The sequence below is a fragment of the Heptranchias perlo genome, chromosome 14, assembly GCF_035084215.1.
Source record: "Heptranchias perlo isolate sHepPer1 chromosome 14, sHepPer1.hap1, whole genome shotgun sequence".
NCBI classification, from domain to species: Eukaryota; Metazoa; Chordata; class Chondrichthyes; order Hexanchiformes; family Hexanchidae; genus Heptranchias; species Heptranchias perlo.
In genome coordinates this window covers 29,550,365-29,614,882 of record NC_090338.1, presented here as the reverse complement: position 1 = coordinate 29,614,882, position 64,518 = coordinate 29,550,365, and the positions used below count along the sequence as shown (strand labels likewise).

The window sequence follows — 64,518 nt, the reverse complement described above, 5'->3', positions numbered from 1 at the left end:
ATTGGCCACTGACAAACGCATCGGTTTTGATTTTTACTTCCTGGCCTGGTTTCCATGCAGCTAATCAGCTGCTTACTGACTGCATTTCCTGGCAAAGCGGTAAACAATGCAGCGACTGGGGCCGAAGCCGCGGGATAGTAATCGAATCTTACAGCACAGGAGGAGGCCATTTGACCCACCGTGCCTGTGCCGGCTCTTTGAACGAGCTATCCAATTAGTCCCATTTCTCTGCTCTTTCCACACAGCCCTGCAATTTTTTCCCCTTCAAGTATTTATCCAATTCCCTTTTGAAAGCTATTTTTGAATCTGCCTCCACCACCCTTTCAGGCAGTGCATTCCAGATCATAACAACGTGCTGCGTAAAGTGTTTTTCCCTCATGTTGCCTCTGTTTCTTTTGCCAATCACCTTAATTCTGTGTCCTCTAGTTACCGACCCTTCTGTCACTGGAAACAGCTTCTCCTTATAAAAAGAGGGTTGTAGGGCTCGAGGAGGTTACAGCCATAGACAGGGTTTGGAGGGATTTGACGAGAGGATGAGAATTTTAAAGGCAGAAGCCACCAAAATAGACAGCCATTTCCTCCAGTACAGAATGTGACTCAAGACTAACAGGAAGGATGTCACTTTAACTACTAAAGGCGCAGAAAAGGTGAGACATTGTCCCTCTAAATATCACAAATCGATGCATAATGAGGAGGAAATCAATCTCTAAACCTTTAACGAACAGCACATGGAAAGGGGGAAATGAATGACCTTTAAACACCTGTGGGGTGATTTTAAACCCCAAGAACGGGTGGGTTGGGGGTGGGTGGGAGTTGAAGCCACTTGTTTTTTTTGGGTCGCTACCGCAAAATTTTTGGACTTGGTAATCCCAGTGGGAAGCCTGTACTTTTCCGCGCCGACGTTAAACCCAGAAATAAAGCCAGGTTCCAGTCGCGACCCAAAAAACAACTGCTTTCAACTCCCACCCGCCCCCAACCCACCCGTTCTTGGGGTTTAAAATCAACCCCCCCCACCCCCGGTCCACTTGGCATAAAGTGTCTGAAACTCATAATAGGAACTCCAGGAAAACAAAATACTGACAAATGTTAAACTGTTTTCTTGACAAAAGAAATCTCAATTTAGCTTTTAAAAGATAAATTGTTTAACGGGGGTTCACACGAACTCACCTGACTCAACGACTCAGGTTCCACCCCTCAAGCACTGTGATTAGTGCAGAACACGCTGCTCCCTTGGCCCTCCGGCCCTAGCTCGCTTCCTGTTGGTTCCTGGGGCATTCAATCACCACTCGCCAACATTACGCTGCCGGGTGAAGTTGAGAGGCTCAGGAAGAAAAAAAATGAGGCCTTGAATCCACCGCCTCCCAGGGCCGAAGCAGCGGGATCGGACACTCGGACCTCTGGACACTCGGACGCTCCCCAGCATCAGAGGCAGAGCAGCCTGCCTGGGGCTGGAGCACTGGTCAGTGTGGGAGAGGGGCCTGGGGACTGGTCAGAGTGAGAGAGTGGCCGAGAGCACTGGTTTGGTGCGCGGACGGAATGTTTAAGTGCATGGCCCACAGCAGACTGCTGCGCAGCCATGAACACGCGCAGCTTACAGGGAACAGTGCTGCACGTCATTGTGAAAAATTATGGGCCAAAGTGGTCGATGCAGCAATCCTAAACGCAATCGATGAGCTAGCACAGTAAGAACGATATACCATCTGTAACATGCACAACATTGCCAAGTTTTTCATTCAGACGTAAGATAAAATAAATGAGGTGATATACAAGGGAAATGAGCGAGCAAAGGGAATAGGTGGGGCAACCATTTGCATGGCATACAGAGGATAGTACTTTTGTTTATTGATCAAACACTGATATTTTTGGGGCGAGGTGAAGTCCCGGATATGTTAAGGGACCATGACCTTGTCCGCTGGTATTCTAAAGGAAATGGTGAAACAAATGTGAGGGTTGAAGTTCCGCAATCTGGGGTACGCTACTATTCACCCAATGGGCCAAGTTAGGGATAAGAATAAACCTTGATTTTTACTCTATCCTTACCGATCAAGGATGTTACGACCCAAGTATTTACCGAATTGGCAGAACCACATTCTGTGGGATATTTAGAGGGGGAAGTGTACAAGCAAAGGGTAAATTTGCCTAAGTTAACTGTGTATGACAGGAAAACTTCACCATAGAAGGTGCCTAATTTGGATTATTGTGTCAAGCAGGAGAACCGATACCTAGGCCAATGTGAATGTTTCCCAGCACGGATGCCTGAGTGCAGACGGTGTAGAAGTGATCTAAAATTGAGACTGATATAATTAAAACTTTAAAATGGGAGGCGCTGGAAAAGATGCGTGAACAAACTTGTGATGACGCAAACATAAGAAGTTTGTCATAATTTGGAGTTAGAGATTATTCCTGCTCTGTTAAATTTTTCCTCCTGTATCTTTTGTCTTCTGATTTATGTAATTGAATGTATGTAGATTTTTATCACGCTGAGAGAAATGGTACACAGTTTTACTAAGCACAATTGGGAAGAGATTTAGATGAACTCACATAGAGACAATGGGAACATGATAAAACAATGCACAAGCAAATAGAGGGATTACTTAAAGGAATGAATAAGCAGATGGGGGATGTTATTATCAGAACAAGGAAAGTCCCTGGTTTTAATCAAAGGACTGGTAGAGAGACAGTTTAGGGACATTGGCAATTATTCAGAATAATAAAGACTGTAAAGAACAACTGATCTTAATGACAATTATGTCTGGAGGGTTTTTACGATGTTCAGATTCAAAAGGGGGTTAAATGCTATAGAAAACAATTAGATCCCAAATTTTATATTGGACAAACAAATGAAAATCTGGAAATCAGAAGGAAATATTGATTGGTGTAAGGTGCAAAGACTTGGATTGGTGTATTATGCTAAGAAGCTTTGCAAGCAGACTAATTCCTGTGGTAATGGCAATACTGCTGCTATCTGCTGATGTAAAACTGATGAAAGCATTTAAAGTGGAATTGATGGTCTTGTTGGTGGATGATGTACATAAGGAATTTGTAAATTATCTGAAGATCGAAGATATCAGTAAAGGGGAAAAGAAGGGTTCTGGATTGCATTACAGCAGGCAATTAGGAAGGCAAATGGCATGTTGGCCTTTATTGCAAGGGGGTTGGAGTATAAGAGTAAGGAGGTCTTGCTACAGGGACCTCACCTGGAGTACTGCATACAGTTTTGGTCTCCTAATCTAAAGAAGGATATACTTGCCTTAGAAGCAGTGCAACGAAGGTTCACTAAATTAATTCCTGGGATGAGAGGATTCTCCTATGAAGAGAGGTTGAGTTGAATGGGCCTATACACTTTGGAGTTTAGAAGAATGAGAGGTGATCTCATTAAAACATATAAAATTATGAGGGGGCTTGACAGGGTAGATGTTGAGAGATTGCTTCCCCTGGCTAGAGAGTCTAGAACTAGGGGGCATAGTCACAGGATAAGGGGTCAGCCATTCAAGACTGAAATAAGGAGGAATTTCTTCATGCAGAGGGTTGTGATTCTTTGGAATTCTCTACCCCAGAGGGCTGTGGATGCTGAGTCATTGAATATATTCAAAGCTGAGATTGATAGATTTTTGGACGATAGGGGAATCAAACGATATGGGGATCGGGCGGGAAAGTGGAGTTGAGGTCGATGATCAGCCATCATCTGACTGAATGGCGGAGCAGGCTCGAGGGACCGTATGGCCTACTCCTGCTCCTATTTCTTATGTTCTTATGTTTTTAAACACTTCATGCTGTTTCAGGAAAAGTGGATCCTGGTTGTGCAGATGTGATGTTTTACATCGTGCACTGCCAGCTTGTGGTTTCACTCTGGATGAAGAATCCCCTAATTGTACTATTGAATTTGAAAAGGACAAACGTCATTTTTTCAGATTGAGGAAGGTATTGCATTACAACTAACAAGAAGCACTACACACAAGGCGACACCATCGGCATGATTTTAGCTGGGTCAGGAACCCAACCCGTTTTTAGATATTCACATGGGGAACCCGGAAGCCAAGTGAGTGCATCACAATCTACGATCACAACTCAATTGAAGGTAAGTATTTGTGCTTCTGGGTTTCCCACGCATCCTGTCAATCTGGCTGCCTGTTAGGAGGAAAAGGAGCTGCGAATCGGAGAGCGGGGAGGGAGATAGAGATTGTGGGCCCTGTAAGGAATCGGAAGGGTGGGGTGGGAGGACATGTACGACATAGGATGGGCCTTGGATAAGATCGGGGGGTCCAGCATCGGAAGATTGGGAGGTCCAGCATTGTTGGGGGGAGTCCAGCATCGGGAGGTTCCAGCATCAGCAGGGTGGGGGGTGTCCAGCATCGGGGCAGGGGGAGTCAGCCGATCGTGGGGTCATGTCATCCTATGTGAGCTTATTAAGCTTGGATGAAGCACTCCTGCTCCTCTGGGCCCACAGGCAGTGCAATAAAGGCACTCACCTCGTAGATACGGCCCTTCCCACCTGCTTTCACCATATGTGAATCAGAAGCGATGGAAAACCTGAACAGGTAAGGTTAAATTTGTTTTACATTTCTAATACACAAAAAATTAAGTGCCTCAACTATTTCATTGAGGTACATTGTCCCTTTAAGTATCAGACCGCCAGCTTTAAGTGGGGGTTGGACTTCCAGGTGTCTGTTGCGCGCGCATCCAAACGCGCCTGGGTCAAACCCGGAAGTGGGTGCATTGGAGCTGGGATATGGTCGTGCTCCAAAAATCCACTATTTTTACTGCCCACCTACCTCCAATCCACCCGTTCTTGGGGGTTAAAATTACCCCTCCTATGTCCGGTTTGGTGGTTAACGTTTTGCTTTACACCAACCAGAATTACTAAATTGCGTCTAAGATATTGTTACAAAAATGAAAGTAACCATCACCCTCCAGACAGAAAGCTTACGAGTGGTTGTAAATTTTGGCCACAAAGGCATTATGTGTACTTAAATATGCTGTCAGGAACTTTAGATGGAGGCAGGGCCACTTGGAACTGACAGCCCTATTGAAGGACAGTTGAGAGATCGAAACCCTTAGGGTTTTCTCACTCTCAAGGTGGGGTAGTTTCTAACCCAGAATACGAATGGTCACTGCTCACTAACGGACAGGCGGGTTTCTATTCCATCTCAAATGGAAGGATGGTGTGGGCTGGAATGAAAATAGAACAGACATCGAGTGTGGCCGAGGAGGACTATGTAATCCCATCCCAACTAATGATGGTGCGACTTCTACTATCGATACAACCCTCTGATCAATGGGGTGTGCACCAAGTGGGTGGAGAAACGGTATACGCATCCTCTTACGGTATGCCATATATCGTGCTTCCTGAACCCAACAGGATGGCTGAGCTAGTGTGACGGCTTTATTTTCCTTACATTCATGAATGACGTGAGGGACGATATAATTGCACTAGAATCAGAAAATCCGTCAGAAGTTAAAAAGAATTCTACAAAGAGTCAAGTACAACAAAAATATCACGCGGTTGAATCTAGTTGTGACAGGGCTTTGTTTTCAGATGGACTAAGTAATGGACTGGTGGTTCAGGCTACTCATCAAGTTGTGGACACAAGTATGAGAAATGAGGCGGTCCCAGTTTTTGTCGATTTAAGTAACACTTCCGTAAGATGCTTTATGTAACATGCATTATGTTAACTGGGCTTATGCCATATTGACGCAGATATTAGATGGGTTCCACAAGCAGAAAGTAGGGAGACAAAGGAAGGAAGAACGAGATAGGGAATTGTGCACACCCGACAACCTAGATCTATCACTGAATGGGTGGCTGGGGGATCTTCCGTAGAAGCAGTATTTAACAGATTGGATATAGAAAATCTGAAGGAATCACCTTGACTAAATTCTATCAGCCCCTGCCCTATTTGAACTTTGTGTTCAATGGGGTGATGCCTGGGATAGTGGAACTAATTACACTCAGGACTACCAGGCATGTAGATATGCGTTCATTGATGAATCACCCCTCTGTGACATGCGGATAACGCCCCACTGGCAGGGTACCCGTATTGCTTACCAAGGAAGTGGGAAATACTGTTATACGACCGCCAAGATGACCTTCATACATGGACTCAGGGAGTGACCACTAACACAGTCAATGCAATGTAAAACCCCCTCCCATGAGTTCAAACCATCGGGTCACCCCGGTAACTGTAGTTGATCATGATGTCACCAGACTGAAGATCAGTGGGGATTTGATGGAGGAAACATTACAGACTGTAATACGATTCGGGCTCACCATTCACCCTTTATCATTCAGTCTTAAAAGCGTCTTGGATAGAAGTGTTACCTCTGAGAAACATCTGGTCAAAATGCAGCAGGATAACAAGGACATAGAGAAAGGTATACAAATCCTTGGGGCTAAGTCATGGTGGGAGAATATCTATAATGCTGATGAATCCTCATGGGCACGTTTAGCGTTGTATGCTTTCCTGATAATACAAGTCCTGGTTTACCATATCCCTAATAGTGTCTACCTGCTGGGTCCGCAGGTGGGTCTCCAAGTTAAAACAGAATGCACGCCCCAAACCATTCCTTATTGAACCAGGTTGATTAAATAAGTGAGGGGTCGAAGACTTAGCCTTCTCTCCTTCAAGGTGGGGAATCTATAAGAATATTGGAAATAGGGAAAGATTGACATCTTTTTCTTTACGCTACTAACCATCATGCTCTGCAGGCTATGTTGTGTATTTTGCTGAGTGTGCAGCTTATTTTGCTGAATTGTAAACTGTTAACCTTTGACTAGTGACTGACCCTCGTTACTCTCATTATGAGGCAAGGCAGCTATGTGATAAAAGAGGAACAATGACCCAAAAAGCGGAACAATAATCCAAAGATAGCGATAAGAACAGGACCATGACAAGATGAGTGGGTCAAACAAACTGGCCACCTTGAAAAACAACCTTGCAAAGGGTCTTGTGTTTAGATGAGTAACGTTAAAACAAGCTGACCATCTTGAATTCTTTGAAAAACAACTTTGTTAATCTATAAGGGTCTTATGAATATTGTTCCATATATGGTGTGAGGTTCCTGCCTGGGGGGGACATTAAAAACCCAATATCTTTTGAGCTCAGGGCAGAAGAATCAGTGAAGATCACCAGCTGTTGAAAGGACATTTAGCTGTCTGAAGATGACACCGATGTCAGAAGAACACCCGACAGTCAGAAAACTCCCTCACTGTGGGAAAACTTGAAATGACCACGTCGACAACTTAATTACGAACTCTGCCCAGAGATCAAACAGGGAAATATTGTTTTGATCTTTGTTGCCTAATATTTGACACTTTTACATGTTTGATTTAACTATTTGTATAAATGAGTCATTGATTACCATTTGGGACCCGATTTTAGCAGGCCTGCGGGTTCCCAGCAGGTGGTCCCTCGGGAGCGTGGAAAACATGGACGGCTAAATGAGTGCGCCCCCCGCGCGATCGCGGGATAATTGATCCCATTAAGCCGTGGTTACGGGTTCTCCGCTCCCCAGCTGTGCGCCGGCGGGTTGCGCATGCGCATTAACGTTATCGCAATGGAGGAGCTCCACTTAAAGGGGCAGTCCCCCAAAGCCCCTCCTGCTTCAAGCAAGAGGCATCACAGCATGGCGCACCCCAGGGGCAAGGCTGTGCCACGGTTCTCCGACTTTGCGCTGCAGCTGCTTTTGGAGGGTGTGAGGAGGAGGAGGGACACGCTGTTCCCGACGGACGGACGCAAGTGCCCTGGCTCCGTCACCAGGAAGGCATGGGCAGAGGTGGCGGCGGAGGTCAGCAGCAGGACATGGGAGCAGTGCCGAAAGCGATTCAATGACCTCACTAGGTCCGGCAAAGTGAGTAAACTAACGCACCCTCCCACAACCTGTCTTCAACATCACGCCAAACAGATCACAACCCCTTCTGCACAGCCACCACAGTTCTCCCGCAGCAATCCTCACAGCCACTCACTCGCCATCCTCGCCGTGCCCGCAAGTACCCACCGTCCCTGTCCCCACTCGAACACTACCACACACCCCAATCCCCATGCAATGGGATGGGCATGTGGCACACGCATCCTCCCATCCATCTGCCCCACGCTCAACCCACCCACACCGATGCTTGAGGCGTCTCACTATGCAATCTGCACTCACTCACGCATCTGTGTTTTGCCTTGACAGGAGAAGAGATGCAAGAACGACCGAGAAAGGGCCCGCACCGGAGGGGGCCCGCCGCACGTGCTGGAACTCACGGATGCAGAGGTGGAGGCGCTCGACATCAGCGGAACGCAACATTGCCTCTCCGTGGCGGATGGCGAGTCTGGCGCTGCAGAAACGGCCGGTAAGGGAAAGCTGACACTCAACACTCATGATCGCGAATGACCGTATCATCACCTGGCATCTGGCGCACCGCAACGTTTGTGCACATGCCTCATAGTGCCCTCTGTTCTCTTGCAGGGCCGTCTGCGAGTGCCGTGTGTGAGGAGGGCGATTCCTCAGAGGACATGCCGGTCTCTGAGGGTGCATCGTCACATATGAGCCAACCATCCACCAGCGCAGATACACACACACCTCGGTGGGTCCCCCTCGCCAACTAGTTGGGGTTGCACATGGTGATTCACCGCGCACGTGTGAGCATGAGCAGACCCTGGTGGCAGGGGCAGCCGCGGAGGGTCCGCGTTGGTGGGTGCACTCATCTCCAGGCTCTGCTCAGCCGGACCCAGATGCTGAACCCAGGGGGCCACCAGTCAAAAGGAGAGTCGTCGAGGGGCACCAGCACATTGCCGAGGTACTGGGAGAGGTGCCACGCGCACTCTCCACAATCGCGCAGGTGATGGAGGAGTCCATCTCCTGCATGCAGGCATTGGTGGCGCAGGTACAGGAGGGTATCGGCGACATAGTGTCACGGGTAGGTGCGGGAACGTCTGCGGTGGAGGACAGGCTAGCCTCCCTCGAGCGTCACGCACAGCTGAACATCGAGTCCACGCAGTCCCTGACAACGGCTGTACGGATTCAGGGTGAGCAACATTCCGCCGCCATAAACAGGCTGACGGATACACTAGGGGTGGCCTTGCAAGGCCTCACACATGCCATCCAATCTGTCGTCCAGCAGGGTGGAAGGGATGATGTGGGCCGAGGCCACGAGAGGGATGATGGTGAACGGGGACATGGAGGCGGGGACACTACTCAAGGTGCCCCCACGTCCCACCCGTTGCCCCCCTCTCAACCAGTACCTGCAATGGTGCCTCCTCTCCAGGTGGCCGAGTCTGCCCCTGCACAGGTGCAGGAGGAGCAGTCTGTGGAGGTGCCCTCACGGGCAAAAAAACCCAGGGGCCGTTGGCCCAAAGCATCTACCCGGTCAGGGCAAGAACAGGAGCAACCTGCCACTACCTCTGCTGGAGCCACAGGGGTAGCACCACGTAGGGGTTCCCGTAAACGAAAGCCAAGGGCGTTTTAAGCACAAAGGGAATGCACCAGGGAGTCTGTTCATTTATACACTTTTTGTTTATAGTCGTTCACTAAGTACATATTAAACCACTCCTGCCACCTCTCGTCCATTCTTCTGCGGCTTGTGCAATAGGTGCGTTCCGTGCGGACCATCGTGACGACGAACACCTGGTCCCGCCCATTGGGCACACTACAGTGGGTGCAGGAGTACTGGCGAGACTCTTCTGTGGAGGGGGCTGGTATGGCCCCTCGTATGTGCAGGTGATGAGATGTGAACGCCTCAGACTGTCTGACTCTAGGAGAACCGTTGACGTATGAGTGCCTCCCTGGCCTGGCGAGCATCCCGGTGAGCCAGTGTTCGGCGCATGGGTCGTACATCATCCTCTCGCGCGGCCTCCTCCTCCTCCTCCCCCTCCTCCTCCACCTCCTCCTCCTCCTCCACCTCCTCCTCCTCATCGTCGTCCTCGGTGTGGGTGGCGGGTGTGGATGGGGCCTCCTCCAGCGGCACCCCTCTCTGTTGGGCCATGTTGTGCAGGGCACAGCAGACAACTATGATTCGTCCCACTCTGAATGGTGTGTATTGGAGCGCTCCCCCAGAACGATCGAGGCACCTGAAGCGCATCTTGAGCAGCCCTATGGTCTGCTCAATTGTAGACCTGGTAGCAATGTGGCTGTCATTGTATCGATGCTGCGGCTCGGTGATGGGGTTCCTCAGAGGTGTCATGAGCCACGTGTGCAGGGGATACCCCTTGTCGCCGAGGAGCCAGCCGTTGCCGGTGTTGGGTGCATGGAAGAGGGGCGGAACGGTGGACTCCCTGAGGACGAAGGTACCATGGCAGCTGCCGGGATATCTGGCGCACACGTGTAGGAATCTCTGGCGGTGGTCACAGATGAGCTGGGCATTCATGGAGTGATACCCCTTCCTGTTGATGAACAGCCCTGGCTCATGCGGAGGTGCCCGTATTGCGATGTGGGTGCAGTCGATTACACCCTGCATCCGTGGGAAGCCGGCCATGGCATGGAATCCAACCGCCCTCTCCATCTGGCGGCGCTCGTCCATGGCGAAGTTGATGTAGTGCGAGGCCCTGTGGAACAAACCATCGGTGACCTGCCTTATGCACTTGTGTGCAGAGGACTGGCAGACCCCGGTGATGTCCCCGGTGGCACCCTGGAAGGATCCGGATGCGAAGAAGTTGAGGGCAGTGGTGACTTTGATGGCGACGGGTAGGAAGATGCTGCTTGGTCCATCCGGGAGCAGCTCGTCATTAAGGAGGCTGCAGATGTCGGCGACTACCTGGCGATTGACTCTGAGCCTCCGTATGCACTGCTCCTCGGAGAGGTCCATGAAGCTGAGCCTCGGTCTGTAGACCCTGTGCGGAGGGTAGTGCCTCCTGCGACGCAGCTCTCTCTGCGGATGCCCTCCATCCTGCTGTGCAGGTGGGTGTGCCGCAGCAACGTGTTGGGGGCTCCACGTCGATGAGGCGGACGGCGTGGACTGCGAAGCTGCTGGGGCTGGTGATGCTGTTCGTCCTCCGAGGATGTCGAAGCGGCCCCCATCTGGCAGGTGTTGGTCTGAGGGGTTGTGCACGGTCGGTAGGTGTTTCCTCGCACTGGGGCTGCGGTTCCACGTCGGGGTTTCCTCTGGCTTGGAGGGGGGTTGTGGAGGGCAGGCGTTGCCCTATGTGACGGAGTGGTCTCCTGCGATGGTGAGGGGTCTCCCCCCCCCCTGTGGAGTGCACCTTGGCAGCTGCCACAGGCTGCTGGCTGCAACACGTCCGTTTGGAGTGAAACTGTTTCCCCCAGTATGTGAAGCAGTCTGAGTTGAAGGTAAAATCCCACACTTCCTAATAAGACAGCTGAATCAGGTCATTTAATGACCTGAACAAGCAAAGTAAATACACTCAAGTGGCATCCCGCTGGCTTTAATTGCCTGCGGGATTCCCACCAGCGTGGGCTGCGCACGCACCCCCGAACGTCAGCGCGGAACCTGGAAGTGGCTGGGATCGCGGCGCGATCCGGTCACGCACCTGGAGATCGGGATTTTCGACGCCCCCCCGCCGAGAACGCACCCGAAACCCGATGCTAAAATCGGGCCCTTGGTGTCATGTTCGAATCTGTTACAAAAGACCTGATCAAACCAGTTAATTTACTGTACTGATATCAATTTGACACTGCAGACAAGATTTCTTCATGTAACAACTCTGCAACACATTATAAAGCACAGCAACTGTACATATCCTCGTGCATCTGACCTTTGGTTCTGCACCTAAAAACAATGCTGGAAAACAGAAATCCTTCACACATTGTTTGATATTTTCACAGGACATGTTTCCATTTTTTTCAGTTGTTTAAAATACGCCACAAATTTGAAAAAAAAATCAAAACATGCAACATGTCAGCACATTGGAGACAATGGAATTACATTTCTGCCCAGTTTAAACCATGACGGTAAACTTGCAGGACGATGCACGCAAATTGATATCTGGATATAGCTGAACCAATTTATACAGTTGCACTTTGATGAGTCTTGGGAGAGTTGTCAAGCTTTTCTTTATGAATGCAATTGATCTCAAAACAATCACTTGACAGCCCATGCTGTGATTGACTATGAATGATCTGTCAAGCTTGGATAAAAGTACAAAGACAGTATGAATAGACTAACAGGCTTAGTAATGAGTTACACTGGTAATACTTTTGAGTTCTTGACCTTGCAATATACTGGATTATTAAAACAGTATCAAGGTTACGGCACTGTGATTCACTGACACAATGATCCAAAACAACACTTCTTCTCCCCTATCAAACAAACAAAAATTTGTCAAACATTTTTCATGATGATCATGAAAAAAATAAAGCATGTATTATTTTATTTATTGGATCACAATATATGCAAGATTAAAATAAGAACAGAAAATGCTGGAGAAGCTCAGCAAGTCAAGCAGCATCTCTACAGATTTGCCTGACTTGCTGAGCTTCTCCAGAATTTTCTGTTTTTATTTCAGATTTCCAGCATCCACAGTATTTTGCTTTTGATATGCAAGATTAAATTTGGTTACTATTGATGATTTTCTAAGCTCCAGAAAGTATACATTACAGTTTGGGTTGCAAAAGGGTCACTTCATAAGAAGCATTTCATGCCGCCTATCTGCTTAGTGTTGCTCTATTCAATTTGATCAGCTAGATAGCTCAGAAAGGTATAGACAGACAGGGCGAGAGATGTCTTTAAATCCTACCGAAAGTGGCAGTTGTATTTGTGTGGGCTAGCAAAATTTGAAAACCCGTGAATGGCTCACCATCTAATATAGTTATGAAAGATACACTTATAATGTCCTTTGGTTCTGTGTATCTTCAAAGGAGCTTGAATGGTATATCTGGGAGAATGTCAGCCTCAATCAGCAGTCAGTCTGAGGTTGTATAGGGTACAAAGTTAATCAAAGGCTCTGTGGTAGCATTTCACCACTTAGAAATGAGTGACTGTATTTTAAGAATCAATTTTGTGTTGAAGGTTATCACAGGAGAAGCAACTTTGTTGTTTTGACATTTGCAGAAGATTAGTAAATTTTATAGATTGTAATTACTGAAAATATATACTCTTTCATTTACCTGTTTAATATTAAATCAGTCTGACTGTTGGTTTATAGCCTGAGCCACAGTCTAATGAGTATAAATTCATCCAAAGTCGAGGCGATCACGATTATAGGGATGCAAGATCCACTTACAAGAGTGGCCAGTCATATGGAACACAAGGAGAACATTTAGCATAAAAACACATTGGGGTAAATTTTAGTCTTCACCACTTGGGCGGTAATCTGACAGAGAGGATCGACCACCCATTATTTTCATTCCATTGAAAATTATGTGGAAGTAACTAAGAAAGAGGACTGGGCAAAGCCAACTGTGATTAACTGGTACTTAGTTTACTTGATAATTGGCCAGTGAATGGTACCACTAGAAGAGTCGGGTTGTGATAAAATATGCCACAATAATATCTAGTGTACAGTGCTCATGTGCAATTAGGATGCAAATTACACCAGTTGTGCAGAGCAGCCAGCAGATCCAATGGAGTATCCAGTAAGCTTTTGGCGAATCTAAACACAAAAGGGAGTTGGGGGGGGGGAAAGGAAATACATAAGATGTTAAGACACAGAATACTGCAACAATGTTACTGCAGTTGCTTATAAGCATGTAAGAAAGCAGCGAACAAAACCATTCAATCTATCGAGCCCATAAAGTGGAGTTGATGTTGAAGATCAGCCATGATCTTATTAGATGGCAGAGCAGGCTCGAGGGGCTGTATGGCCTACTCCTGCTCTTATTTCTTATGTTCATTCCTTTCACAGATCATATACAGATCTGTACAAATCATGGATTCTGCACAATCCATTTAATTTCTAGATTCGATTCTGTACAGTTTCTGCCTGCTCCCCAAAAGTTTTGTCAAGTAAAACACAAGAAAACTTACAGTATCTAATCCTACCTAATACATAGTGAACTGTTATCTTCAATGGAATACCATTACTAGTCCCAGCTTGAAACCAGCATGTTCTGCACAATATTTGATTTTCTTTATCTGAATAACCATATCCTTATCGTTTTTTTTAATCTTTATAATCCCCAATCTCCTTCCTAATTTGATATTCATCCACCTCTTTTTAAAAAGGTGTTAATCAACACAACATTAACTGATTTAGCTAGGAGCCTATTCCATCATAACCACAAGTCTATGGAAAAAAAATCCTTCTTATCTCAAATCTTGCTTCAGGCTTGTTAATTTTATATTCAGTTGTGTACTTACAGTACAAGTAAAAAAACCTGATCAGAAACAATAACTATTTCTGAGCATTTAAAAAACTTGATTCTTCTCAGTTTCCTTTTTGTAATGAAAGCAAACTCAGTTCTATGAGGTTCACTTCATAAATGATGACCTCTGTGATGGAATACTTTCCACTTGCCTGGATGAGTGCAGCTCCAACAACCTTCAAGAAGCTCAACACCATCCAGGACAAAGCAGCCTGCTTGATTGGCACTCCATCCACCACCCAAAACATTCACTCCCTTCACCACTGGCGCACCGTGGCTGCAGTGTGTACCAACCACAGGATGCACTGCAGCAACTCGTCAAGGCTTCTTCGACAGCATCTCCTAAACCCGCAACATCTACCACCTAGAAGGACGAGGGCAGCAGGCACATGGGAACAACACCACCTGCACATTCCCCTCCAAGTCACACAGCATCCCGACTTGTTAATATATCGCTGTTCCTTCATCGTCGTTGGGTCAAAATCCTGGAACTCCCTACCTAACAGCATTGTAGGAGAACCTTCTCCACACGGACTCAAGAAGGCAGCTCACCACCACCTTCTCAAGGGCAATTAGGGATGGGCAATAAATGCTGGCCTTGTCAGCGACGCCCACATCCCATAAACGAATTAAGAAAAAAGACTTGAAAGAAGGATTTGCATTTATATAGCACCTTTCACAGCCTCAGGACGTCCCACAGCGCTTTACAGCCAATGAAGTATTTTTGATGTGTAGTCAGGAGAATCTGATCTCTTTGTCGCTCTTCCCTGAAGCCTCTTGTTTTGAAGGTTGGGTGCCCAATACTACACATGGGGCTCAATTTTCGCACCCGCAATCGGGTGCGTTCGTGGCGGGGGGGGCTACGAGAATCCGGGATTCCCGGGGCGGGTCTGGAGCCCGGCTCCAACCCGCCCACTTCTGGGTTCCCCAGTGACGCGCTGACATGCGGGCGCAGCCCCCGCATGTGGGACTCCCGCCGGCAATTAAAACCGGCGGGGTGCCACTTAAAGTACTTAAACAGGTACTTCAGGTCGTTTACAGACCTGATTGACCTGATATTTTAGGAGGGATGGGATTTTGAAATGAACTGAGAGTGTTTCCCATACTGGGGGAAACACTCCCAGTTCAAATGGACGTGTTGCAGCCACCAGCCTGTGGCAGCTGCAAAGGTCCATTTGACAGGTCGGGGTGGGGAGACCCTCACTCATTGCAGGAAGTCACTCTGTCACTTTGGACAAAGTTTGGCCTCCACCACCCTCCTCCTAACAATCAAATGCACAAACTTGCACACTTACCCTGGTGTCCAGACACATGTACATCTTCCGGATGGGGGCCGCCGTGCTGCAGTCATGACCTCCTCAGAGGATGAACAGCCTCGCTGGCTACGCCGTCCACCTCTGACACGTGGAGCTCCACAACACAGTGCTGTGACACATCCACCTGCACAGCAGGAGGGAGGGCAACCGCAGAGAGAGATGCGTCGCAGAGGGCACTACCCTCGCACAGGGTCCACAGACTGAGGCTCAGCTTCCTGGACCTCTCTGAGCAGCAGTGCACATGGAGGCTCAGAGTCACTCGACATGTAGTCGTGGACATCTGCAGCCTCCTTCATGCCGAGCTGCTCCCGGCTGGCCCAAGCACCATCTTCTTACCTGTCGCTGTCAAAGTCACCACTGCCCTCAACAACTTCTCCTCCGCATCCTTCCAGGGTGCCACCGGGGACATCGCCGACGTCTCTCAGTCGTCTGCACAAAAGAGCCCTGCAAATACACCTACACCCACTCTGCAGTGACACAATGGGTGGCATGAGTTGTGGGTCTTCATAGTGATCCTCAGGAAAGGGCATTATTGCACAAACCAGACAAGATTCACAAAGAAGTGGCAGTAGTGGTGACAATATAATATGTTATGTGAGTTGATCAGAAATTAAATATAGGTAAACACCATGACAAACCCTCAAACACCCTTCATGCTCACGACACGTTTGCCTTACGCTTCCTACTGCACATATGTGATGCATGCCCTGTGGCTGCAGCACAGGTAGTGGCAGGTTGAGTGAGGCTGATTGTGAAAGAGATGCATGAGAGGGTGAGTATGAGATAGAGCCATGAGATTGTATGAGGATTGGGTTGAGTGGTAGTGGTGGGATGAGTACTGGCAAGGTGAGTAAGTGCAGGTAAGATGAGGAGGAGCTTTGATTGGGTGTGAGGGGTGATGTGATAGAATTGTGTTGGCAGTGCAGAAGGAGATGTGGGGTGGGGACAGTGATGTGGCAGACGGAGTATAGGGGAATGAGTAAGTGTACTCACTTCGGCTGACCTACCTAGGTCATTGAAGCGCCTCCTGCACTGTGTGCAGGTGTGTGGTATGTTGGTGGTGCTGGTGACCTCCTCTGCCACCTCGAGCCAGGCCTTCTTGGTGGCAGAGGCAGGCCGCTTCCTCCCGCCCGCCGGGGAGAAGATCTCTGTCCTCCCCCTCCTCCTCACCCCATCCAATGTTACCTGGAGTGAGGTATCATTAAACCTGGGAGCAGCCTTCCCCCTGGGCTGCTCTGTGATGTAATTTTTCCTATTTTCTGCAGCATCAGTCAGTGGAGGACTGCCCCTTTAAATAGAGCTCCTCCAGCTGACAGACCTTGCTGCGCATGCGCAGTCCACCCGCCGCGCAGCTCAGCAGTGGGGAACCCGGAAGAACAGGTAAGTGGCTGCAATTAGCCTGCGATTCCGTGCGGAGCACCCCGATTTCACCGGGCGCGTGCCCAGTCGACCCCCCACTGAGAATCCACTGCCCTGCTAATATCGAGCCCATAGTGTTCCAAATATGGCCTCATGAATGAATGATCTACATTTGGAGTGTTTTACAAGTAATAACAATGTCTTATAATGTGTACAGGAATGTTATAACCAGTCACAAAATGTAGCTAAGAACATGATACTCCAGTAATACATGTATATTATTACATAATACTGCCAGATCACTGATAGCTTTGCTTATGGTGAGTTGCAGGCTGCACGTTTATGATGACAGATACTATGAAACCCATAACATTATTATTGTATAATACATGTTGAATCCGAGGTAAGTACAAAGCGCTTGTGTTCACTTTTCCCCAGGCTCTAGCTCATCCCCTTATGGTCTCCTCCTTTGTTATGCCCTGGTGCTGTCTTGCCTCCCTTGGCTCTGCTTCTTAGTTTATGTTTCCCACCTGCCTTGGTCCAACATGGGCACTGGTGGTTTCAGCCTCAAGCACCATTCTGTTCTCCGGTACGTCTCGCCCCTCCCCGTCCTCCTCACCCTTTAAACCAGTGCTGCTTCTCAGCTACCAGCACCTTCTCGGTACTGGGTACTGGGTACAGGGCTGCTCCCTGCTCGCCTATTGTTCTCTTTGATGTTGATGCTGCCTCTCCCTGCCACTGCTCGCTTTCAGTTTTGGGCATGTTCTGGGCCATTGTATTGACAATTTTGGTGTTGCATCTGTTAAAATCGGACATCTCCTAATGGAATATAACTTTTCAGTGGTTCGGCCAACCTCACTTCCTTCTATGTCTGCACCTGGAAAAAACTCTCCCCCAAGTCACTTACAATAACATTTTCAAATGCCCAACTGTATAGCCTTTGGCCCTCTATTTGCCAATAATGCTTCAGCAGCTATCAATCTGCTCAATCATTCCCTCACCTCCATCTTTGATGCCCTTGTCCCCGGTAAAACTCTTACTCTCTCTCACCCTAGTCGTTCGCCCTGATATGGCTCCCCCTCCATCTACGCTCCCTCCAGCTCAAGGTTTGCAGACTTGAACACATTTGGTGCACAACTGGCTTAGCCATTCATTGCCAGATCTGGCTGGGTCACATTAAGCACTGTCGGGTTTGCGCTCCTCTGCCAAAACTGCTCACTACTCCAGGATCACCCCGGAAAGCAAAGATAACCAACGGTTTCTTTTCTCCACTCACACCATCTCCTTAGACGTCTATCTCGTGTGCCCTCCACCCTCACCTACCAAAAATAAGTGCGATGAGCTTATGGACTTCTTTGTAACAGAGACTGAGATCATCCCTTCAGCTGGTCTTATCCCCTTGCCCACCAAGCCAAACCTCCAACGAGGTACACCACCCCCCCCTGTCCTATTCCTGAACCCACATCTTTAGCTTCTTTCTTATCATCCCTCATGCCCTCTCCAAGTTCATCCTGTCCATGAGGTCCACTTCCTGCTTCTTGACCTCTTGTCCACTAAACTACTGACCACCCAAATTCCCTTGCTAGCTGACATTATAAATGGTTCTCTCTCCTCATGTACTTTCTATCTCCCTTTCAAATCCGCCATCATCACCCCCATCCTCAAAAAAACACCCTTGACCCTTCTGTCCTTGCAAACCAAAGCCTCACCTCCAACCTCCCAGTCCTCTCTAAAGTCCTTGAACATGTTGTCACCTTCCAAATTCATGCCCATCTTTCCAGCAACTCCATGTTTTAATCTCCCCAATCTGGTTTCTGCCTCAGTACTGAACCTGCCTTAATCAAAGTCACAAATATCATTCTCTGTGACTGTGACCACAGTGCACTATCTCTCCTCACCCTCTTCAGCCACTCTGCAGCCTTTCAAACAGTCGATCACACCATCCCCCTCCAATATTTTCACACATGGATTGTGACCATTACTCAGTTATGTATCTGCAAGTGAGTTAAAATTAGTCTCTGTAGGATTTCACAGTCCACATTCCTTCTCTCTCTTATAAGGTATTTTATAATACATATAATCTCTTTTATAATATAGTTTAGCATATATTCTGCTGTATTTTTATATATAAAGACTTAATGTAATAAATTAAATCAAAGTAACATACTTTTATAGCTCCACACTAGCAAAATTTTATTTCTTTAAGAATATTTTGGTTTTAAAAATATCCTCATCCGCAAATACTGAGGGGAGAAAAAAAAGAGTTTTTAAATGGAAAGTGTATTCCACTGAATTGATATAATTTTAAATATTGTGAACACTCACTGGTATCTCTCAGTCCTCCATTTTTCCCACGTTTCATGCTGTATAACTGTTGGTCACAAGCAGTCTGAGAGTACACATTCTATGTTAGACTCCCTTTCTCAATGATATTATGATGTTTGGTCTCCATCAATGACATGAATGTGTGAGCTCCCCTTTATCCCACTCATATTGCAAAGGTACTTCTTCACAAAATGTCTGTACAATATATAAAAACTTAACACTTTCTTTTTGCTGGCAGGGTACCATGTGATGACCAGATAGGGATTTATTTGTTAGATGTTATGGGGAACATCATAGTTTTAAAATTCCGAAAGAAAGGCTGATGTGGGTTATTTACATTGGACTGTGAGCAAAGAATTAAAATTTAATGGTCAAAAAATAGTGCACTGAGCAGAATGAACTCAAATTTCCAATATGTGCTCCCAGTGAGCAAGATTACCTGCCTAGAGCGCAAAACTGGAAAATTACCCTTCATGAGTATATAATTAACAAGCCACAAGCAAAATTATAGACTACTAGATTTCTTCCCCCAACAGATTGGTGGATATGTGAACTTAATAACCAGCTAAAGAAATAAATGTGATGTCAACCAACACTTTTAAAACAGATCTGGATCAATATCTGACTCGGAATGGGGTTAAGGTTTACAAGGATAAGTGCAAATAGGTTAATGAATGTAGTGTAGAACATGATGGTTCCTGAGATGTTGGGTCCTTGGAAATGTATGTCAAGGAAGGCAACTGATCTAGAGGTACAATGCAAGATGTAAGTCCAGAGAGATACTATGGAGTTTTGCGTCATTTACTTTTGGAGGAAAGGACAAACTTTGCTGAATTTTTTTCTAAGGAGTCTGAAGAGTTCATAATAGAGCAGATTGTACCTGGTCAAAGGAAGGAACAAGTTCAATGGTCTTTCATGTTCCTAGCTTTCTTATGTTGAAATTTAGGAAGAGCACTTTTATGGTCAAGCCCACTTAGTTGGCTAGCTGGATTTTTTATACAAAAGGGAAAGTGAAGGATGATTTTATGCCTACAGCCTTACCTATACAAAATTACTAGGTAATAAGGATTTGTATTTTAATGAAATGTCATCCTGAGATTGTCTGTTCAATATCTGTTTCTAAAGCCAGGTCAGGTGGCACGACGTCACAGTGTGGTAGGATGATGGGTAACGTTCATAATTGTACACACTCTGAGTTACTGGTCTCAGCTGTGCTTTTGTGGGGAGGTAATGGATGGAAGGCTAGAAGCTATGGATTGTCCTACAAGGAAGAAGGGAGAATACTGTAAGAGAGTTGTCCATTACTGCTCCTACTTCCTGGAAGCCGATGTGTGATACATAGAGGCCCACAAAATGTTGAAGAGGAAAATACCTTAAAACAAAAAGTATAGTTTTACCCTCAATAAAAACAACAAATAAGAAAAAAATCAGATGATTTCTCTGACCTAAGTTATTTAATGAATGAGAAATAGCTGCGCTAGATTGGCAGACTTTGGCAGATTGAAAATTTAATGACATGTTCTGTTTGAAGTAAATTATCAAACCATTGCAAAGTTCGCTCTCGTACTCACACTCTTTAATAAACAAATAGGTGATGATCAGTATGACAGTATGCCCACTGTACATGTAGGCACCACATATTTTAGTTGACACTTCGCCCACCAGCGGATATCAGCAGAGTAGTCACCAAGTAGCTGGAGGGCATAAAGGTACAATTATCAAAGTCACAAAGCAAGACTTATAGGCATTGAGGATAAATAAAAAAGCATAACAAAATATTTGTACCCAATACCAAAGACAACATGGACCAAAAGAGCTCTGGGTCAATTTCCAAGTTCTGCCTGTACTAGAGCGCCATCAGGTGGCAATGATTTGGTAATGGCTAATTTTAAAATGGGCTTACACTTGCTAAAATTGAGCATAGCCATTTCCTACCTTTCCAAGTCATTCACGTGCCCATGGGGAACCCTATGCTTATATTTTCAAACTAAGAGCAACAAATTAGGAGCATAATGCCCAGTAGCCCCAGCAGAATGTCTGAAAAGGAAGCAAATAAAAACCAATTTGCACAAAATCACTTTCTTGTCACACTAGGGAGTGCATCTTTAAGGGAAGTCTGCATTCCTTTTATTCTTTCTGAAATGTTGGACACCTATTTTCAATGGGTGTTACTTGCATTGAGCATACTTAAGGCGCAAAACAAGTGCTGACCTTAACAGCTCATTTTGTATATCATATTAAAATCAAACTCTCATATTAAAATCTCGTCAGTTTTAGGTGAGAATGCTGAGTGCAGACTTTGTACCCAATTGGAAGTGGTCAGTGGCACTAAATAGGTGGGAAACCAGCATTGCCCATCTTCACCTATCCTTCCAGCCCCCAATGCTGACTTTATGTAGTAATCAGCCACGATTACTGCTCCTAAGTAATATTAAGTGACCCGTGCAAGAAATTCACATGTATCAACGTCAGTGGAGGACAGGATGAAGCTCAACTGTATTATCCTGTTACAGTCAAAGAGGATGTCAACATTCGCTATTAAGACACACACATGAAGAATGCCAAATGTGTAAAGTACCGGATGGTGACTTGTATCTGTGGAACCACATTCCCCAGCAAGGTAATAGCTCATCAGGAGAGGTGTTGAGGAGTGAAAATTGGCAAAAGACAAAAAAAAGTCTGATTTGATTATATTCACAGGCTATCAAGCTGTATTTTCATGGTGTAAGAGATCATATTGTTACTTCTTTAAATAGAGGATCATTTGTATCGTGGGCAGCAGAAAATTGCCCGTATATCGTCGTTTCCGATTTTATCAAATGCTTCTGGATAGGTGGGTAAGCCGCTTGCCCAAAGCCAGTACGGTCCTAATTCACATATGCTAATTGGGGTCTGAGGACATCAGGGGGCCCCAAGAGCAATTTTAACTTGACCTGAGTGAGGAAGCCATCATGGCTTTCTCACCAGATGAAGGCCAGTGTGGAGAGTATCAGGAAGCTGAAGAGGCTCTCCAGGAAAGGAAAGGAAAGTTTATTGAGGGTAAAACTATACTTATTGAGGGTAAAACTATACTTTTTGTTTTAAGGTATTTTCCTCTTCAACATTTTGTGGGCCTCTATGTATCACACATCGGCTTCCAGGAAGTAGGAGCAGTAATGGACAACTCTCTTACAGTATTCTCCCTTCTTCCTTGTAGGACAATCCATAGCTTCTAGCCTTCCATCCATTGCCTCCCCACAAAAGCACAGCTGAGACCAGTAACTCAGAGTGTGTACAATTATGAACGTTACCCATCATCCTACCACACTGTGACGTCGTGCCACCTGACCTGGCTTTAGAAACAGATATTGAACAGACAATCTCAGGATGACATTTCATTAAAATACAAATCCTTATTACCTAGTAATTTTGTATAGGTAAGGCTGTAGGCATAAAATCATCCTTCACTTTCCCTTTTGTATAAAAAATCCAGCTAGCCAACTAAGTGGGCTTGACCATAAAAGTGCTCTTCCTAAATTTCAACATAAGAAAGCTAGGAACATGAAAGACCATTGAACTTGTTCCTTCCTTTGACCAGGTACAATCTGCTCTATTATGAACTCTTCAGACTCCTTAGAAAAAAATTCAGCAAAGTTTGTCCTTTCCTCCAAAAGTAAATGACGCAAAACTCCATAGTATCTCTCTGGACTTACATCTTGCATTGTACCTCTAGATCAGTTGCCTTCCTTGACATACATTTCCAAGTTTTTTACTTTCCTTTGCGGGGCCTGGAGGAGTAATGCTCCTCAGGGTCCCACAAGGAAAGTTGAGGCATCCTCTCTCCTGGTTTCCATCTGAACTGACTAAATAACCCAAGGGAAAAATTGTATTCTACTAACCCATTTCACTCAGTGTTCATTAACTGATTAATACAACAAGGTTTGTCTCTTACCTTTGGAGCACACTGGATCTGTGTACTGGTACTGGAAGTACAGTTATGTAAATGGTGATGCACCTGTACAAATAGAGTATAACCACAAGAACCAAATACCTCCGGCCAATAATTGACCTGGATTCAGGGAGAAATGAATGGTTAAAATTCCCTGTGAAACAAATATATATTGAGATTCAGAGCTGCCAGAGCTACAAAGCTGCATTGTCATCAGAAATTTCTACACTAACAAACATGAATAGGCACAAGATCACAGAAAATCCTTACAATGCCTCTAAACATCTCCTTCCATATATTTTTTTCATTGCTCTTCAAGATCTTGCTGTACCACAAACGACTCCTCATTTGATTGGACAGGCAATCTCTTTCCAATGCTCACCTGTGTCACTTTTGATTTGACCATATTGGCACATGATAGATTGCCAGGATGACTCACATTCTGATTTCCATGCTTTCCATGGAGTGAGAAACAGCCAATATACCTGTACACTGGGGATCAGTAATTAATTTTTTGCAATTTCTGCAAGTATTTCAAGTTGCTAGTGCTTATTTGTTTTCATTTTACATACTTTGTGGAATGTGCTGGATGGTATTGGGTGAATTACAAGACAGTAATCCAATGAGTATATCATAAACTGAAAGAGTGAATCTTGATTGCTTTTTATTCGGTATCACTGCCCTGTGATTCACTGTAAGGTGGCTTGTGTCATTAAAATATTAAGTAGGACAGCAAATTTCTGATAGTGTTAATAAATAGTGTTGATGGTGCTAATTACTTTGACACATGAGTGTTTTCAGTAGAGAGACGCAGCTTGACATAGGGTCTTGCAAGATGTGAGGTTATCTTTAATAGTGAATTGGATAGTTACGACCCTCAATCTATTATGTACTGTGCAACAAGAGTCACTATAAATAACTAAAGTTGGTATGCGAAGAATAAAATTTTTCAAAGAACTAGTGGCTATCCTGTGGTGTTGCTTTTGACAAAAAGGCCAACGGAATGTTGGCTTTTATTGCTCGGGGGATAGAATATAAAAACAGGGAGATATTGCTGCAGTTATATAAGGTATTGGTGAGACTGCACCTGGAATACTGCATACAGTTTTGGTGTCCATACTTAAGAAAAGACATACTTGCTTTCGAGGCAGTACAAAGAAGGTTTACTCGGCTAATCCCGGGGATGAGGGGGTGGACATATGAGGAGAGGTTGAGTAGATTGGGACTCTACTCATTGGAGTTCAGAAGAATGAGAGGCGATCTTATTGAAACATATAAGATTGTGAAGGGGCTTGATCGGGTGGATGCGGTAAGGATGTTCCCAAGGATGGGTGAAACTAGAACTAGGGGGCATAATCTTAGAATAAGGGGCTGCTCTTTCAAAACTGAGATAAGGAGAAACTTCTTCACTCAGAGGGTAGTAGGTCTGTGGAATTTGCTGCCCCAGGAAGCTGTGGAAGCTACATCATTAAATAAATTTAAAACGGAAATAGACAGTTTCCTAGAATTAAAGGGAATTAGGGGTTACGGGGAGTGGGCAGGAAATTGGACATGAAGCTGAGTTCGGATCGGTCAAGGCCATGTGGGTGGCGGAGCGGGCCCAGGGGCTGAGTGGCCGGGTCCTGCTCCTACTTCTTGTGTTCTTTAGATTTGAGGTTAGGATCAGATCAGCCATGATCTTATTGAATGGCGGAGCAGGCTCGAGGGGCCGATTGGCCTACTCCTGCTCCTATTTCTTATGTTCTTATGTTCTAAGTCAGGTGTTATGTTGTTTTATAAGGACAGTAGTGTTATACCATGTCATGCACCATGTATTATTCTGTTGTTAAAGTGCAGCTGTATTTAAGATCCAAAAAATTGTTAACAGTTTTATTTTCTCCCCTCTTCTGGATGACTCAGCCGAGGTATAGTTCCATGGGCACGCACAGCCTTTCAATACCTCTGCTAAGTAACCATTTTTTATTTGTGAGCCTACACAGCAAGTCTCAGCAGATAATTCAATCAAGGTGGATATTACTTTTGAGCCAGATTCTGTCTTGAGTTGATATTCACACTTGAGAACAATCATGAGCAGAAACCCTGGTTGATTTCCTTTATCATAGCATGAAACTAATTAATGTCCCAGCTGAAATCAGTTGACACCACAGACCAGGAAGCTGGGATCTTGTCCCTGTGGCTCAGTACTGAACCACTTGGTTGATTTATCTCTGGGCAATTGGAGAACCCCTTATTTATTTATATGGCCGCCATCTATGAAATCCTACATCAATCTCTGAACCTCCAAAACCTACTGAAGTATAAAATCTTTCTTCTTCATTTATTATTATTCACAAACCATAGGGTTCTAACCCAAAAGGAGGGGACCACTTAACCTAGATCTCAACCCTCTAGCAAGGATGGATCGGCCAATATCTGTTTCCCTAATTCTTTTTAGTCCCATAAATTTAGATAAATGTTTAGTAAATATTGTGAGGATTACTGCAAGTGGCAGATTTTCACTTGTCTAAAGTCACCCTCCTATAAGCTGATGCAGGAAATGGTTGTAGTGCAGGTCAAATGCCTTTTGACATGTCCCTGCTGGATGGTAACAATATGGGATATTCTCAACAAACTGCTCATCCATTTAGGGATTGAATTGCCCAGTCCTCATCTGCCACATGATGGAAAAGTTGCTTTGATTTATGAATGGGTATAGCTTTATCCCAAAAATGTGACATCAAACAGTGCACAGAATTCACACCTGTGGCCTATTTCAGAGACATGTGGAGGCTAAGAGAGTTCTGGAGCATTACCTCCCAAGAAAGATGAAACAATGACTACTTTAGGTAGAAATTTGGGACAGAATGTTAAGGACAGTTCAATTTTCATGCTGCATATCAATGCATTTTTACTAGAAGGTGGTTCCTAACACTCTACTTTCTTCTATTCCTGAGGATAATAAACCTGAGCCTCTAATCACAGAGAAGAGTGTGAGAGGGGCCTGGACTGACTAATGTTCTGATTTCCCCTCCCTTACTATAGTCAAGTGCCTAGCATCCATTCAGTATGTACAGGAGGACAAGGGTTCAGTTGGCATTAAAAACCATGACAGGAAAGCTTAAGCAGTTTCCAAACATCATCAGAACCCTGGAATAAAATAATAGCCTTGAAATCAATCCGATATGTTGCTTTTTATAATAAGTGTATATATAGCCCTGAAATTGCAGCATGAGATATCTCTGCTATTTTATTGGAGGTATGCCATTCATTTTAAATGGGTTAACACCTTCTCTAAAATAGTGGAGAGAGGAATTTCAGACTAGTGTGCTAAGCATTTGAACATTAATATCTCAGAACATAATTTCAGGGCCATAGTGTGTGTTTTGTTGGGGCCAATTTTATTTTGTTTGGATCTGATGGATTAATTTTAAACATTTCTCTTAACATTTTGTTGGAGTCAAGTACTTCCATCACAAAATTATAAAATCATCCTTGGTGTACAGCAGATTTTCAGATCAAAAAAGCCATGCATTGCGGTTTATGAATGAGTAATGGCGAAAGTCAGAAACCCACACAACAGACTTTATTCATTCATTCCAAAAAAAAATGGAGAGCGATTTTCACCGGCTCATCGCCCTATTTTTCAGTATGAACAGGCTGGTAGGCAGATGAAATTCTTTTTAAAACACCTAGCACTCCTTTGCCTGCTGAGGCTTGTTCGACTCGATTTTCAAGCAGGCCTCGAAATAGGTGGCCATCACTCCATCTCCACCACCCCCCCACCCCCCCCCACAAACAGGTGGAAGCCTTATTAACATATTTAAATCAGAGCCCCGCGCTTTATTTGGGACCCCGACACATTTTTCGTCTTCCACTGTGCAGATAGTGGCCGAAGCAGTGGTCCTTAAAGAGACTGCTGCAGGCTGCTCCAAAAATGTGCCTAAACATCTTTCTCCACGTTTTTTTGTGGAGCCAGGAGGAGCCGCTGGATATCCTGCTTGCCCTTCCCAATCAGTGAGCTGCCTGCCAGCACTCATTCCGAGCTGGCAGCTTGCTGATATTATTCTAATAACGCCTGTCCATCACCTGCCTAATGGATGCTGGAAACAAAAATTGGCTTCATGGAGTTTGGCTCCTGTGATTGATGCAACCACTAAAACCTGGACCTGATGAACCAAACAATTTTAGTCAGGATCCAGCACTCATCAAAGGGGCAACATTGTGGCAGGGACTTGGCCAACCTTTCTTTGTTTACATACACACAGTGAAGCAACATAAATTGTGTCAAAATGCATCATCATGCCACTTATGTGATGTTCATAGTCTAAAAATTAGAGTCAGACCTTTCATGAGTGAGATTTGAAAACATTTCTACACACAAAGGGTGGTCGAAGTTTGGAACTCTCTTCTGCAAATGGCAATTGATACTAGCTCAATTGCTAAATTTAAATCTGAGATAGATAGCTTTTTGGCAACCAAAGGTATTAAGGGATATGGGCCAAAGGCAGGTATATGAAGTTAGATCACAGATCAGCCATGATCTTATCAAATGGCGGAGCAGGCACGAGGGGCTGAATGGCCTACTCCTGTTCCTATGTTCCTATGTCCTTAAAAGGAAACTGGTAAATTGATCCTTTATCCTTCCAAATAAAGAAAAAGTTAGGTTGAACATTTCTGTCATGAAAGCAATATCTCCTCAATTCGTGTGTTGAAAAGAGTTTAACTACAATGAACTCATCATAAAAAGGTCAAAGTCGTATTTACTTGTATCTGAGTGTCAACCACTGGATAGCCCAGAATCCCAGAAGTGCTAGACTGTTGATCTCTGAAATGCAAAAGGTCTAGCTGGTTCGATCAATATACAGAAAGAATTTATCTGGTAAAGGCAGATTTATCTCCTTGGAGGGAACTTGCTCATTCACAATTGTTAGCATCAGCGTTGTTAGGAGCAAAACAACAATGAAACATGCAAAAACAACACCTGTCTTCCACCATTCGGATGGGAACTTGCTGCTCTTATCTGATAACACGATGCGAATACTTTCCTGGTGGCTGAGGTCCGTTCTTCGTGAGTGATATCTGGATTTGTCTGAACTAGAGAACCAACTGTTTTTGCATTCATCCAATTTCATGATTTTAATGCACTCAGAAATACCTTAAAAAATTATAAAGTATATTTTAATAATAGTATTTTTTTTAATGAAATAGTTTAGTAGGTCATCATAAAGCATTTACCGTTTAAATTTAAATTTTTAAATGAATGTTGCAGGAAAGGCTGACAGAGCATGTGTTTCTAAAGTTTAATTCAATTACTGTTTGTTTCTTTTGGAAATCTGTACATTATACTTGACACTTTTTTTTCACTGCTCTCCTGAAGGTGCAGACTCTTGCTGCAGATCAGCTAATTCAGCAAAGATTGTGTCTGTTCTAGTCTGTGTGGCTGAACTACTTACTAGATAAACTCACTGAGTGATTGTGGGAGTAGCCAGCTTTTTCTGAAAACAAACTTTTGTACTCATCAAAATAAAAGATGTTAGCACTAGGAAATGGAACATTTTTCCATTTCAAGTACAATGGGGGAAAAGTTGGATAGGACCTATAATTGGGCGGGGGTAGCACGATCCGCTATTACCCTGCGCCCAATGGACCCTGCGGAGGCAGGATGAGGCAGGATGAGGCATGTTCCGAATCAGCGTTGATATGAGGATCCAATGCAATTTGTACTTTCCACCAGCAGGGGGCCCCAATCTCTTAAAGGCAGGCTGTCTCTTAAAAATTTCTTGAAGGTAGCTATTACCTGTTATTTGCTGAAAATAACAGTCTGCTGTTTGCACGAAGTCTGAACAGAGATCAGACATTGCACATGCAAAACACAGATGCAGCTCCCATCCCAATGTTTACAAACTGATGAGTTATGTTCAAACATTGAATAAAGGATGTGCACTACTAAATCCCACATCCACAAATCTGCATGCCAGACCTCACCAATCTGCCGATCTGAGTTGGTACCAGGCTTGCGAGAGTGCATGCACCAAGGTTCTCTGCTGATGCACTAGAGGCCTTGGTGCAAGAGGTGGACAGAAGGAGGGACATCCTATATCTGCAGGGGGGAGGGGGGGGGCAAAAGGCCCTCCAGACATATACCCAAAAGGCAGTGGGAGGCAGCGGGGGACTAAATCAATGCCAGGCGCACAGCATCATTAACATGGATGCAGTGCAGGAAGAAGTTCAATGCTTTGACATGAATGGTCAAGGTGAGTGAGGTCAACTGTCAAGTGGCGTCTCCTACCAATTGCACCTCTAGCCGCATCCACTGCACCACGCACCACACACCCGTCACCCACAAACCAACAAACTCTTTCCATCAGTACTCAATTCTTCCAATCAGATGCTTCCTCTCACCCTTAGACATTACCACTGTTGCAAGCTGCCCACCCACAACTCACAGGCTACACACACTGGCAGCTGTTCCACCATGACAGACACAGCACCCAGACACACGTCCCGCTTTCTTGCAGGAGAAGGTGGCGCATATCAGCTGGCAACAAGTGGCAGTGACATTTAGCCCCTCGAGCCTGTTCCACCATTCAATGAGATCATATTGGACCTGCGACCGAACTCCATATACCCGCCTTAGCCCCATATCCCTTAATACCCTTGGTTCACAGAAATCTATCAATCTCAGATTTAGAATTCACAATTGACTTAACATCAACTGCCGTTTGCAGAAGAGCTTTCCAAATTTCTCCCACGCTTTGCGTGTAGAAGCATTTCCTAACATCACTCCTGCACGTCCTGGCTCTAAATATTAGGATATGTACCCTAGTCCTAATATTCAAGTATAGGCGACCTCCAAAAACAGTTACAAATGTCTCGGCTGCCAGAAGCAATAATCCAGTCACCAATCTGCATGGTCCCTTTAAATAGCGCTGGTGGGGGTCCTCCAGGCATTTTCAGACATGTTCAGGTGGCCTTGGTTAAGACTGTGCGTTGATTTGAGCGTTAAGTCCCAAAATGGTATCTATCACTTTAAATCAGCGTTGCACACTGATTGTATCCATTTTCTCCTTACTTTACATGCTTCCGGTGTTCGGTATTTGCACATGCGTTAACTCCTATCTCAAGATGGCGTCCGGTGCACGTCACGCTGGAAACGTGCATGCACAGGCAAGACGCCATCTTGGATGTTGGCGAGGCTGTGCAGCACCGAAAGAACGGGTGCTACACGGCCCAATTTAGCACCCACAGTGTCAACATCAAATATTCCTGCGTCAGGCCATAGTTCAGTTAGTTACAGAGACCAGCCTCCTCTTTTAAACCCCAACCTCAGAAGAGCGCACCCCTGCTTACTGCATATGGTGTCACTTTTTTATTTCTAGTTTTAAAATTTTCACCAGATGAATATTTAATGGCTTTGCATTTGATCTTTTATATTATATCGGTGTGACCTATAATCAGGGCTATAATTTGATGTCACAGTGCTGAAAATCCTTAAAATACTCATTGAAAACATTATAATAACATTGTTTCTTCATTTCTATCACCCATCTCTGTCTAAATATTGCATTATTTTTCCTCTGCTGGATCCGTTGGCCTGAACTTATTACCCTGAAAAGACCCCTTTGTTGGGTACCATCTGCAGGATCCAGCTGAGATCGCGGGGGGCATATGTTGCTTGGGCAGGGATGACCACCCCCTGAAGGGGTAACCCAAGGCCACAACCCACTATCCTACAACAGAGACTTCACTTCAAAAATACTTAATTGGTTACAAAGTGCTTTGCGACGTCCTGAGGTAGTGAAAGGCGCAACAGAAATACAAGTTGAGGAAGTAAAAATTAAGCAAATTAAATATCTTCACTGGGACATAACTTTGCATCGCATGGAACAAATGGAATTGGTTGAAAAACATGTAACATCACAAATTCAAAGATTAAAGCGGGTGTAAAAGTTGATCAATTACCTAAGTCACCCCTTTCCTTCTTGGCCAGGCTGAGATCTATCCATGAGACATTGTCCTTTAGCTAGGTTGTCAAGGTATGTGGATTACAATCAATGAGACACCATCTCCCATTGTTTCAGATTGTGATGTAGTCTGCCTGGTCTGTTACTCTTAAAACATGATCATACAATTATTAATCAGATGGAATTTAATATATTTTAATCAGTAACACCATCGGCTACTGTGAGTTTTATTGAGGACATCATTGGATAATCAGTTCCTACTTATTCCTGGTTGGTGAAGAGAGACTGGCAAAACTGCTGCAATAGCGAGATAAAAGTTTGAGGTGAAATGCCTCAGAATCTGCTTTTAATGGTGCAATGTTTGTATTCATGAAAACCAAATCTGAAGATTTGATCCCAGTTTCGTGACCTGTCATGTCAACCTCCATAAACCACCAAGGAAGGTTAATGGTCTCCTTCCCATTATATTGTCAAGGAAAACAGAATCCTCCTCAACACTTCCACAGATCTGATCTCTTTGTCAATTAGGACTTTTCTCAAGAGAGATTGCAAGATTAAAACATAATTTGTTTAACGTTGGATTTAATCGGACTAATTTTCCTACCCCAATGTAAATACAGACAGCTTCAGGTCATTTCAGGTGGAGCACACTATGGGTGCACTCTGCCTGCATTTACAGCTTCATGTCATTTACATAGGACAGATGCTTCCCTGCTGTGGGCCCATCCTCTGACAAGATCTAACATCTGGAAATTGGGTAGGAAATTCAGCTATCATTGCTGGCCTGAGAGGCCTATAACAGCAGTAGTGGCTGCCAGTCTGGCTCCTCTCTAAAAAGTAGCCGCCAGCCCCAATCCTCTTTTTCCTACACCTGAAAAAGAAATTACTTACCTTCTGCATGGCTCCAAAAGGTGGGGCCCAGGCTCACTCAGCTTTTCCAAGCTCAAGGCGTAAAATACAATTTTTCTGGGTGCTCCTCCAAATGGACATCCGATTGGTGTTCTGACAGAAAAGTGAGGTGACAGGACCCTTTACACCCACCCGGCCTTTTTTGCATGGAAAGAACCTGTTTTTGCTTGATGTGGGCATAACCATTCCATTTATACCCATCCTCCATATCCCCACAAAATCCCTGGACAGCACAATGAGGGCAGAGGCCCAGTGTAATGCGCCTTCACCACTTTTTCCTCTGGGTTGCACCTCAGTTTGCGCCCAGGTTCTAAACATTCTCCAGGTGCACAGCAGAGCAAGTTTCATCTTTAAACTTTAGCCTATTAACGGCTTCCCCTATAAGGCTTTCCCCATTTATGTGGCAGGTGCCAGTCTGATTTTCTGGCATTTCTTCAGATCAGGCACTTCTGTTGTACTTCTACAGTTGTAGCTTGCCTGTCCCAATTATTAAAATGACCCTTTCCCCAGGAGTTGGGACGAAGTCAACATCCTGAGCAGTCGGCAGCTGGAAGTCCACCCTGCCCCCCTCTCCCGCCCTCCACACTTCCGGTGGCAGAATAGGGACCCAGGAATTTCAGGCCTCTTGCTTTTTAACTTATTTAATTTCCTCTTGCTTGGTCTCATGGGCGCATTATGTCCTCCAACTAAAAAGGGGGTTGGGCATCACACTCTGAGACCTCTGCAATTCAGTCGAACTATACCCTGAGGTCTTTCGCACCATTTTTCCTTCCATCCTTTGCCTCACCCTAAAGACCTGCCCCCATTGATTTGTTCAGAAAATCACTGTGTAACCATAGTTACACAGTCTAATAAATAACCATAGTCTAATAAATGCCAATGTGGTGTGTTAGAGATCCAATATACAGAGCCACATTCTGATTGCTGTTTTGGGGTTTATAATTTTTTCCCATATCAATACTATTAGTTATTTATAATTATAGAGATGATGAACAGGGGTATTAAGGCAGTGAGTATCAGCTCCTCGAACTCCAAGGCTCAAGTGCAGGAAGAAGTTTATTGACCAAATCAGAGTAGATAAGGTAAGCTACCTGCACTCCATTACCCTTTCTTTCAGTAACTTTATATGTGTGGCTCGCCTTCATTCATTACCCTCCTTAAGCAGACCTCATCTGAAATATCATTGCGGGAGCAGTGTGGTCTGTGGACTCTGGCGGGCGGTTACCTCCTAGTCTGCTCAATTGGCGTAGCTTTACCATGCTTGCCTATGTCAATTCCTCTTCCCCCTGCTCCTGTTCTGCCTCCATTGTAAGAACATATATAGGAATGCCCATTGTAAATTTACAATGACAGAAGGATGGGAAGAAAAGATTTCTTTGTCTGAAACTGCTGAAAGGCTTTCTTAACAGCATAGCTGTGAAAAGATTTTTCTCATCCTGTCAGTCAAAACTGATGTTTCAGATAAAGTTTGTGGACATTCAAAGACTGTGAACTCAATTACTTCCTGGTTTGTCACCCATGCAGGTAAACTATCCTTTTTTCTTCAAGCTTCAAGTTTAACTTAAGTCAGGTGAAACTCTGATGTAAATGGCAGAATTTCTGGGACAATACTTTTGCCCTGTATCATGTCATTTGGATACATGGGGGTGTGCACATCTTACCAGCAGCTACTTCTACTGAAATTTAGCATGTATTTTAGATCAAGTGCAACTCAAGCTTTTCTGACTCATACGCCAAATTCCGATCCCCTACACCAGAACTACACCACTTTTCCCCACAAAAGTATTGGAATTTTGTGACCTGGGGCCCAATTTTAGCAGGCGTGCGGGTTCCCGGCGGGTGGTCCATTGGGAGCGTGGAAAACGCGGACGGCTAAATGTGTGCGCCCCCCGCGCGATCGCGGGATAATTGATGCCATTAAGCCGTGGTTACGGGTTCTCCGCTCCCCAGCTGCGCGCCGGCGGCCTGCGCATGCGCATTGACGTTAGCGCGATGGTGGAGCTCTATTTAAAGGGGCAGTCCACCAAAGCCCCTCCAGCTTCAAGCAAGAGGCATCACACCATGGGGCACCCCAGGGGTAAGGCTGCGCCACGGTTTTCGGACATCGCGCTCCAGCTGCTTTTGGAAGGTGTGAGGAGGAGGAGGGACACGCTGTTCCCAACTGACGGACGGAAGTGCCCTGGCTCCACCACCAGGAAGGCATGGGCAGAGGTGGTGGCAGAGGTCAGCAGCAGGGCCAACACCACCAGGACATGGGTGCAGTGTCGAAAGCGATTCAATGACCTCACTAGGTCCGGCAAAGTGAGTACACTAACACACCCTCCCACAACCCGTCTCCAACATCACGCCAAACACCTCACAACCCCTTCTGCACAGCCACCACAGCTCTCCCGCAGCAATCCTCACATCCACTCACTCACCATCCTCGCCGTGCCCGCAAGTACCCACCGTCCCTGTCCCCACTCGAACACTACCACACACCCCAATCCCCATGCAATGGGATGGGCATGTGGCACACGCATCCTCCCATCCATCTGCCCCATGCTCAACCCACCCACACCGATGCTTGAGGCGTCTCACAATGCAATCTGCACTCACTCACGCATCTGTGTTTTGCCTTGACAGGAGAAGAGATGCAAGAACGCCAGAGAAAGGGACCGCACCGGAGGGGGCCCACCACACCTGCTGGTACTGACGGAGGCAGAGGTGGAGGCGCTGGACATCAGCCGCACGCAACATTGCCTCTCCGTGGCGGATGGCGAGTCTGGGGCTGCAGAAACAGCCGGTAAGGGAAAGCTGACACTCAGCACTCATGATCGCGAATGACCTTAGCATCACCTGGCATCTGCCGCACCGCAACGTTTGTGCACATGCCTGATATTGCCCTCTGTTCTCTTGCAGGGCCGTCTGCGAGTGCCGTGTGTGAGGAGGGCGATTCCTCAGAGGACATGCCGGTTTCTGAGGGTGCATCGTCACATATGAGCCAACCATCCACCAGCGCAGAGACACACACCTCGGTGGGTCCCCCTCGCCAACTAGTTGGGGTTGCACATGGTGATTCACCGCGCACGTGTGAGCATGAGCAGACCCTGGTGGCAGGGGCAGCCGCGGAGGGTCCGCGTCGGTGGGAGCACTCTTCTCCAGGCTCTGCTCAGCCGGACCCAGATGCTGAACCCAGGGGGCCACCAGTCAAAAGGAGAGTCGTCGAGGGGCACCAGCACATTGCCGAGGTACTGGGAGAGGTGCCACGCGCATTGTCCACAATCGCGCAGGTGATGGAGGAGTCCAACTCCTGCATGTGGGCATTGGTGGCGCAGGTACAGGAGGGTATCGGCGACATAGTGTCGCGGGTAGGTGCGGAAACGTCTGCGGTGGAGGACAGGCTAGCCTCCCTCGAGCGTCACGCACAGCTGAACATCGAGTCCATGCAGTCCCTGACAACGGCTGTACGGATTCAGGGTGAGCAACATTCCGCCGCCATAAACAGGCTGACGGATACACTAGGGGTGGCCTTGCAAGGCCTCACACATGCCATCCAAACTGTCGTCCAGCAGGGTGGAAGGGGTGATGTGGGCCGAGGCCATGAGAGGGATGATGGTGAACGGGGACATGGAAGCGGGGACGCTACTCAAGGTGCCCCCACGTCTCACCCGTTGCCCCCCTCTCAACCAGTACCCGCAATGGTGCCTCCTCTCCAGGTGGCTGAGTCTGCCCCTGAACAGGTGCAGGAGGAGCAGTCTGTGGAGGTGCCCTCACGGGCACCGAAACCCAGGGGGCATCGGCCCAAAGCATCTGCCCGGTCAGGGCAAGAACAGGAGCAACCTGCCACTACCTCTGCTGGAGCCACAGGGGTAGCACCACGTAGGGGTTCCCGTAAACGTAAGCCAAGGGCGTTATAAGCACAAAGGGAATGCACCAGGGTGTCTGTCAATTTGTAATGTTTTTGTTTATAGTCGTTCACTAAGTACATATTAAACACAATCGTTCTCACCACTCCTGCCACCTCTCGTCCATTCTTCTGCGGCTTGTGCAATAGGTGCGTTCCGTGTGGACCATCGTGACGACGAACACCTGGTCCCGCCCATTGGGCACACTACAGTGGGTGCAGGAGTATTGGCGAGACTCTTCTGTGGAGGGGGCTGGTATGGCCCCTCGTCTGTGCACGTGATGAGATGTGAACGCCTCAGACTGTCTGATTCTAGGAGAACCGTTGACATATGAGTGCCTCCCTGGCCTGGCGAGCATCCCGGTGAGCCAGTGTTCGGCCCATGGGTCGTTCCTCATCCTCGCGCACGTCCTCCTCCTCCCCCTCCTCCTCCTCCTCCTCCACCTCCTCCTCCTCATCGTCGTCCTCAATGTGGGTGGCGGGTGTGGATGAGGCCTCCTCCAGCGGCACCCCTCTCTGTTGGGCCATGTTGTGCAGGGCACAGGAGACAACTATAATTCGTCCCACCCTGAATGGCGTGTATTGGAGCGCTCCCCCAGAACGATCATGGCACCTGAAGCGCATCTTGAGCGGCCCTATGGCCTGCTCAATTGTAGACCTGGTAGCAATGTGGCTGTCATTGTATCGACGCTGCGGCTCGGTGATGGGGTTCCTCAGAGGTGTCATGAGCCACGTGTGCAGGGGATACCCCTTGTCGCCGAGGAGCCAGCCGTTGCCGGTGTAGGGTGCGTGGAAGAGGGGCGGGATGGTGGACTCCCTGAGGACGAAGGCATCGTGGCAGCTGCCAGGGTATCTGGCGCACACGTGTAGGAATCTCTGGCGGTGGTCACAGATGAGCTGGGCGTTCAAGGAGTGATACCCCTTCCTGTTGATGAACAGCCCTGGCTCATGTGGAGGTGCCCGTATTGCGATGTGGGTACAGTCGATTACACCCCGCACCCGTGGGAAGCCAGCCATGGCATGGAAACCAACCGCCCTCTCCATCTGGCTGCGCTCGTCCATGGCGAAGTTGATGTAGTGCGAGGCCCTGTGGAACAAACCATCGGTGACCTGCCTTATGCACTTGTGTGCAGAGGACTGAGACACCCCGGTGATGTCCCCAGTGGCACCCTGGAAGGATCCGGAGGCGAAGAAGTTGAGGGCAGTGGTGACTTTGACGGCGACGGGTAAGAAGATGCTGCTTGGTCCATCCGGGAGCAGCTCGTCATTAAGGAGGCTGCAGATGTCGGCGACTACCTGGCGAGTGACTCTGAGCCTCCGTATGCACTGCTCCTCGGAGAGGTCCATGAAGCTGAGCCTCGGTCTGTAGACCCTGTGCGGAGGGTAGTGCCTCCTGCGACGCATCTCTCTCTGCGGTTGCCCTCCCTCCTGCTGTGCAGGTGGATGTACCACAGCACCGTGTTGGGGGGATACACGTCTCTGAGGCGGACAGCGTGGACTGCGAGACTGCTGGGGCTGGTGATGCTGTTCGTCCTCCGAGGATGTCGAGGCGGCCCCCATCTGGCAGGTGTAGGTCTGAGGGGTTGTGCACGGTAGGTAGGTGTTTCCTCGCACTGGGGCTGCGGTTCCACGTCGGTGTATCTTCTGGCTTGGAGAGGGGTGGTGGAGGGCAGGCGTTGCCCTATGTGATGGAGTGGCCTCCTGCGTTGGTCTCCCCCCCCGCCCTGTGGAGTGCACCTTGGCAGCTGCCACACGTCCGTTTGGAGTGAGACTTTTTCCCCCAGTATGTGAAACAGTCTCAGTTGAAGGTAAAATCCCACACTTCCTAATAAGACAGCTGAATCAGGTCATTTAATGACCTGAACAAGCAAAGTCAATACACTCAAGTGGCATTCCGCTGGCTTTAATTGCCTGCGGGATTCCCACCAGCGGGGGCTGCGCACGCACCCCCGCACGTCAGTGCGGAACACGGAAGTGGGCGGGATCGAGGCGCGATCCGGTCCCGCACCTGGATTTCGGGATTTTTGGGGCCCCCCCGCCGAGAACGCACCCGATAGTGGGTGCTAAAATCGGGCCCCTGGTGTCCAGGTTCATACATGCAAGATTGGCCATTTGGATGAAGTACTGGATGGCTGCTGCTATCCTGGAACTGTATCCAATCGGTCCCTGCCTTAAGGAAAAATGTAAGGAATCTTACAACACCAGGTTATAGTCCTGGTGTTGTAAGACTCACTCACCTGACGAAGGAGATAATCTCCGAAAGCTTGTGATTTTAAAATAAAATTGTTGGACTATAACCTGGTGTTGTAAGATTCCTTACATTTGTCCACCCCAGTCCATCACCGGCATCTCCACATCATGGCCTTAAGGAAAGGAAAGGAGAAAATGGGACAATAAAAAATGAAACAGAAGAGACACGTGTCCTATCAGAAAAAGGATGAGCGAATTTTACAATATAAAAACTGTAAATTCATTTCTACCCTCTGCAAACCCCTAAGTCTTATACTCTAAGCTGGTATGGTTTGCATTAATTTGATCTTTATAATGGAATTAACCAAATTTCACATTTTAGGATCGTCCGCAATACAATTCAAATGCCATTGGAAGTGGTCCAAAAAAACGAATGCCGTAGTGTTGGAGAGAAGCGCCTGCTGTCGTTGTCTGTGACAGAACCTGGATTAGCAGCAGTCACCAAGGGGGGAGGCACCACACACTTCAGAGGGGCGGGGAGAAACAGGACAGTTATTCCCCAACCCTATTTAAAAAGTGAAATGGAAACATCATGATATGGCAGATCATTTTATAAACTGAACTGAACTGAACCGTGCTGCAGTTAAATATAAGGGACCAGTTCGGTTGACCAACTAGCATCTGTGTTTTCAATTATTCTATTTTAAATCGTTTTGATTTAGAGTAAGCAAAATATAAAATATTGAAATATTGGAAAATGGTGCAGGAGAAGAATTGTTGTAAATACCTGCTGTTTTGTTTGCTGCTCAGCTGGGGCTGGGTGTCCGAGGGAAATACTTTAAATAGAAATTCCATCAAAAAGGCAGAAAATGAAAGGATTCCACCGGTGCAAGTCAACACCTCTAGAGAGAGTCAGGAGGGAGCCAACAGCAACAACGCTGCTGACATCCAGGTACTTCACACTGTGGAGATTTGTCTTTAAATATCATTTGGATATTTTGTTCCTAACATCATATTGACGAGTCGATGTTTCTTTATTTAACATAAACCTGGTCTGATTTGGGTAGTGCACTACTAAAATACCAGATTAACTTGTATCAAAAAACATGCATCTTTGTATACATAGCTTTCAAAATGCATAGCTCGAAGTGAGACGTGTTTCGATTTTTATTTGTTCTTCTATTAGAATGACAATTTATTGTTTTCCTTGATGGAACTGTTTGTAATTCACTTTGAAATCTAAAGTGCTATTAAAAAGTGTGTAATAACACCGTATGGGGTTTGAGTCTGCAAGAACTATCGCTAAGTTACTTTTATCTTATTTTATATGCTATAGAAAATTCTAGGTTACTTATTATTGCAACTATTTTGTTGTTGCTTTAAGGAGATTTCGATTGATAAGTGTCGATTATCGGAAGGGAGAGCGTTATCATTCCCGTGTTGTGAAATAATGAAATATTTATTTGCATTGAATAGTTTGTCTTTTCCTAAACAGAAAAAGATTTGATCTCTTTTTCGTAAAAATGGTGCCTGCACAAAAATCATTTAAATTCAAGTTTAAACTTTTATTCGGGTAGAATATTCATATAAATATTTTTAGATATACGCTGGATACAGAGTATAATATTGGTTGTTTTATTACCTAACAAATTGAATTCTTTTATTCTGAAGTTATATTTAAAGAGAAAAAGTAAAGCAGTTACAAAAATATGAATAACATTAACGTCAGTTTATTTAAAGGTTTTTTTTGGCATATTTTTGTCTGAACAACAAGTGCCCATGGTCTCGTTGGTAGCACTGGATTGAACGAGTTACTGAGCCTGGCACTATAGCAGAGATCATTAACAAACACCATTCAGCTGAGCCGTCCCTGGGTTTATGATTGTATCTTCACTATAGATAATTCAGCTTTGTAACACTTAGCTTCAGTTACTTTTTCGAGCAGCCGGCCCCAATATGTCATCAGTACTTACTGTTTAAAGAAAAAAATATTCAAAAATGTAGTAGAACAGAACTAAAGAACATAATGTTAATTATAATTCTTTATAACTGATAATTTTAAATGATTTCGCGATAGTGAGACTCCCTCTTTAAAGGTGAAGATACATGGGAGATACATTCAATGCAATTTTTCACCCCATAGAGTAATCATTAAAGAACTCTCTCAGAGCAGGATCTTCACTCAGGACCAAGAAAGATCCCAGAGGTGTCTGCAGTGTACAGTTTCAGTCCACGGCAGTCTGGGTGGTAATTAACTTTTATATCACTGACACCTTTGGATCAACATCAAGGTCTGAGAAGGATGCCAATCCATGCTATTGCTGCAGAGACAGTCACTGAAGTCAGCTTGTGCACAATTAGGAACAGGACTAGGCCATTCAGCTCCTTGAGCCTGTTCCGCCATTCAATTAAACATGGCTGATCTGTACCTCAACTCCATTTACTCGCCTTTGCCAATAATCTCACATGCCTCCTGGAAGCCCATAAACACTCCACTGTTCACTATGTGACTCCTCCAAAAATGTAAATAGATTAGTCAGACATGATCGACCCATCACAAATCCACACTGACTCTCTTTGATCAGCTCGTACTTGTCCAAGTGCTTATTCACTCTGTCACTGATGATAGATTCCAGTAACTTCCATGCAATTAAAATGAGAGGTCTTTAGTTACCTGATTTCTCCCTCCTTCCTTTCTTAAATAATGGAGTGACATTTGCAATTTTCCAAATCAAAGGCACAATTCCTGAATCTAGAGAGCTTTGGAAAATTCCTGAATCTAGAGAGCTTTGGAAAATTCCTGAATCCAGAGAGCTTTGGAAAATTATGACTAATACATCTGTAATATCCTCAACTATTTCATTTAATACTCTGGGGTGGAAACTGTCAGGTCCTGGAGATTTATCTATCTTCAGTTCAATTATTTTCTCCATTACCATTTTTTTTTACTTATATTCAATTCACTAAATTCCTCCCCTTGACTTATTTTAGGTTTCCTTGCACCGCTGGCATTTTGTCTTCTTCCTCCACTGTGAAAATGGATACAGAGTACTCATTTAATAAGTCTGTCAATTCCTTAATGTCAATTATAGTCTTCCCTGAATTTGTCTTTAATGGGCCCAAATGTATATTGCCTCCTCATTTACAAATAATCTGCTTCACTGGATGATATCTTGAGCAGAAAGAAGAGTGTAGCTAGGGTTCAGCTCCTAATCCACGGTCTGTTAAAACAGGGCTATAAATGTAAATGTGGAAGTAAAATTGAGGATACATATTTAAGATTTCAAACTTTAGAATGTCATAGTTTTAGCATTCCTCATTACAAAAAATAGATGGAATTTGGCTCAAGATTTTAGACTGGTATTGTGTTGTAAATGGAGAAGGAAAGGAAAAATGGATAATTCACTCCCATAAAAAAAATGGTCAAGAACTAGTTTCGTTCTTTAGTTAGAGACAGAAATTCCATCCTATTACAAGGCTAACTGAATGCTACATCCAAATCACAATTCATAAGTTTGAGAAGCCAATGATTCCTGGCAATGCTAGAGCAGCTGGGAGCAACCAGAATTCTGTAACATCCCTTAATTCCATTGTCCAGAATAGCTATCAAAATCAAATGAATTCTCAATCTTTTCTGAATGGTTTTTACTTTGAGTAATGAAGAGTCAGGCAGAGAATGAATGCAGAAAGAATCTCACAAAAAAGTTGGACATTTGAAACTTTGTTTTCTAAGTTTAGGATTTAAAGGATTAATGTTACAAAGACATTTTGAAATAATCGAGCAGTTATCTGGACTTCTTTGTTTTACCCCCTAGAGCAATAAAAAAAAAGATAACCACAGTTCTTTATTTTGCTTGTAATACAAGTACAAGCAATTTGTAAGATGACATTTGCTGTAAAGTAAGAAGGAGATACCTGTGTGAAAATCATTTCAGACAATATAGGCTTTGAAAATAAGCGCTTCAGAGGGATGGAATAATCCTGAAAGCTGGGAAGGATGAAAAAACCTAATAATCTTTATCTTTGGGGCATTGCCTTCAGAAGTGTTATAGTACCCTGAGAATGAGATATTGCGATGGAGAGAGAGGTAACCCTCATTTCATTCCCATTTAGGTGTGCGCGGCTGATGAGGATTGTGGGTCCAAGACATACTGCTCCATATCTCGTCAGAGAAGACTAATATGTCTTTCATGCAAAAAACAAAAGAAACGTTGCCACAGAGAGAGGATGTGCTGTCCTGGAAATCATTGCATTAACCGTAAGAATTAAATACAAGGAGAAAGGGGAGATTTCCTGTGTGTGTTAATTATATTGAGACTATAAATACATTGTTTATATATGTTTTTATGATTTCACTACATATAGTGCTCAGAGGAAACTTCAAGATCTTTGGGTATCAAGTCATATTGCAAAATGTAGAAACATTTGAGAGTGGAGGGGTAGGGGCAAAAGGGATTTTTGATTTATCATGTATTTCTTTAACTAACATACAAAATTGACTAGCAGGAAAAGACCAGCTGGTCCACCCAGCCTGCCCGAACCAGTCCTAACTCTCTCTGTCATTATTATAAGCTAGAATGAATCACTATTTAATCAAATAAGAGCGAAGTTATATTTCATTACAGACTTGGATGCATTATTTCATTACAGCACAAAGAGTAACATTACTATTACATAATATATATATCATTTATCATTTCCCATTAATCCACTACAGATGACATTCTTGTAATCTTGCAGTTGTTACATCACAGCTTTGATCCTTCAGCAAGGTCATCATTATACAGTACCTGAAAGGAGCATTCTATCCATTGATGTTTGCCTTGATACCCACTGTGGAAAAAAATCTTCCACGGGGTAACAACAGGTCAGACTCAATTTTATAATCAAAAATAAAACTGCTGCAAATATCATATCACTGGGTGTGAGTGACTAAAGTGAAAATGTTCTGATTGAGGGATTTAGACAACTTTATAAACTGAGAAAATGAAGATCATGTGGTTTATTGTTATCTGAATCTCTGAATGGAAATGCTTATAAAAAGTAATCTCATTCATCTATTACTCTCTATATGACTCTATCTTCCATTCCTTTCATGTAACAAGGGTTGTAATTATATGTTACTGATAGTTTCACCCAATGTGCCTACTATTACATCAGTGAGGGAACATAGAAGTGCTATTGCAGAATTGTAAAACTCCCAATAAACACTTGAGTTTATATAATTCTTGCTGCCAGCCTCCACATACCCATTCGCGCCTCTCCCAGCAAAACCATTTTTCTCACTGCCGTTTTTACTATTGTTAAAGATAGAATTATTCCCATTGAGAAGGGAACAGTTCTTCCTCTGATGGTAAAATCATTTGTCCACTACTACTGCAACTATTCTTCTCACTGCTGTTAAAACCATTCTTCCCATTTCTGGTTTCCAAATTTCACAACTATAACTGAGAGGACAGACCTGTTCACATGCATCCATCAAATGCTGATCAGAATTGGCCACTATGGGGTGTGCAGGTACAGGTGTAGATTGACACTTTCTCCAATGTTTTGCTCTCTTTATGAGGGAGATGCCCAGCCTTCTTTTGGCACTTCACATGGGGAATCGATTCTACACCCCATCATTCCATAGCACCATGTGCTTAGACTCCAGTATATTGTGCCGTCATATCACCTGTAAGTATAATTTTCACTTTGAACCGATTGATTAATTTATTTATTCAGCTTTTCTTTAAAGGAAATAAAGAATGAGGTCCAGGCAGAAGCAAATGAATCAGGGCAACCTGACTTAATTCCTTCGAACCAATCTGTTGGTGCGGAGATCTGGTGCTCATTTGCACTTCCTTACCAGTGATAGATCAAGTGATTGACAGCCACTCCTTGTCTTCCATCAGCAAAGAGAAATATTAAGACAGCCTCTAATAAGACATGAACATTTTTCACTTTGGTTACATCATGTTTCAACGTGCAGCTCATTCTTAAAGAGGCACCATCGTTATGTCTGGGAAAGTAGAAAAGTCAAACAGCAATTCATCATTATCAACACAATAATATCATGCACAAATAACATGGTGATGTTTCTGGGACACACCATATTACATCTAAATCATTGGCAAGGTGTCTTTCAGTATATTCCAGTATCAGAATTCCATACTGTCAACGCATTAATGTTGAAGTTAGGAAAAAGGGCTTGGCAGACAAAAGGATTAATTTTTATGTTGTAATATATTTCTTTGGTGTGTTAAATCCTGGAGGGATTTCCCTAAGCTGCAAAGCTGTAAAAGATATTTTATGCCTTTTTCAGGGCAAATAAATGACTGATATAAGGAGGCAGCTTTACTATGATTATTTAACATTTATATAATAAGGGAGCCTGTCACCAGGAGTATGTCCACCTCTTAATTATCATTTGATTAGCACTCTTAACATCTATTCTGATTTAAAGTATATCCTCGCAGGGAGTGGAGAAAACCAATGTACTTTTTTATGGTGAAACTCCCACTCTTTTATAGCATTTTCTTTGCTCAAACTTGCTCCCAGGTCTCCACCAAAATCACTTTGAAACAATTATTAGGGGATTTCCCAAGAGTATCTTAGGGTCATTCATACATTACTTAACAAGTTAATGCTAGCACATCTCATGTGGCATTACTCATGGCAATTGGAGGATACGTTGTTTTAGGACAGGAGCTTTACACTATATAAAATACAAAGCATTATTTTGCTGCTAAGGTGGAGCTGTCTCTAGAAGTCTAAATGTCTGACTTTTTGAACTAAACAAAGAGTAATAGGCCTAGAAATTGGTTAGTGCCAGCCTGTTGGAGCAAACTGGGCACGGAGAACAATCACTGCTCTGGAATATGTTGGCCGATATTGGGCCTGAGGCCTCAGTTACATGAGGCCGGTGAGATACACATGCGTGCTGGGCCATTGTTTCTTAGTAAAGTGTCAGCAGCTTGTAAGTTCTTGGCTGTGCCCCAAAATTAAAAAAAAGGAAATGACGGGCCATCTTTTTTTTATATATCGTGTCAGCCTTGGTTCAGTGGTAGCATTCTTGCCTCTGAGTCAGAAAGTCATGGGGTCAAGCCCCAGACTTGAGCACATAATCTAGGCTGACACTTCAGTGCAGTACTGATAAATCAGAGTTTCAGATTTTTGAATGAGGCATTAAATCAAGCCATCTCAGGTGGATGTAAAAGATCCCATTTCATTAATTGAAGAAGAGAAGGGGAGTTTTCCCAGTGTCCTTACAAACATTTATCCTTCAACCAACACCACCAAAAACAGATTAACTGGTCATTTATGTCATTGCTGTTTGTGGGACCTTGCTGTGTGCAAGTTGGCTATGTTTGCCTACATTGCAACAGTGATTACCCTTCAAAAGCATTTTATTGGCTGTGAAATACCTTGGGATATCCCTACTAGGGCAGATCAGAGCCTGGGTATTCTGCGGCAAATTGCTCACCTCCTGAATCATAGGACAAAATGAGATCATTAGGCCCATCATGCCTGTGCCGGCTCTTTGAAAGAGCTAGCCACTTAGTCCCACTCCCCTGCCCTTTCCCGATAGCCCTGCAAATTTTTCCCTTACCCGCCATATCAAACACCAGGTATACAGCCAAATGAACAGAGATGAAATATCTCTACTAGGCTTAACTTTACATTACGATCAAACAATAAAAAGAAGTCCAGTTTTAGCTCTGGCTGTGTACTGAAGCCACTCACACAATGACAGTTGCAAGTTAATCCGAACAACTAAGATTTGAACAACCTATCAATGGCCTGTATTTACTCCCCCCTACTCCAGGTAGCTTGTACAAGATGTATCAATGTTTTAACTCTTAAATACTACAATACCTATCTCCAGTTGTCACTTTAACACTAATCCCATTTCATAAAGCAAGGTTTTATAAGTTTGATAGAAATTGGACCTTTCCCCAAAAGGGTAAAGTAAATCTGTATGCCATATTAAACATGTAAAACCATCACTAGAGAGTTATCACTTCAAAAGTACATAGATAAAATTAAGAAAACAGCCTTTCTCCCTTGATTCAACAGCCTTTCTCCCTTGATTCCAATGAGAAGATGAATTTTTGGCTGCTGCTTTTTGAGAGTGACAAGGGAACTCGGCCAGACCCAACTTGTCAGTAGTAAACTGCTAGGCTCGCCATCTCTCCTCACCGACTAAAAATAATTTTGCCCTGGTGCTAATTGTGAAGACCCACATAAGCACAGGTAATAGGGTCTTCTGCTCATTCCAGACAATGCTCCAAGCATGGTTATGTACATGATAATTACTGGAAACAATGATACAAGTCAGCAACTGCAATAGCACTTCACCTTCTGTCAGTCCATCTGACTCCCTTCAGAACTCTCTAGGTTTTGCTTCATTAACCCAACTTCCCCCTTCTTGGGTTGAGAGGACCAACAGCGCCCATGCCACACCCCCCACCTCTCCCCCGGCCCCGAACTACCACAGCCCAATCCCGCAGGATCCTTACCAATGTTTATGTCTAACTTTATCTACATACAATTGGAAACATGCTTTTACATAAAAATCAGAGTTATTTGATATATGTGTTGCAGGTATTTGTACTGTGGAACTTCAAGTAAGCAAAATGATCAAAACCATTCCACAGCCACAAGCGTATGAAGTTGACAGCCATTCGACCCTGTCCGTGGGGAGTAAGAACATCTCCGGTCTGCACATAGTAACCTCAGCCACTAAAGGTAACTGACCAGCTGATCTTTGCAAACAATGATTGTCATGATATGTTATTTAGAAGTGTTGGTATTCACTGTATCAGCCAGCAAAACAAATTCTGATATTATCCCCGGCCTAATTCCGTCATACACATGCAGGAGCCAATCATCTGCTGCTGCATGGCATTATACTCCCACTGGTATAACAAAATGAAAAGGAAAACTGAAGATCAAGATGGAAGAAAGTAAATCTTTCTGTATAACAACCTCTAGAAATTTATTCTAAGGCAGTGACTCCTCTCAGATTGAAGTAATGTTGATGAATCAGACAAGCTTCACTCTTACGGTTTACAGTGTCATCTTAAACTCTCAATGAATGGTCTGTCAATGTTAATTTAACCCCAAAATGTGTTACTGCTTTTTTATGCAATATAAACTGACCTGATTGGGGTTTGGAACACAACCCAATATCCAAGGGTTTTGTTCCCCTATTCTGATATTTCCCTTTAAATATCTGCATCCCTTTAAACTTCACCTACATTCCAGTTTCCCACTCTCATTGTTAATGTGGCCCCTAAACACATCCAAATCTGCACCAGTAACTATTCATAATTATGATAATGAGATGACCACAGAAAATGCATGCAAACAGCAGAATTTACTTTGATCAGCTTTGAACCTATTTCTTACCATTTGGGAGTAAACTGGGCACATATTGGATAATCTACCCTTATGATATCCTGGTGGTCAACTGACATTTATAAATTATTCCAAATTTGTTTTCATGGTTGCTGACATCATCTGCACATGTCTCCTTTAAGATTACTGGCTTGTATCATTCCTGGAAATGGAAATTACTCTATATTATTGCTCCTGAGTATCCATTATTCTGTATGTAGTCATACCCAGGTATCCATTCCAATATATATATATATAAACACTGTTGTATAGCCATTATTCTCCCAGCAGTCACTTTCGCTATGTAGTCAGTACTGAAATATTGGGGTCAATTTTAGGATGCATTCGTGGCTGGGGGGTTCCTAAATTTGGGGGAATCCCGGAGCGGGTCCGGAGCCCGGCTCCAACCCGCCCACTTCCGGGTTCCCCAATGAAGTGAATCGGTGTGCACGCAGCCCCCGCATGCGGGACTCCCACCGGCAATTAAAGCCGGTGGGATGACAGTTTAGATAGTTAGGGAGGCACTTGAGGTCATTGACAGACCTCATTGGGAAGAGATTTTAGCAGGGATGTGATTTTGGACTCTCCTCAGCGTGTTTCCCATGCTGTGGGAAACACTCCCTCTTGTTGCAGACGTGTTTCAGTCAGCAGCCATTGGGAGATGCAGAGGATTCCTTGACAGTTGGGGGTAAACCCTCATTCATTGCAGCAGGGCACTCTGTCACCTCAGACAAAGTTTTGCCTGCCACACCGTTGTCTCCACACTTCAAATTATTAAATCATAACCTAAACTCTGCTGTCCAAACACATTTACCTACTTTGTGGACCCCCTCACACTCATACTGTCAGGATGTGGGGAGAGTCCATTGCTGCATTTATCACTTCATTGGAGGACGAGCAACATCACCAGCCTAGGTATGCCGTCCACCTCCGCCACGTGGAGCTACACAACACAGTGCTGCGCAACAGGCAACTGCACAAAGTAGTCGTGTAACTACACATACACCCACTGGTGAGTGACGCAATGGGTGGCATAAAGGGTGTTCATGGAGAACCTCATAAAAGGGCATTATTGCACAAGCCAGTCAAGAATGGCCAAGACGTGACAGTAGTGGTGACAATATAATATGTAATGTGAGTTGATCAGAAATCAAATATAAGTAAAAACCATGACAAACCCTCAAACACCCTTGTGCATCCCCTTCATGCTCACGACACGTTTGCCTTACGCTTTCTACTACACATAGGTGATGCATGGCCTGTGGCTGCAGCACAGGTAGTGGTAGGTTGGGTGAGGCTGACCATGAAAGAGATGCACGAGAGGGTGAGTATGAGACAGAGCCATAAGATTGTATGAGTATTGGGTTGAGTGGTAGTGGTGGGATGAGTACTGGCGAGGTGAGTAAGTGCAGGTAAGATGAGGATGAGCTTTGAGTGGGTGTGAGGAGTGATGTGATAGAGTAGTGTTGGCAGTGCAGAAGGAGATATGGGGTGGGGGCGGTGATGTGGCAGACGGAGTGTAGGGGAATGAATAAGTGTACTCACTTCGGCTGACCTACTTAGGTCACTGAAGCGCCTCCTGCACTGTATGCAGGTGCGTGATATGTTGGTGGTGCTGGTGACCTCCTCTGCCACCTCGAGCCAGGTCTTCGTGGCGACAGAAACAAGCCATTTCCTCCCGTCCGCCGGGGAGAAGATCTTTGTCCTCCCCCTCCTCCTCACCCCATCCAGTAGGACCTGGAATGAGGCATCATTCCCCCTCGGCTGCTCCATGCTGTAATTTTGGCTCCTTTCTGCAGCATCAGTCAGTGAAGGACTGCCCCTTTAAATAGGGCTCCTCCAGCTGACAGCCTATGATGCGGCTACGCAGTCCGCCCGCTGCGCAGCTTTCCAGCTTGAAACCCAGAAGCCAAGGTAAGTGGCTTCAATTTACTTACGATCGCGTGGGGAACCCACCGATTTCACTGCCCAGCTTACCCAAGCGCCCAGTCGGCCCCCCCGCTGGCAACCCACCTCCCTCCTAATATTGAGCCCATTGTTTGTTTCCTCTATATTCACTGCCATGTATCAATTATTCTCTATGGCCTCATGAAAAGGGCTTAACATTTTTTTTTATTCGTTCATGGGATGTGGGCGTCGCTGGCAAGGCCAGTATTTATTGCCCATCTCTAATTGCCATTGAGAAGGTGGTGGTGAGCTGCCTTCATAAACCGCTGCAGTCCGTGTGGTGAACGTTCTCCCACAGTGCTGTTAGGTAGGGAGTTCCAGGATTATGACCCAGTGACGATGAAGGAACGGCGATATATTTCCAAGTCGGGATGGCGTGTGACTTGGAGGGGAACATGCAGGTGGTGTTGTTCCCATGTGCCTGCTGCCCTTGTCCTTCTAGGTGGTAGGGGTCGTGGGTTTGGGAGGTGCTGTCGAAGAAGCCTTGGCGAGTTGCTGCAGTGCATCCTGTGGATGGTACACACTGCAGCCACAGTGCGCCGGTGGTGAAGGGAGTGAATGTTAAGGGTGATGGATGGGGTGCCAATCAAGCGGGCTGCTTTGTCCTGGATGGTGTCAAGCTTCTTGAGTGTTGTTGGAGCTGCACTCATCCAGGCAAGTGGAGAGTATTCCTTCACACTCCTGACTTGTGCATTGTAGATGGTCGAAAGGCTTTGGGGAGTCAGGAGGTGAGTCACTCGCCACAGAATACCCAGCCTCTGACTTACTCTTATAGCCACAGTATTTATGTGGCTGGTCCAGTTAAGTTTCTGGGCAATGGTGACCCCCCCCAGGATGTTGATGGTGGGGGATTCGGCGATGGTAATTCTGTTGAATGTCAAGGGGCGGTGGTTAGATTCTCTCTTGTTGGAGATGGTCATTGCCTGGCACTTGTCTGGCGCGAATGTTACTTGCCACTTATCAGCCCAAGCCTGGATGTTGTCCAGGTCGTGCTGCATGCGGGCACCGACTGCTTCGTTATCTGAGGGGTTCATTTGCAATTCCTTTGCTCACTATTTTAATGATGTGGAGATGCCGGTGATGGACTCGGGTTGACAATTGTAAACAATTTTACAACACCAAGTTATAGTCCAGCAACTTTATTTTAAATTCACAAGCTTTCGGAGGCTTCCTCCTTCCTCAGGTGAACGAAATGAAATCCTCGAAATGAAATCGCATTTATAATTCACAGAACAATGCTTGGTGATTACAGACAGTTTTTTCAACTGCCCGTTGCCAAGGCAATCAGTGTGCAGACAGACAGGTGTTACCTGCAAGGTCTCAGAATATACAAATCACCAAAAAAAAACAACAAACAAAAAAAAACAGAGATTGACAGTTCCGACGGACCACAGCAAAAAACGCATAGACCTCCTCAGGAGACTAACACGGGACGCAACCAACAGAGTACCCTTTGTCGTCCAGTACTTCCCCGGAGCGGAGAAACTACGCCATGTTCTCCGCAGCCTTCAACATGTCATCAATGACGACGAACACCTCGCTATGGCCATCCCCACACCTCCACTACTCGCCTTTAAACAGCCACCCAACCTCAAACAGACCATCGTTCGCAGCAAATTACCTAGCTTTCAAGAGAACAGCGTCCACGACACCACACAACCCTGCCACGGTAACCTCTGCAAGACATGCCAGATCATCGACACAGATACCACCATCACACGAGAGGACACCACCCACCAGGTGCATGGTTCATACTCCTGTGACTCGGCCAACGTTGTCTACCTCATACGTTGCAGGAAAGGATGCCCCAGAGCATGGTACATTGGCGAGACCATGCAGACGCTGCGACAACGGATGAACGGACACCGCGCAACAATTGCCAGACAGGAGGGTTCCCTCCCAGTCGGGGAACACTTCAGCAGTCATGGACATTCATCCACCGACCTTCGGGTAAGCGTACTCCAAGGCGGCCTTCGAGACACACGACAACGCAAAATCGTCGAGCAGAAATTGATAGCCAAGTTCCGCACCCATGAGGACGGCCTCAACCGGGATCTTGGGTTCATGTCACGCTACACGTTACCCCACCAGTGAACAAATGTTATCTGTTTTTAATATAACGGGTCAGTTGCTGTCTTTTCTATGTTTCTACCTCTCTATCTCTGTTTTTTTTTGTTTGTTGTTTTTTTTTGGTGATTTGTGTATTCTGAGACCTTGCAGGTAACACCTGTCTGTCTGCACACTGATTGCCTTGGCAACGGGCAGTTGAAAAAACTGTCTGTAATCACCAAGCATTGTTCTGTGAATTATAAATGCGATTTCATTTCGAGGATTTCATTTCGTTCACCTGAGGAAGGAGGAAGCCTCCGAAAGCTTGTGAATTTAAAATAAAATTGCTGGACTATAACTTGGTGTTGTAAAATTGTTCACTATTTTAATGGGGGTGTTAGGGTTAACATCTCAAGTGAAATAGTGGGCAAAGGAATGGCAGATGAACTCATATAAGCATTCTTACATTACTATTCACAATGTAATTTCAAAGTCTATGTATTCATTCTTAGGTATCCATTATTCTTTGTGTAATATTTGATGAGATCACAGTATTAGGAAATGTAGCTACTGTATCATCCAAAGCTGGGTGAAGATGCTACAGACATTGAATAGTGGAGGAAATAAACCAGGTGAAGGAAACAGGTAAGGTAAATGGAAAAGGATAGTTCAGTGGCTACCTAACACAATTAGCCCACACAAACAGGATGATAATAATGTCTTTCTCTTGAGGAGATTGCAAAATGGCAAGAAATGTGTTTGTGTCCACAATTCCCCACAAGCTGTGTTTCAGTGAGACATACACCAGGTCCTTTCCCAGAGAGAGAGGGAAAAACCAAAGGGAAAGTCACCTTCCTGGACCGCTCTGTGCACTGTCTGGAGTCAGCTGCAGAGTAATAATGGCAGTGGATCTTAAGCCTGTGCTCTTAGATCGGTAAAGTTGAGGAGATAGCTGTGTGGGGTAAAAAAAAGATTACAAAAAATGTAGTTCCTCTCTCATGGTTAACGCTCCCAAATAAAGTATATTAATGGAACAGAAATTGTTTGCAAAATTACGGTGAGCTCAGCAGCGATTCACCAGTGATATGACAACTTCAAATGAAAGGTATATCGCCCGCTGCAGTCATGGAAATCATTGAACAAGCGCCAACTTGCTTATCTGCCCAGCTGGAAAGTAACTAACTATGCCACAAAATAGATACGCTTAAAAATACCAGGTCTAAACTAAATTTTAACAGTAAGTCTTGTTGACTGCCAAACAACTAAAAATTAACTTTTAAAAATGTGGCGTCTCATTACTCCTTATTTCAATAGTTTTTGGTCTTTTTCTTACTTTTCCCTTCTGTCCCTTTTATCTAATTCAATTATTCCTTATCCCCTCTTTTTTTCTCCACTGTCTATAACTGTTTTTACAATGATTTTAATGAATTTAAAACTTCCTGGTTTTCACGTTCAAAGCCTGCAGAGACAGTTAACGCAGCTTGTCAAAAATGCTGCGATCTGACTGGTCGAGGGGAGAGCGTGATCCTCTCGCTTCTCCCAGGGTCCTAGCTATGCTTGAACTGACGCTGGGCTCTTCTCCGCTTCCTATTTGAGGAAGTGCCTGAAGTAAAGACTGCGATAAGTCAGTAGGTTAGTATAAATCTATTGAGCGGTGAGCACTGTTGGTTCGCTGCTCCGAGCAATTTCTACCCCAATATTACGTAGTGAACCCATGAGGATAGATGATGTGAGAGGTGACACTGCAACATTGATGGGGTCATGGTCCTCTTCCAATATTGGGCTTAAGCAGCGTTGGCAGGAGAACCTGAGACTCAAAGCTTCACTTTCCTCACTCTGTTTTGAAGCAGGGCTTGAAGGAGATTCCTGTCTCCGTTCGTCAGACTGCGCTAAAGGTTTCTGCTGCAGCCGACACCTCTGGTCCAAAATATGCAAACCACTGCTCCAAAAGGACGAAGTGTGCACGAAACAGAGGAGAAAGGGCGCTCGTGGTACAGAGATCTACGAGCGATGCGACTGTGAAAAGGCACTTATTTGTCGGACTCTAAGACACCCTGGAGCAACCAAAAAAACACGACTCAGTACCTGTCAGAAAGACTAGTCTCTGTTGATAGTATTGTACCTTGTCAAGACTGTGTTGCATGAGTCAGATCGTGTTAAATTAACATAACCGTACTTACAGACAAATAGCAAGTAGTTGAGTTGCTGTTTTCAAATCCAAGATAAATCTGTAAAATGTGCTCTTGATCTGTTGGTAGCTGTATGTGTGCTGCAGGGAACTTATTCACTGAATAAATATTTTTATTATATGGGCTGCCTTGTTTTTTTCATTCCTTGGTCATGTGGTAACTCCTTACAGTGATGACAGTAACAAAATCATTATAAACAGCCGGCTGGATCTTGCTGGAAAAATAACCACGTGTTAACCATGCACACCGTTATTAATGCGCAAATCGGCCAGCAAGTTCAGGAGATGAAGAGATACGCCATGAGTTGTGAATCTTCAGAACTTGCTGGTCGATTTATGCTGTTCCGCCGTTAGCCTCGCACAAACGGCATCTCGCCCTTACCCTTCCTGTCATTTGTAAGAACTTCCTGGATTTGTACATTAATTGCCCATTAGACTCGCTGCTCATAGTTAGGGCTCATAATTAATAGTGTAAGCACCCTTTTAACAATGTGATAATTGTTAATGCAATGCCAATCAATGCCTCCGGCCCAGAAAGGGAACAATTTAAACTGTTGTGTCTCATTCCTGCATGTAGTAAATTGTTGTTAGAGATTTTAAAAATGTCAAATTTTAAATTTAAATTTTTTTTTTTCCTATCTGTCTTTTTTTTCTCTCTTTCTTAATCCAATCTTTATTTCCCTCTCTATTTCTCTTTCTGTACCAGATTTGACTGAAATTCACCCACTCAAATTCTCCCTCCTTCTCTGTTGTCCCTCTGTTTCTTTCTCAATCCTTAAATCTCATTGGTTAAGGATGGTTGGTCCCATCATTCACCAAGGTCCCAGATGCCCCATTGCCCTCACCACATCATTATCAGCCCTCATTTCCAGTAAGTTGGGGCGTAAGTAATATTCGAGCTGAAGGGTGCAGGAAAAAGTCTAACTAACGACGCATGCCGCGAGATGCCCCCCACCAGCAAGATTTGGCCCAATATTTTAGCTGATTTTCCCGGGCCACGGAGAAAAATCTCATTACATAGTTTCCTTTTGATCTGTTGAAAAACTTTTATGAATACTATAAACTGAATAGGTTATGACCAGATAAAATTCTACACTGGTCAGTTCATTTTCACCCCACTTTTTGACTTCATCACTTACGAGTTTTCCAGTTTTCCTTATGGAGGTAAGAAAAGATTAACATTTCAAGTGTGATCTTGATTGCTCCAGACCTGACTGAGAGAAATTAAATCAATGTGTTCAGTAGGGTTTGGGCTGCATGTTTATAAGAGCAGATTTTTCATGCACGCTCCAGTCCTTCACTGACCTTTACGTTTGACTATTTAAATAATAGGCATTACTGATGAAGGACAAAACACTTGCAATGGGAAGGATGGTTTTATTTTTTGACAGTGGTCAGTCCATAGCACCCTATTTAGAGCAATCGCCCACCCATTGCATTATTTGCAACAAATGAAAATTTTTTGTGATATCTTAAACTTTTTTATCCTAATTTTGAATAAAAGCTGGTAGAAGTTTTCATTTTCAAAAGCTGATCAATAGTGACTAGTGTTGCCAATTGTGGTTGGAAGTACTCCTGAGGTCTGATCACATGATGCTTGATCACATGACATCTGATCACAACACTTGCCTGCAGTTTGCAAATGTTATTGCATTTTCCTTATAAAGGTTGGGTCCCCTGTAATTGAGTATCTTTGCTCATGGTTTTGCACTTTCAGCTGTTGTGCGAGAAGTTCCAAGAACCAAGAGACCATCTGCAAGCAGGCGAAGAAAGTATAGAGAGAGAGGGAACATCAGCCATGGTTCTGGCTCTTGATCATTATCCAATGCCCCCTGCTGGAAACTGTCAGCGGATTTTGGGCGAGGACAGGATCAGGGTCAGCTGTTACATCTTACAAGGTGAATAGCCTGGTTAGGCTCATACATGGATAATGAGCACCCCAATAAGATGCAAAGGGTGGGGAGGGGGAGGCAGGTGGGGAGGGATAGAAAAGAAACACTGAGCAGTAGGAGAGGGGAAAGGAGGAGAAAATGATTGGGGTAGTGGATGAGGGAGGAGAAACTGAGAGAGGGGAAGACACAAGGGGAAGAGGAGACACCAATAGGGGAGGGTAAAGTCCTAATCGTAAAGGATGTGGGGTTTTCTTGCCGGAGAGACTGGTGACATGAATCTGAGAGAACGTCTAGTGTATACCCAAATTTGCAACACTGGGCTACTCTGGACTTCTGATTGAGCCTTTGCCATAACATTCCTGTCTGGATTTAAACACCTTCCCATGTACCATCAAATACTAACCACACTCTTAAAAAAAATAGGAACTTTACATTTGTATCTCAGCTTTGCTAATTAATAAACATTGTCTGTTTCATAGCTCGTTCATTTGTTCACTGAATAAATATTATCCTTCCAGACCATACATTGGTCCCGAGTTTCATTACTAGCATCCATCTAGTTCGGGAAGGATACACCTTTCTCTCTGACAGACTGAGGCCACTGGTCTAAAACAACTTGTTCAAAGGCAATGGAAAAGGGATCATGTGTTGCACCTTTTTTTCATTTTTCATTCTTCTCAAGAATGCAAACAAAATATATGACAATGCAAGGAAGAAAGCTTTTGATCTGCAATAAATTAACTGTATCTCAAGGCAACATATATTAAACATCAAAGCTCCTTCAGTGTCTAAAGGGTGTCATCCCTTTGGGCCTTTACTTTGCCTTATTTTACTCAAACTATCTCAATTTCCTCGGCTGCCAATGCATCTGTCAGTTCTCTTCTGGCTTGTTGAGAAATACTTCTCATTTTCACTTCCTTTTGACAAGTTATTTGTATATAAGGATGTATGTGATAGCCAGCAGGAAACAGGATTTCTATTGCATGTGTGAGGCTGAGACCATAACCTTTTATGATCAATTTCATAAGCGAACAATTAATTATACATTGAACACAAGCAATGTCAATTTTTTTGAAGCAATCTTTTGAAATTAATTAATATTTGTGCTTTTATAAAATTACCATTAACAGGACTGCTATAAAGATGAAGGGATATTTAGCAATTCCAATTTGGTTGAACAAAAGAAAACTGTTAGATCAGGCCCAGAAACAGGACTGGATGATAGAATGAGCTGAATGGGCTAAACAGGCAATTTTGTTCTTAAATTATTCTGTTCTTATGGAGGCAGCAATTTAAAACTTACATTTTATGGCTGTAAAGAGAATGACCCCTTTAAAAGCAGATCTGTTTGCAGTCTTACTTTCTCCATGCTTCAAGCATAAAGTACCAGTAACCAAGTAACAGTGCCAGTATCACCTATTGTAACTGGTACATTGAAGTTCATACAACAGCAAAAATTACCAATTTATTTTACTAGAAATGGATTTTTAGAGCCAATGGATAGCACAAATAAAATCTTGTCCTAAATTAGTTTAACCTTTTTCGTCCTGAAAGGTATTTTCAGCTTTCATAATACACATTTTTCATTTCAAATTACACTAGTAAAAGTTATTTTCTACAACTACCAAGAAACAGAATTAATAGATGTTCAGATCTTTTCATGATTGATGATGTTCTTGCGGCAAACTGAGCATGCAGTTACACTGTCACTTGCAAAAGATCACAAGGTAATTACAGATGAGGAGGCCCATTCGACACATCTTAATTCATTCACCCAGACAAATGCTGACATTGACTCATTGTAGCATCCAATTGTTTCTTAAGTGATTCCAAGGTTTTTGCATCCATGACTATATCTGGAAATCTAATCCACATGTTGATCACTATTTGTGTGAAGAAGAATTTCCTGATATCCGTCTTAAAATGACCTTTTACTAGTTTGTATTTGTGTCTGCTTATTTTATTCCTGCAGTTTAATTTAACATAATATTCCAGGTTACCTTTTTCTATATCCTGAACAATCTATAAGATCATCTCTCAGATGCCTCCTTTATAGGCTGAAAATGCCAAATTTCTCCATTTTTTCCTCATGATTCAAATCTCTGATATTAGGGATCACCCTTGTGACTCTTCTCTGCACTGTCTCCAGTGCTTGAATGTCTCTCTTGTTTCTTGATTACCAGAACTGGACACAGTATTCAAGATGCACTTTGACCAGGTCACTATGAACTTTGATCATTCCATTATTTTGGTTATGTAATTCAACATCCTATTGGCTTTGTTGATTGCTGCTCTGCATTGGTTGAATATGTTTAGTGTCAAGTCTACTAAGACTCCTAGGCCTCATTCAGCTTCATCTTTAGCTATTTCAACACCATTCACGAAGTATGCATGTCATGTATTTTTCCTTCCTATGTGCAACACTACATGTGTCTGCATTAAATTTCATCTGCCATTATTGTGCACACTTATATATCTTGTCCAAATCATTTTATAATTTCTGAGCATCCTCCTCTAATTTCACTGCCCCTCCTAATTTGGTATAATCTGCAAATTTGACCACTTGGCATTGAGTTTCTGAATCTAGGTCATTTATGTAAATTAGAAACAGCAATGGTCCAAACGCCGAGCCCTGGGGCACCCCACTTAATACTTCCTCTCAATGTGACATAACTCCTCCAACGAATATTTATTGTTTCCTTTCCTTCAGCCAGTTTCTTATCCATTCCCCAGGGTTTATCCTGAACCCTCAAAGCTTTGAATTTAACAATAGTCTTTCATGTGGGACTTTATCAAAAGCCTTTTGGAAGTCTTGATACAACACATCATAGGGCTTTCCACAGTTCACTTGGAATGTTGTTTCCTCAAGGAGGTCAAGGAGATTGTTCAGGCAAGAGTGTCCCCCTCCGAATCCATGCTGTTTGCTAGATTGTTATTGTACAACAACAACAACAACTACTACTACTACTACTACTACTACTACTACTGCTACTAATACTTGCATTTATATAATGCCTTTCATGTAGTAAAATGTCCCAAGGCGCTTCACAGGAGCATTTTCAAACAAAATATGACACCAAGCTACATAAGGAGATATTAGGACAGGTGACCAAAAGCTTGGTCAAAAAGGAGCATCTAAAAGGAAGAAAGCGAGGCGGAGAGGTTTAGAGAGGGAATTCCAGAGCCTAGTGCCTAGGGAGCTGAAGGCACATCCACTAATGGTGAGCGATTAAAATCTGGGATGCGCAAGAAGCAAAAATTGGAGGAGCGCAGAGATCTTGGAGGGTTGTAGGGCTGGAGGAGGTTACAGAAATAGGGAGGGGTGAGGCCATGGAGGGATTTGAAAACAAGGATGAGAATTTTAAAATCGAAGCGTTCCTGGACCAGGATCCAATGTAGGTCAACGAGCATTGAGAGGGAGAACTGAGGTAGCTGTGCAGATAGTTCAATCTTTGAGACAAAAGAGTCCATGAGCTCCTTGCACTTGGTGTTAGAAATGAAGTTGGAGGGGGCAGGGAAAGTAAGTTGGAGGAGGCATTTTGTCATCAGGAGTCTGGAATTGTCCTTACCCTCCTGGATGAATTACCCTCTGGATGATCCTACAGCAACAGGGGGATTTGGCTATAGAGAGGGAGGCACAATATTACTTTAATGGCCAAGCTACATCTGGGAGTGACAACAATGTCAGTCCTGGGCTAGGTAGACTTGACTCTGTGGTTCTCAGACTTGAGAGTGTGAAGGTGGGAATTATACTGGGGGAACGGCAGGGTGGGAGACTGTGTGACTTAGTGAGGACTAGGGCATTGAAGGCAGAACCAAGGGGGCTGCTGAACAAGTCAACAGCAGTATCAATGCCATGTAGAGATGGCTGGAGGATCAAAAGAAAGTTAGGAGTTGAAGAATATGTTGGAGAGGGAGCTGGGGAGATTTTTTCCGGATCAGAGAGAGAGAACTGTAGACTTGGAGGTGGGCAGGAAGATGTGGAGATGAGGAAGTCATCATTGATCAAAATCTTGGATTTCATAAGACCGTGTGTGATGGTAAGGTGAAGGGAGGGGTCATTGTGGATGGGGGAGTTGATGTGAGATTGAGTGAGAACAGGAGAGCCGACAGCTTGGAGAAAGGGAAGAATGGGAATTAATGTAGGTTGCAATCACCGAGGATGAGAAGTTGTTTGGCGTAGAAGCTAAGAGAGGAGAGAAGAAAGGTGATCTTGGCAAAAAAAAAACACCGGGGAGTTTAGGAGGGCAGTAGGTGACAAATAGGGGTAAATTTAACCTAACTCAGCAGGCAGGACACCCACAGGATTAGGTGGAATGCCAGTTTTACACCCCACCCAATATTACTCTCCACTGACACCAATATAGAGTAAAACTGGATGGAGTGTAAAACCAGCCTGATCTTGTCAGTTTCCAGATGGGTGGGTTAGGTTAAAATTATCACCTTCTCTATTGCCTTTGCGGTCACAAATCTGCTATTCGCATTACAAGTAAAAATGATCTAGGTACTGAAAACACAACTCACTAGGTCCTTTACAAATCCCATAAAAAGGGGCAGATATGTTACCCAGCATTTAAAGAATTGAATATTTGTAACTTGATAAAGTTCAACAAGCCAAGACCTAATGCATTGACTATTGCTCTCAGAATCGCACTAATCTTGTATATGACGTAATTGATGAGCTGTTTCAGGTGAAAGGATGATTAAATGGATGTCTTGACCTGCAGCTTGAAAAATCTACTTGAGTTACAACCCATCTTGCCCCTTGTGTGACACAAGGAGGAGAAAATATAAACATGATCCAAATGCAAATCCTTTGGCCATTCTTTGCTATGATAGCTATCACTATGAGTATCAATTAAGCTGTCATCAATACACCTTTCACCTGTGACATACACTAAGCTTTTCCCTGCCTCTGGGACTGGAAGTTGAGAATAAGCATTTCTTTTGTAGTGTGTGCAACATCAGTGAATGAAAGCATGGTGTGCTTGAAGCAGAGATTTCATTTGTGGAAGTTTATTAAGAGCCTGCAGAACTGAAGAAAAACAATAGAGCCTGCAGGGTTCTGCAAATATAATTAATAGGCTATCATTTAAAAATTACATCTTTCTTGCTTTGGTGACTGTGTGTACTGTCTGTACTGTGACATGCACTATGTGAGACTAGATGACACACAGTAACATACAGCACTGGAGTTTGTACAGTGTGGAGAGATTGAGTGGAATGAGCCCATATTCTCTAGAATTTAGAAGAATGAGAGGTGATCTCATTAAAACGTATAAAAGTTTTGAGGGCTGTTTCACTTGGCTGGAGAGTCTAGAACTAGAGGTCATAGTCTCAAGTTAAGGGGTTAGGCCATTTAGGACCAAGATGAGGAGAAATGTCTTCACTCAGAGGGTTGTGAATCTTTGGAGTTCTCTACCCCAAAGGGCTGTGGATATTCAGTACATTCAAGACTGAGATTGATGGTTATTTGGACACTAAGGGAATCAAGGGATTATGGGGATAGGGTGGGAAAGTGGAGTTGAGGTGGAAGATCAACCATGATCTGATTGAATGGCAGAGCAGGCTTGAGGGGCTGTAAGGCTTAGTCCTGCTCCAATTTCTTATGTTCTTATGACACACAGTGATATACAGCACGTGAGACTATACAGTGATGCACAATATGAGATTGTCCAATGACGCACAGCACGGGAGACTGTATGGTGACATGCAATGACACACATTGGCATACAGTGTGGAGTACTGTACTATAAAATGTTATAACATTTACCATGAAAGAACTACAGTGACAGACATCGTGTGAGGAGATTGCCACTCTATAGCACAGGAGTAACACAGATGGTTTCTAATGATCCCTTTAGCCTAGGCTAAATTTAGAAAAACAAAAAAAATTCATATATTTATCTAAGTTAAACAATGACACTGTGGCCTACAAATTGGATCACACCTGAATTTGGGCGCAATCCGGATGCAGTGGCCGCTGCACGTTCATAATGGGGCTGGTGGCAGGACCACAGGAAATTGGTCCACTAGTGCCATTGGTATATTACCGGTGAGGTGCAAGTGCCAGTCGCGGCCCCAGAGACAGCTTGCCAGTTGCAGGGGGAGTGAGAACAGTTGGCTGGGCGCTGGCTGACTGAAGCCTCTTGTCCTTTGTCGCTTCATTAAAATTAAAATTGTAAGCTCCTGTGATGGGTCAGTTGGTAATAGCAGCGTGTAACTGAGCCAACACTACAGTCTACATTCATGCATGAAGAATGCCCTCTTGGGCTGCCTATGTTCAGTCCCCTGCCAATAGTCAATGGGAGTAATTTTGACTTTGTACGATAGTATAAAATGGGTGTAAGCGAATTGGCAGCCCGTTTTACATATCACCCTCTTTTTATTACCATTGACTTCAATGAAAATAACAATCGTGAGAGATGTAAAATGGGCTGCCAATTCAATTTGACCCGATTTACGCCATCACATAATGTCAAAATTACCCCCCTTTGCCTCAAAAGGGGAGAAGATTGATAAAAAAAATTATGTGAACACGTGCTGTGGTACAAACATTATTTCCCTGTGAGAATGAAATGAAAATGTGTTGTTAATGCTTCTAAAAAGCCTTTAAGAACCAAGGAAATGGTTGACATAAGGTTTTTGTCCTTGTGCAATGTCCTCCCAGATTTTCGTGAGTGAAATATGCTGACTGCACATTACCGCTGTTCATGGTCATTGCACTGAGATCCAGATCAACCTTGCAGGGACGACTTGCTCTCTTAATCGCATTGTTTATACAAAGCTTGCAGGCCTGGTCTCTGCATAATGGAACGGGTATAAGATTTAATAGCTTACTGAATTGCAGTGTCAGTTCAAAGATTAAATATTTCATCTACTGGACTGGGAATTAATGAATTTAACTTCACTGTACTAATTCATTCACCTTTTCACTCACCAACACAAACCTATTTTAATTTCTGAACAAATTGTCCTTCCAATTGCTATCTTTATTCATTCTGGCAATTGCTGTTTGCATGATACAATTTCAGTCAGTGTGCTACATCTTGTGAATACATTGGGGTGGAAATTCCTTAAGCCCCATTTTCGGGCCTGAAATAGGCACCTCACATGGAGTGCACACCCCTGTTAATTGTATCTATATGATTTATATCAATTAGTGTTAATTGTATTCAGGTGGTGGATATCAATTGGGGACTCTCTTGTAACCATTTATAGGAGGGTGTGTAATGTTGAGCTGTGAGAATAAAGGCTTGGAAGCAACTGAAGACCATGCTTGAGTATTCTCTCCTTCACCACCAGGCTATTCAATTTGTAACATGGTAACAGAGGATGGTTGCCTAAGATTGGAAACTGTTTTTTTTGGACATAAAAGAAAAAATTGAAAACGTCGTGGCCATTGTGGAAAATGGAAGAAAGCAAGTTTAAATTGTCGAGGTATGATTTTCCTCCAACGTTCTTGGAGTTTGAACCGTATGACCAGTGGAAGAATGTGGTTGATATGTGGACAGGGGTTACTACTCTACCAAAGAGAAAACAAAACATGGCCTTGGCATTGTTGCTTCCTGAACTAAATAAAAGGTTTTTTCTGAGATGGATGCAGATCTTTTGGCTAATGATGAAGGTTTTATCTTTCTAATAGAATTTCGGGATCAAATCTACAAGAAAGATGACCTGTCAAGTGCCAATGAGGCCTGGTCAGCATTTAATAGATTTTGGAAAATGGATGGTCATTCAATGGAAGAGTATATCATGGACTTGAACAAATTGTACAAAAGGTTGACAAAGTTCAAATTGAGACTCCTTGGATCAGTACTAGCGTTTAAATTACTGGATTGTGCTAAGGTGTCTCATGTGGACAGGCAGGTGGTCCTAACTGGCATCCAGTTTTTGGAAAAGGAGACTCTGTTGGAGACTCTGGCTGCTGCCTTAAAAAAAAATTCTGGGGCAACAGTCATTCCCTTCAGCCTTCATAGGACAAATGGGGCTTTCTGCTGTGACACAAAGAATAGAAGATTCAATGGTTACCAGGTTTCGAAGTGTTTCAGATACTAAACGCAAGCGCCAGACCAGGTTTCCAAATTTTCAAGAGACTGAACGCAATATGTCAATATGTCGGAAGGATTAAAGACAGCCAGATTGGTGATGAAAGCAGGTACAGCAAATCTAGTTATATCAACAGAAGACAAAATTGGGACAGTAATAATGGGCAAATGAATCCCAGGAATGCCCAAGGAAAAATCACGAGATGCTTTAGATGTGACTCTAAATATCATTATGTGGTGAATTGCCCAGAGCGAAGATGCAGGGTCTTTGAAATGATGCATGAAGAAAGTAGTTCTGAAGAAGAGGATGAAGATAATGATGAATCTGAACAGGTTATACTGGTCACAAGGAGTTTTAATCCTGTGAATATATTATTTGCGGATTCCTTTAATTGTGCAGTGTTAGTGCATGTACATCAACTGTGTGCGGGGTGGATTGGTTAAAATGTTATCTTGATTCACTAAGTAGTGAGGATTAACGCAAGGTTAAGGAATATAAAAGTTCTACATGTTTTAGGTTTGGAGATGACAACATCTTGAGGTCACTCAATCGAGTGGTTATTCCATTTAAGATAGCTGGAGTATGCCAATTTATAAGTACGGATGTAGTCTCTAGTGAGATACCTATGCTTTTGGATAAATCTCCGTGAAAAAGGCAAAAATGAAACTTGACATAGAACACGATGAGGCAATCATTTTTGGGAAATCGGTTGATCTGCAGTTTACCCAGTCAGGGCATTATTGTATCCCCTTAATAAAACCTGATGTTTCTCATCAGCATGTTAGGCAAGTATTAATGGCATCAGGCAATAAGGATAAGAGAGAAAAAAAACAAATTGTCTTAAAGTTACATAGACAATTTGCCCACCCTACTTGTCAACGTTTAAAGATCCTGCTAAAAGCTGCAGGTGTAGTTGAT

At 44.3% G+C, this 64,518-nt stretch overlaps 1 protein-coding gene across 1 annotated transcript; it reads left to right on the top strand.

The window, feature by feature from the left end:
- Positions 1–4,010: 4,010 nt before the first annotated feature.
- On the top strand, positions 4,011–53,706 carry LOC137332096 (dickkopf-related protein 2-like). Its single transcript, XM_067995813.1, has 4 exons — positions 4,011–4,078; positions 42,208–42,352; positions 46,681–46,824; positions 53,322–53,706. The coding sequence occupies exons 2-4, from the start codon at positions 42,322–42,324 to the stop codon at positions 53,570–53,572; spliced, it is 426 nt and encodes a 141-aa protein (XP_067851914.1). The 5' UTR covers positions 4,011–4,078; positions 42,208–42,321; the 3' UTR covers positions 53,573–53,706.
- Positions 53,707–64,518: the final 10,812 nt, after the last annotated feature.

What these genes read in the sequence shown, in the direction of transcription:
- LOC137332096 (XM_067995813.1), top strand. Translation starts at nt 42,322, where the DNA reads ATGTGCTGTCCTGGAAATCATTGCATTAACC. An exon ending in TGGAAATCATTGCATTAACC is followed by an intron (nt 42,353 to 46,680) that starts GTAAGAATTAAA and finishes TATGTGTTGCAG; the next exon opens with GTATTTGTACTGTGGAACTT. An exon ending in AGTAACCTCAGCCACTAAAG is followed by an intron (nt 46,825 to 53,321) that starts GTAACTGACCAG and finishes GTTTTGAAGCAG; the next exon opens with GGCTTGAAGGAGATTCCTGT.